This window comes from Nicotiana tomentosiformis, chromosome 1, assembly GCF_000390325.3.
Source record: "Nicotiana tomentosiformis chromosome 1, ASM39032v3, whole genome shotgun sequence".
NCBI classification, from domain to species: domain Eukaryota; kingdom Viridiplantae; phylum Streptophyta; class Magnoliopsida; order Solanales; family Solanaceae; genus Nicotiana; species Nicotiana tomentosiformis.
The window spans coordinates 113,286,974-113,359,062 of record NC_090812.1 but is presented as its reverse complement, the minus strand read 5'-3'; the positions used below and the strand labels follow the sequence as shown (position 1 = coordinate 113,359,062).

At 37.9% G+C, this 72,089-nt stretch overlaps 2 protein-coding genes and 1 long non-coding RNA gene across 5 annotated transcripts; 1 reads left to right on the top strand and 2 right to left on the bottom strand.

Annotated features, from left to right (window-relative positions):
* Window positions 1-10,511: 10,511 nt before the first annotated feature.
* On the top strand, window positions 10,512-15,760 carry LOC104115571 (probable pectate lyase 8). Its single transcript, XM_009626239.4, has 7 exons — window positions 10,512-10,780; window positions 10,989-11,042; window positions 11,522-11,599; window positions 13,739-14,381; window positions 14,477-14,580; window positions 14,672-14,810; window positions 14,943-15,760. The coding sequence occupies exons 1-7, from the start codon at window positions 10,704-10,706 to the stop codon at window positions 15,162-15,164; spliced, it is 1,317 nt and encodes a 438-aa protein (XP_009624534.1). The 5' UTR covers window positions 10,512-10,703; the 3' UTR covers window positions 15,165-15,760.
* A 2,060-nt stretch (window positions 15,761-17,820) lies between these two features.
* On the bottom strand, window positions 17,821-21,403 carry LOC104115572 (putative kinase-like protein TMKL1). Its single transcript, XM_009626240.4, has 2 exons — window positions 19,902-21,403; window positions 17,821-18,670 (listed from the first exon to the last, which is right to left on the bottom strand). Exons 1-2 carry the CDS (start codon window positions 21,265-21,267, stop codon window positions 18,033-18,035), a joined length of 2,004 nt encoding a protein of 667 aa, XP_009624535.1. The 5' UTR covers window positions 21,268-21,403; the 3' UTR covers window positions 17,821-18,032.
* A 28,961-nt stretch (window positions 21,404-50,364) lies between these two features.
* LOC104119434 (uncharacterized) lies at window positions 50,365-63,811 on the bottom strand. 3 transcript variants are annotated; one of them, XR_004503225.2, is made up of 3 exons: window positions 63,370-63,810; window positions 63,134-63,213; window positions 50,365-51,459 (listed from the first exon to the last, which is right to left on the bottom strand). It is a non-coding gene; the product is annotated as an uncharacterized lncRNA (long non-coding RNA). The 3 variants fall into 3 exon arrangements; XR_004503224.2 differs by having other exon boundaries at window positions 63,524-63,809; XR_691438.3 differs by having other exon boundaries at window positions 63,134-63,811.
* Between the last annotated feature and the right edge of the window lie 8,278 nt (window positions 63,812-72,089).

Genomic DNA, 72,089 nt, shown 5'->3' with positions numbered 1-72,089 from the left:
TGGAGCAATAAGTAACTTCAGCTATTCAACAAAAATGACTGACTAAATTTTTAGGGTTAGATTATGAGGTCCAATACAAGAGGGGCGCTGAGAACATAGTGGATGATGCACTCTCTAGGCAGCATGAGAAGCCAGATGATTACACAGATCATGGCACTAGACAATTGCTAACTATCAGTGTCTTAGTTCCTATGTGGATGCAAAAAATATGAGCTAGCTATGTAGATGATGCACAAGCTCAAGGGCTCATTGTTCAACTCATAGTGGACTTAAATGTTCTTAACATATGGCACTACTCATCTAGGGTTCTAAGAAGAAAGGGCAAGATCTATGTGGGAGCTACTGGAAGACTAAGACAACATCTAGTATCCATTTTTCATGACTCCTCTATTGGAGGACACTCTGGACAATTGGGAACCTTTAAGAGGTTGGCTTTAATGTTCTACTGGCCAGCAATGAAACAAATGGTGGTGCAACATGTGACTAGTTGTGGTGTGTCTCACAGAAACAAAGAGAAGAATGTGGCATATCCTGGACTTTTACAACCTCTGCCTATTCCTAACCAAGTTTGGAGCCATGTCAGGATAGATTTTATTGAGGGCTTACCCAAATCCAAGAACAAGGATGCTATACTTGTGGTGGTGAACAGGATGTCAAAGTATGCTCACGTCATAGACCTCACCCATCCCTTTACTACCACAACAGTAGTTGACAAGTTTTGAAAGAGGATCCACAGTCTGCATGGCACCTCAGAATCCATTGTCACTGACAGAGATAGGATCTTTTTGAATAGATTTTGGCAGTCATTGTTTAAATTATAGGGAACTCAGTTGAATTATAGCACTGCTTATCATCCTCAGAGTGATGGGCAGACTGAGAGGATGAACATATGCATTGAGAATTACCTTAGATGCATGTCTATTAACATGCCTACTCAGTGAAAATAATGGTTTTCCTCAGTAGAGTAGTGGTACAACACAAACTTCCACACATGATTATAGTGTACTCCATTTGAAGCACTCTATGATTATTCTCCTCCACAGCTATCTATTGGCCCTTTACTTGAGACTATAGTGCCAGGTGCTGAAGATGCAATCATGAAGAGGCAACAAATGCTACAGTTGCTTAAGGATAATCTATGCAAAGCCCAGGAAAGGATGAAACTATATGCCGACAAGAGAAGGACTGACAAAGAGTTTCAGGTTGGCGACATCGTCTACTTGAAACTACAGTCGTACAGGCAAACATCTATTGCTCTTAGAAATTGAAGTTATGTTCTAAAGTATGACCCTTACAAACTCATTGCTAGGATTAGCAATGTAGCTTTTAAGCTCTAATTGCCCTCTGAATCAAAGGTGCATACTATGTTCCATGTGTCGTTGCTTAAGAAGAAGAAAGGCAACAAAGTTATAGCTCAAACTACTCTGCCTCTCACGGGTGAAGAAGGTCAGTTCCAAGTTAAGCCCATAGCTATTCTACAGAGGCAGATGGTCAAGAAGAACAATGTGGATGTTGTTAAGGTATTAGTTCAATGGTCTAACCTTCCACCTGAAGATGCCACTTGGGAAGACTACCATTTCCTTAAAGCAACATTTTCAGAATTCGATTCTTAATCCTTGAGGTCAAGGATTATTTTTAGGGGAAGGAGTTGTGAATTGTCATGAACCATTACCATTTGCATTTCAGAATTAGTTAGTAGGAGTAGAAAATAGCTCAATAGAAGCGACAACCAAGACTAGATGGGAATTAATGAACATCAAGGGCTCTAATCGAGCCACGCCAACCGACTTCTAATTCAGATGCCAACACAGATAAAGGCTAACAACCAGGAGAGAGAAGGCATAATTGAATTCGGTATTTCCTCTTCCAAAATTCCTTTTCTCTTCTCTGCTTTTCTTCTTCTTCTCTCGTCCTCTAATTCATTCTTATCTTCCTTTTTGCAGCTAGTCTATCGACGAAGTCCCACTAGAATTAGTTTTCATTTCGATTAATTCAATTTCTTTATTATAATTTTGTCATTTCATTTACAGTAATCATAAACCCTGCAGACACTTATATTTGAGGCATAGTTGATTGATAGATGTTGTTTCAAGAGCTGGAAAAATAACTTGATGGAATGAATTTTTAGCATAGATATTGCGATATGGTTAAATTTTCTGAAAAATACATTGGGAAATATATTTTAAAATGAGGAGAAAGAAAAAAGAAATTAAGTAGCATCAGGCTTACGAAAGTTTTGATGCAAGTATTTACTAGTGATAAATGAAGACTAAAACGTGAGGTGCATATGAACAGCTATTTTTCAAGAATAAAATGATATTTACTTTCATTTGACCTAACAAATCCTAACTTCTATTAACAACTTGTTTGGATGGTTGTTACACATCGTTTCATAATGTATTATATCGTATTGTATTGTATTGTACTGTATCGTTTGATGAATACAATGTTTGGATAGATTGTATTGTTCGCCGTTATTTCATGATATCATGCACCAGTAATATGAAGAATAAATTTGCAATATTACAAAGAAAAATTATGATACATGGTAAATTTATTATATAAAAAGGTTGGGTAAATGATAAAATAAAATAATTTAATAATAGTGAAGGGTGAGATGAGAGAAAAAGACAAGATAACGACGCAACCACACCAAATCAGTCATTACATAAAGTGACACATTTCGTCGTTACGTAACGACGGATATAACGATACGATACAATAAAATTTAAGTAACAACCAAAACAAATATCGTAGTTAAAGTAACAATACGATACAATACAATAGGTAACGACCATCCAAACAAGCTGTAAGTTGGTTCTTTAACAAGGCCACAATTGCGAGGGTCAGTTTCAACAACTAAATTATCTCATGATTTGTCCAAATAATTCCTAAATCTCATTATTTTATTATTCTGTGTGAGACATTTTGTCGTTCATTTACTAACTGTTCCATCAACTAAATAAGTTAACCATTACCTTTTTTGTTCAGCTTTGATAATGATTGATATATGCGAATGCATTATTTTTGGGATTTTTCAAGCCAGATAAGAATAAGATAAGCATTTCATTGATGAGATGATATATTACAATTCTGAGTACAAGTCTAGTCACTTTCTTAATTGACTAACTGCTTTGGCAAGTAAAACCAGTGGAGTGGATTACCCACTAAACCCACATATGATGTATTCTCTCGTCTAGAAATTTTTCAACATTTTCACTATAAAATTTGCAAGAACCATATAGAATGAAGTATCTAATGCCGTATCCTGAACATCTAATCAGAATTATAATACAAGAGAGACATTTTTAGGTCAAAATATTTTACTGAAAGTCACTACAAAAAATTAAAAAGAGATTTTTCGTGGTGATTTTAGGTAACGACTCCTTTAATTACCAAACATAATAAGGCTATGTGACAACACTTAGGAATTTTTGCGAGTAACTTTCAGCGACTAGATTATTCTCAGCGATCCTCAAGTCGCCGTGAAAAAATATTCATATCAACTTTTTCGCTTTTTCTAGCGATTTCAATGGCCGCAAATACCATATTTCTTGCAGTGAGTGTTGCTCTAATTAGGATTTAATATTCCAAATTGATATTGGGTGGAAAATATTAAATGCTGAATAAAAGTTTTCAGCTATTACTAATTGGTTTTGTGTTAATTAGAGAGTGAATTTAGGTAGGAACCTTGTTTGGGGTACTTTGTAGGGCGTCAAATTATGTATGGAGTTCAAACATAATCCTTCAAAGCATTTGGTGACTAAATCACATGCTTTTAGATTCTTTTTCATCATAAGTGTAATTTTAAAAAATTATATTTTAATACATTTTGTCTTCTAATAACCATTTCACATTAAAATTTTGATGCTTCTAGGCATATATTTGACACTATTATTGACTCATAATACTTTTTTCACCTTAATTTTATTGGTTTCTCACTTGGTGATCGATATTCGCATAAGAACTCGACTAATTCGAATTCACATCGCGTAAGGCCCATTAAAAACGGAACCGCGTCCTACCATGATTTTTTCTACTCTCATGAATCGAGGCAAAACATCAAAAAGACGTTATCCATTCCACCACAATCCTGGTTGATTTTTTTCTTCGCCTTATTGCCAAACTAGGAGTTATTGGAGTCATGCTATCGTTCAACCCGTTTAACTGTGGCATCGAGCTTCATGCGCTTCAATCAAATTACGACTCCTTCATAGAGGCTGCTACAGTGTTAGAAAGCCTTTCTTAAATTATGGATTTCATATGTATTTGTCATTCGCTTTCAGTTTTTTTTCCCGTTAGCCTTTTTCATTCAACATAATTGCTAATCGAACCAAAATTGAATGCTTAAAATCTATATATATACACCTCTACTTTCGAAAATGGTTTAAGAATACCCCTCGTTATACTATTGGGTTATCTATACCCCTGTAGTTGTACTTTGGGTTCAAATATACACCTCATTTAAACGGAGGGACATGTGTCATCGTCATGTTGGTCAGTTCTAAATATCTCCTGATTAATTAAAAAGACTCATCACTCATACCCGAAAAATAATTTTTTAAAGCAATTTTTTTAAAAAAAAAACTGGAAAAACTGAAATTATTTTAACTAAAAACTGAAAAAAACGATTTTCTTTTTCTTCAGTTTTTACAAAAAAAACTGCTTTAGAAAAAACTAAAAAAGAAAAGTTAAAAATCAATTTTCTAAAGCAATATTTTTTGTAAAACCTGGAAAAAACTGAATTATTTTTACTAAAAACTGAAAAAAAATAATTTTTTTTTCCAGTTTCTACAAAAAAAACTGCTTTAAAAAAAGCTGAAAAATATTTTCTAAAATAATATTTTTGTAAAAACTGAAAAAAAACTAAAAAGCAATTTTCTAAAGTAATATTTTTTGTAAAAACTGAAAAAACAATATTTACTTTTTTTCAGTTTTTAGTTAAAAATATTTCATTTTTTTCTAGTTTTTAATTGCTTTAGAAAATTGCTTTTTAGTTTTTTTTTTCAGTTTTTACAAAAATATTGTTTTAAAAATGTTTTTCAGTTTTTTAAAACAGTTTTTTTGTAAAAACTGGAAAAAAAAAATATTTCAGTTTTTAGTAAAAAATTATTTTTAGTTTTTTCCAGTTTTTTACAAAAAATATTATTTTTCGGATATGGGTAATGGGTCTTTTTAATTAATTAAGAGATATTTAGAATTGACCAACATGACGATGACACGTGTCCCTCCGTTTAAATGAGGGGTATATTTGAACCCAAAGTATGACTGCATCGGTATAGATAACCCAATAGTATAACGAGGGGTATTCTTAGACCATTTTCGAAAGTAGAGAGGTATATTTGATACTTTGTCGTTCTTAAATTATGGATTTCATATGTGTTTGTCATTCGCTTTCAGTTTTTTTTTCCGTTAGCCTTTTTTATTCAACATAATTACTAATCGAACCCAAATTGAATCCTTAAAATCTTTATATATATATATATATATATATATAACAGATGATAACTTTCATCTTTCTTTGTTTTTATTTTTTATTGGCAACTTACACATTTAACCGTTCTTCCAAAAATAATTACAGACGCTATCCAAATATTAAAAAAAAAAAAAGATACATTGATTATGTATAAAATATATATAGCATACATTAATATATAAAATTATATATTTTATCAGTTATTATTTTTTTGAAACGGATATGCAATGTAGTTTAATTTTCCCTTTTCTTATTCACTTCTAGTGCAAACTAGGTTGAATTACAAGAATTTAAAATCGAGTAGATTAGGTAATTGCGATATGGGGTATAATGATTTTTAAATGTGAGAATCAGAGCTGCAAACCTCCTCCTCCTCCTCTTCCCTCTACGTATAATTAAAATAAAATTAAAGAAAAAAAGTTCAAATTTGATGATCAAGCTGTAGTTTATTAGTAACCATTCTGTTGCATTTTAGAGGCGGACAATTCTACTTTTGCCGAACTCTTTCAGTATACTAGTCCTGACCTCCTTATATCAGGTTAATTAGTGATGAATTAGGAGAATAGTTAGAGAACGAGGTCCCCCATCCCCTTCTTTATGAACTATGTAATATAATAATGGAAACATGTTAATATTTGCTCCTGCATTACATGAAATTGCTTAATTTTACACTCTGTTACACTTTTGGTTCATTCATACTTTTATTGTTAGCAAATTGTTTCATATTTATCTTTATCATTAACAGAACTCCAGCGTAAAATGGGTGAACTCAACCCGTCCAGATTCTTTAAGAAAATAATATTTTAATTTATCCCTCAACTTTTGAAAATTACCCGTTAGATTAGAATTCCATTAGGGATTAAGGGTAAAACAAGATTGCTTCTAATAAACACCGAACCAAAAGATCAATAAATGATAAAATTGCTCAATTTGAAACAGAAACGAGTTGACCATATTCCCCTATAATAAATTAGTTGAAAGTTACAACTCCACTCTAAATGTAAAGTTTCAATTTTATCGCAATATTTTTGTCTTTTACCTTTCCATCTTTCATTATTCACGTACTTATTATTACAAGAACATAATAAACTAATTAGATAAATGTCCGAAGTAGTTGTCCATTGTAGCAAAGGAGTAGGAATTATTTGGACTCCCTTTACCTTCCGCTAGGCACCAAAAATCAAAGTTTCTTTGGAAAAGGCAAACAAGCTTGAAAAAGCATCAGAAAAGTAGCCATCACCGAATTAAAAACTCCAAGAACGAAAAGTATTGAAAGCTAAAATATCCAAGAATTCAATGGCTAGTTTAAGGACATGATAGACGGGGGAATTTAAGACTATAGCTGCTTCAGTCAAAACAGATAAACCTAATTCAACCAATGAATATGATAAACAAAAACAAGGACTTATCATCCAAACATTAGTGCTGACTTTGGTCTGGTCTGGATTGGAAGTAAGAATGCGTTTGCCCTTTATTTCATATCCTTTACTTAAAACTATTTACTTATTTAAGTAACCGTAAATCACTCCATAAGCAATTCAGCGTTGAGTATATTGGTTGTTGACCTCTAAACCCTCCTTGATTTGCGCTAATTAACCATTACAAAACCATGTGACTTTGGTTGTTAATTTGGTGTCCGCCCTATAATGCCTCTCATTGCCTAATGAATCAAAATTGTGAATGCCACCTATTTTATATTTCTTAATTCTCTAGGATGTTTAAACATAGTTACCTATGCTTTAAATGGTGTAAATTTTTCTTACATTATCATGTCACCTTAATAGTAATTAAAAGTAATTACTCCACTTTCAAAAATATCAGAAGATAAAGTGAAAAACAAATTCATGCGCCTTAATATCATTTCTTATTGGAAAAAAAGGTACCCTTTTCTAGTTTGTTGTATCATTCTCATTGTAGAATAGACTGCAATGATGTGTTTATTTTACACCTCCTAGATGGGCGTCCAAATTAGACCGATGGATTAAAATATCGATTTCTTGATTGATATTTGATAATATCAACCGCCATAACAAAGGAATAATTAAATTTATTATGTGGTAAATAAACCTCGTAAGGCCTCATTGCTATGTATATGTATTCTGAGCCCTTTACACTGTAGTTTGATCGACTCTTTTATTTATATATATATACACTACATTTTAGGTTATCTTCTCATACTAGCTTTTAAGTATTTTGTATTGTGCAAATATCCTAAGGGAATAAAATATAATTCAAACAGTAAAAGTTTATAATTTCCAAAAGTGTTGCTTCCTAGGTTCATGGGTGATGGTTATGGGCTCCTAGTTTCGTAGTCGAGTTGACGAATACTGAATATGTCGATATTCATAATGTAAACAATTATTGGCGAAATCGTGAAACTTTTTGATGGATGGGAAGATTGTTCTCTGTCTCGTTCACCATCCTTTCCCTTTAATAAGGAACTGTGAAGAGAATACAAATATATTCGATCTCCAACTTTTTCAAAGGTTGAACTTGAAATGTTTCAAGTACTGACATATTTTGTATAAATAATGTATTTTTACCCTCGTTGAATATTAAAACTTAAAAAACTACAGTTTACTGATCACACAATGTCTCGTTGGAAAGTTAACTATGGAGACAAAATAAAAAGAAAGTGGGTAATAGATATCAGATTTTATTGCAGGGTGATTGTACGTAAATCTTATATATCCGATGTTTACGTCAAATTATTAAAATATTAATATACAATATGTGTTTTTATACACATATTGATCACTTAGCTACGATATTTAATTAAGTAAAGTATTCTTCAGCTTTAATTTTTAACTATTAAAGATAAATTGCTTGATTTGGTCTACATAACGAGTGTTGGTGAGTTTTTACATTAACGTTATATATATGACAAATATTCGAATTAGTCGGGTCACTAAATTTCAAACAATAAATGGTTAGATTTCCTAACTGATTTTCTTTTAATGTTCAACTAAACTGTTTACGTACGTGAAAAAGGAGAAAAGTAGCATACCTTTTTATTTTTTATTCTATAAACTCAGTCTCAAAGTTGCCAAGAGCATCTGATTATTTACATATTTCTTCTCTATATATTAGGTGCTGTGAATTATGGTACAAATGAATTATACAAAGCGTTTTAACAAGGACATTAAACTTATTTTCGTAAGATTATGAATTAATAGATCAGTAGAATTTAGTTTTGGATATGTCCTCAATTCATGGCTAGAGTTCCATTCAATGTTTGAAAATTGGAGAAGTAGCTTTTAAGAGTCCTAAAGTAGGCAAAGTCAATTCTTAGTCGATCGGAGCTCCTCTTTCCTTGTCGGTCATCACTCCGTTGGAAAAGAAAATAGAGAGATACAAGTACGGAATTCTTTTTCTTTCTTTTTTCCAAGTCATGTTTTAGTTTTTCCTTTTTTTTTGCCTCTTCATTTTGCTGAAGAGAAGACATAAATCTTTTTATTTTTTGTATATTTTTTCTGCTTAGTTTCAAAGCAGAGCATATACAACCAACTCACCGTGGGGATCATTAATTATGAAGGTACGTATTAGTAATTTAGTACTATCACTTCTCTACATTATTATAGAGGAGCTAAGAAGATAGACAATGATCAATAGCAAAATTAGAATTTTTGTTAAGAAGAGACAAAATTTTAAAAAATAAATACATAAAGAAGTTAAAAAGCTTCAATACATAATATATATATATATATATATATATATTAAAATAATAATTTTTATCTATCTAAACAGTTAATTATTTTGATAATGACAATGAGACAAGCAGTGCAAGATTGGAGCTGGTCGGCATTGCCCGCATTGAGGAAGCCTTTTGCTGTGAGTATTTTGAAATGAAAGAGATTAGATGATCTAAAGCAATCGATTACAACTCAGCAGCTCAGGTTACCTCTGATGAAAGCCTTGAAATATTATGCTTCAATGATCATATTATAAACAATAAGAATAAAAATCCAGCTAATCCTATTCCCTAATCATGATTAACGAAAAAAACAAACTTTTTTTCAGAATAGCTATTTCGCGTATGGACATTCACCGGGAAAACAGGTTACGTAGTGGGCTGGCAACCTCTTGAAAAAACGTACGCAAACCGACACGTGTCAATTGGCCCAGAAATTTCAAAGTCAAGGAATCAATAACAGAGACAATGCCGTACGGGTTCCGCGAAATTTAGGAAGTTCGTCAACACCTCCCACGTATTTGAGCGAGTACAGAACAGCACCGTCCTCCGCGAGTGAAACAGCTATTGCTGAGGTGGAAAACGTGGTCCCTACATATGCGGTGAATAAATTCAGCTAAAAACGTTTGTAGGTGGTTGAATTTAATTTCAGACAGAGAAGAAGAGAAGAGAAATGGAACTATTAAAGAGTGTGGCACGTGAGTAACCGACGCAGGTTGGCACGAGTGAGCGAAAACTGAAAACGAAGTGAAATTTTATGTAGAGAAACGACGTCTGTGTGAGTCAGCGGCAGTTTAGTTAGGTATAAGGTGTTAAGTGGGTTGATTTAACTTAAAACACTATAACCACTGATTTATTTTTATTAGTACGAAATGGATATTAGATGAAAAATAAAATACTATACATTTCTAATTCTTTAACTTTTATACACCGAGTAGAAAATTTTACATTATCAGACTACCTATAAAATTTAATACAAATAGCTGCTCATAACAAAAAATATTCTTTAAATTGTCAGCTTAATTAAGTTGTTTTAACACAACTTGTTATCATTTGTAGGCTCTCCAAATAAGAAGTGGTTATCCTAACTATTTTCTCTTAGAGTATGGGAATAAGTGAATTCATTTTTTTTAATTTTCAAAAAGACAGTTGGGTAGTCAGTAGTAATTCACAAATTAAATTCTAATAGTAACATTAGTTCAAAGGTTAACAAGACAGCAAGAAATTAGGCAATTCCTATTTCTCTGTTTATTTTGAAAGCAAAACGCTTTAATAAGCAGTTTTAGTTGAATTTAACCTAACCCCAATCATAGATAGTAAACCCGGGTTAAGTATAATGAACAGTGTCAAAGTTAGGCAACCACAGCACCTCCCGCTATTTATCTCTCTCTTCTTATTTCTCCTATAAAAAGGTTTCCTCCATTGAAGCTTTATCTCGGGCTCAATTTCCTCCACCATTTTCCTTCAATTTTCTGAAAGAGAATCACATACATTGCATAAAGCAGTGCTTTTGGAGACTATTGAGATATTTCTCCAATGGCGGTCTCTTGGAGATCATGTCTATCATTGCTGGTTGTGACAATGCTAGTCATCAATGTCAGTGCCAGTAACAGGTAATTGAAGTGGTTTCATTGTTTCAGAAGCTCATTTTCGGCAATGTCAAAGCAAATGAATTGATTTCTTTGTTTATTGGATGGAATTTCTGCATTTGCTAGATAATTTCTGAATTTGAGTGTGCTGAATACTACTCATCTGCTCTTTGAGCTAAACTCCGCTAATTACTATTTGCTCATTGGATTTCGTTTTTTGTTTCATTTGCAGTCCTGAAGAAGCAAAGCAATTTCAGAGCTTAAACAACTCGACAATGGCGAACAGGTAGATTTTCGATTCTCCTCGTACAGTATACTGGTGCATGTAGAATCAGTTAAAAATCAATCCGCATTCTAGAATCTAGAATACGATATTGATCGCATAGATTGGATCTGGAAATTTTGGTTCAATAACTCCGTACGTTAAGACTTGAGCCCGTTCGTCCAGTGACTCCAAATTCCAGGACAATAACTGCGCACCATAAATGTTCTCCTCCACCGCCACATTAGGCGCTAAAACTCATTATCTCTACTTCTTCCACGTATGAATTTTATATCAGAAGAGCTTTAGAAGAATTAAATTCCCTCAGTCCACTCTCCAACCAGTATCTTCCAAGTTGTGATTCTCAATGTAGATTCACCCAAGTCTTAATCTAGAATATCATATTACGAACAAGTCAAAACTCAAATTTAATGTCATTTTTATGAAGTGAAAGACTCAAGTTGCTCTGTTCCTAACATTCAATTTGCTTAATATCATTACAGGTTAAGTGAAGAAAACGTACCAAACCATGAAAAACATGCTGTAGATGATCCAGAAATGGTTGCTTCCATGGTAGACATGTAAGTTCTCTCTGCTTTCTCTATCATCAAGATGCTAATATTTTATCACTAGTATAGTATTTAAAATTCATAATTTGTTTTAAATTTATTTCCCATTACCCTTCCTATCAGCATTCATGTGTTTACAGTTAATGAACTGTACTAGGATATGAAATAATTGAACCCTCACATGATCCGTACATACATCAATACCACAAAATGAAATGCATTGTCACAGTTACTCTTTAATGTACAGCATTTTCCACCTAACTTAATTTTCCCCAGTCCAATTCCCGCTGCTTGCAAGGGCATTCCCTGCCCAAATTCATCCCCTGCTCTCATTTTGACAGTAAAAGAGATTACTGAACATCTCTGTCTTAAAGAATATAATGCACATGCAATGCGCCAAAACCGCCCTATGGCAGCCTTTATGAGCATGATTAGTTTAATTAATCATGTTACTAAATTAATCAGAAAAATCAGTTTGGACAAATTAAAATTTTTGCTTTGGGTAACGTGAAAATATATTTAGGCATCCAATCCGGTATTAGTACGGAACTCGAAATACCTTTTTGGAGAATTTAATCATTGATTAGCATAAGGCCATGTTAGTCATAAGTTGTAGTATCTCCTTTTTTCCCTTTTTGTTTTCACATGCTCTTGTTGCCAGATCCGCGCATCACGCAACATTTTGATTAGTTTCATGTGTCTTTTTCTTTCCTGTTATCCATCTTTCATGTAGAGAGAGAGAGCAGAGAAGGTGCCTTTACATATCAGTGCACATTGGTTTTGGGTTTAACTTATCTTTCTATCACGTGCCTCTCTTAAATATGCTTTTATTAAAATGTAAAGCCTCATGCATGTGTGTGTTAATGTCTCCCCTTGTGCCCATCTTATACGGAAATCACAGGCCAAAAACCATTCCCATATTGCTTTATCACGTGGCCAGGTGACAAACCAAACTAATTCCCCGCTAAGCATTAAAGAGATCGAACACCCCAAACAAGAAGGACTTATGGCCTATGCATCTCTTCCCCTGTTTTTGAGTACTTATAAGTTAGCATCTGAAACCATTTTTAGCTGCAAATTTTAGATCCTTTGTTGAAAATCATTATCTTATCCGCACTTTAGTTCTTGCAAATGTTAATTAATTTCATGTAACCATCCACAAAAGATATGATTAATTAGTAACCTGGAAAAATAAGACAATTTAGTTACATGTTATATCAAGTTAAACAACATTATTTTTTTAAGAGAAAAATTACATTATCGGTGTATATGAGTTCAAGGTGAGACCGTTTGAAGTAAAAGGATCTGACGGCCTAATTAAATGGCACACTAATCTTAAATCACCAATTTGTAGATCAAACTCTTCGTAGTTATGTATGTAGCAAAAGAGGAACCACAGTGATTTTTACAAGAGGGATCTGCATTCCCACAAATAGTAAGCCACGCAAATATGGTGTTGGCTCTGTACTTTGTGGCGTCTCCCAGCCTGTCAAAGGGCATGAGCTCAAAAACGATCAGATCTGGGCTCACACCGGCAAATCCAAGATCCAAGCAGCTGCCTGTACTGACATAACCCCATCCCCATATTAAATGACACTTGTCTGTTAATAAAGACTTACCCTACCGACACTTGGATGCATTTATCAGCCCACCTTATAGATTTAATTTGAATATATTTGTTAATTATTGTACAAGGAAAAAGTGAAGAGTACCGTTCCGTATGGACCGTATTACACTACCCACTTTTATCACTTCACTAACTAACTTGACCTCAAAAGATATTTCTATTTTTGTCCATGTCCAATCGGCCAATTTTAATTTTGCTACTTGCTGCCTTTGATAATTCACTACTTAGCTTATCGAATAAAAAAAAAAGTGCATTGAGCTCCCATCAGCTAGAACCCTCGTGTGTCAACTTTTACTGTTGCGCCGTAACTCTTCTATGCTTATCAAAAAGTATATACTAGAATTACTCACGACTAAATTGGTAAACACTTGTAGTAAATGAATAAGTGAGGAATTCTTACCATGGTTCTTGATTTTGCCACGAAGAAGTTGGAACTATTTGATGGGTGGCGTTATACTAGCCATTATATCAGGTTTAGCTATTTCTTACCTTTAATTACAAATTCTTGATTCTTGATTATACAGGAGCATTCGGAATAGTACAGAAAGGAGGAAATTGGGTTTTTTCTCATGTGGAACTGGAAATCCTATTGACGATTGCTGGCGCTGTGACCGCAATTGGCAACGTAACCGCAAGCGCCTAGCTGATTGTGCTATTGGATTTGGACGCAATGCCATTGGGGGCCGCGATGGCAAGTACTATGTTGTCACCGACTCTGGTGACGACGACCCCGTAAATCCCAGACCCGGAACACTTCGTCATGCTGTAATTCAGGACAGGCCATTGTGGATTGTGTTTAAACGGGACATGGTCATTACCCTTAAGCAAGAATTGATTATGAACAGTTTCAAGACAATTGATGGACGCGGTGTCAATGTCCACATTGCCAATGGGGCTTGCATAACTGTCCAATTTGTTACTAATATCATTATTCATGGCATCAATATTCATGATTGTAAACCAACTGGTAATGCCATGGTTCGTAGCTCGCCAAGTCATTATGGTTGGAGGACAATGGCTGATGGTGATGCCATTTCCATCTTTGGGTCCAGCCACGTTTGGGTTGATCACAACTCTCTCGCTAACTGTGCTGATGGCCTCATTGATGCTATCATGGGATCGACTGCGATTACCATCTCCAACAATTATTTTACCCACCACAATGAGGTTAATTAATTTCTTTTGTACCTGTGTGCAGTAACTTTAGTCGATTCAAATGATCGACGTTTTCGGTCAAAGACTAACTATTGGTTAATAAACAGGTGATGCTATTGGGTCACAGCGACTCCTATGTTAGAGACAAGATTATGCAAGTGACTATTGCCTACAACCATTTTGGTGAGGGTCTCATTCAGAGAATGCCAAGGTACATGTGTGGTAAAATTTGTTCTGTTCCACTTAAACATTTTTTGTCATCTCTTCTTAGCTAAAAGTATTACAAAATGATGGATATGCAGGTGTAGACATGGTTATTTCCATGTGGTGAACAATGACTATACACACTGGGAGATGTATGCTATTGGTGGCAGTGCTTCTCCTACAATTAACAGCCAAGGCAACAGATACCTTGCCCCAGCCAACCCTTTTGCCAAACAGGTTTGTTTCTAACTTTTGCTGCTTTTTTTGGTAATTAGGTTAGCATAAGTCGAAGGGGCTAAAAGTCTTAAAACTGAAATATTCTTAGTTTAGAAAGAAGTTATTGAAGTTGGGTGGAATTTTGGTTGGCAGGTGACACATAGAGTGGAGCCATCAGAAGGAACGTGGAAGAGTTGGAACTGGAGATCAGATGGAGACCTTATGCTTAATGGAGCCTACTTTACCCCATCCGGACGCGGCGCTGGAGCCAGTTATGCTAGGGCATCAAGCTTAGCAGCCAAGTCCTCTTCACTAGTTGGCACTCTTACCTCAAATGCTGGTGCACTTACCTGCCGCAGGGGCCGCCAATGTTAATGTCTAAGACATTGAACATTTGGTGATGAACACAATCACATATTTACTTTTACCTGTCCAGTGAAATTGTCACGTAATCTAGCCAATTTTCTCCAATTCTAATTCCTTCTCTACCTAAACATCACCAGCAAGAAATATATTTTTATTTTACACATTTGAATCCCCTTGTCCATTGTTCCACCTGTCTAATGTACCAGTGCAGCAGGCGTTCAACCTCGCTCTGCTTCAACGGGAAAATAAACTCGAGGATCTATGGAACAGGTGCTGAAGTGTTGTCCTTCTCTCCTTGGAATCATTTATCCTTCTCTTCTACCAAGCTTGCTTTACAATCTTGATCAGCAAACTACATATCTTGCATATGGTTGATAGGAAATGGACTTTTTTTCCTTCTCCTCTCAATATGAACCATTTAGAAGCATAGTATTAATGATTGCAGACACATATGAAAAAGAAACCAAAAAAAAAAGATTAAAGTTGATTTTCTGGTTTATTGTTAAAAATGTTTAGCTTTAATTGCTGAAACTGTCATCCTATATAATGTAATTATTTATAGTTTTGCTTCATAATTCAAGTTATTGCTGCCTATTTCTTTTTTACTTTTCCCCCTATTGTAAATGTCAAGGAATGAATGTTGAGTTATTATGATGGCAATTACAGTTTTCCTTGGCCTTAATAGTGAGTATTGCAGTAAAGTGAATTGTTGTGCCAAACATGTTTTGGAAGATATGGATGCCACAAGGATTGCATGTGATTAGGCAGGATAGTACAAAACATGCCAATTTCTTGCCCACAAGTATCTTGCTGGCTTCCCAGCCTCTACTGCACACTGCCATGTGAAGTACTTCACCATTAATGCACTGGAGCAACCATAACTTGAAACTCCTAAGGTATCCTTACTTACCAATTGAAGATAGCGTACTTACAAATTAAAGGGGGGGAACAACTCTCTGTGTACGAACGAGTTGAAGAGTTTGCCTGAAAAAAGAAAAAAGTGACAAGGGAGCAAAAGAGCGAGTGAGGCCTACTTCACGTAGCCAAATCTACAACGAATTGAATGACATTGCTCCATTGATAAATTGGAGCAGTAATCAAGCTCTCCGCCAGCTTGAATTCATTAAAATTGGCTTCCCTTGTAACAAAATGAGAGGAAAATTCAGAATCAAATGGAGGCAGGACAATTCAGACTTATTGAATGGGCCATGCTGTCTTCTGAGTACTGATGGAAGCAAGCCAAGGTAAAGTTGAGGATCTGTCTGTTTAACCTTTTCCCGGATCTTTAAAGGCAAAAATGAAAGGCAATCATCCCAATGAACTAACCTACCCCAAATTGACAACTAGAGTATATTAAGGCACTTGGTACATCACAGAAATGAGGGAATCTACATTCATAAGTTCATCCTCACATTAAACTCTTGAATTTACATCCTCTTACCAATTCACCTACTTCTCTACTTACACCTAGGGTTCAGATTTGATCGATTTTTCCCGAAAAAGAAACCATGCCAACTAAGTCGTTTTTTAAAATATTGGAACCAAACCAAACCAATTAAGTTGGTTTTTTATCGATTCGGTTTATGTCGGTTTTTCGGTTATTTATCAGTTGTTTTTTAGATATGAGACATATACTACCAAACACATATTTCGGCGACTACATTTTCAACGTAACACTATCAAACCAATTGCTATTTGAGAAATCTATCATTTACCTCAAGATATATTGATGATAATTGAACCAAATAGTGATGAATAATTTTAGGACTCAGTTGAAAGTAGATTATTTTTAACATGAAATAGATTCTTGTACTTGGCAAAAGAAAACTACCAATCAAACTAGAATGAAAAGGCAAAGAACTAGATTATTATAATAGCAAAGAACTAGACTAAAAGTGCAAACTATTAAAATGTACCATAAAAGATTAGAAACTTTGTATAAAAATAAACACACACACACACATACACACACACATATATATAGACTAAAAGTGCAAACTATTAAAATATACCATAAAAGATTAGAAACTTCGTATAAAAATAAACACACACACACACAAAATAAATTAAAATGTACATGTGTGTGTGTAATAATAAATTTTAAATAACTATTTCTATAGTCGGTTTGGTTTGGGTTTTTTTCGATTATTTTTTTTATTAAAATAAAAACAAAACCAAATTTGATCGGTTTTTAAAATTCAAAACCAAACAAAATAAAAAAAAGTATCAATTTGTTTGGTTGGTTTGGTTCTATTTTTTGGATTTTATGAACACCCCTACTTACACCTCGTACGTAGAGAAGAAGAAGAAGAGAACGCTTTAAAATCCAAACATGACTAATTTATTCTCTTACTGGGCTTTTGCTCAGTACCCGATTATCTCGTTGAAGTAGTCCATTAGCACCAGCGTAAGGACCAGTCCATCAGTAGCCCTTTACTGTCTATGAATCTAGTTGTGTTGGGCTTCAATAACTTTTGTGGTGGTTTCCTAAGAAGCTTAAAATCGTCAGCTTTATGTTTACCTTGCTTACCGGACTATCATTATTCCATAGAAATGATGGAGAAAATTAAATCTTTTTTGACCCCACACAATCTAAAATTTGGAGCACATTGAAGTTCCTTTTGTATCATTATCTTACTGAAGATGGCTTAGTTTCAGGGACAAATTGAAAGAAATAAAAGCACCCTTATAATATCCAATTTGATGCCTAATGTGACACATTGTCTATTGTCAAAATAAAATATCTTCCTAACAATGAAAAGCCAAGGGTAAATAGTTGAAAGAGTAAGAAAGCTATAACCATTTAGCCCTCTCCTTTAGGAGAAAAAAAGAGGCATAATATGAGACAATATTCATTACTAAAATCACAACATGAGCTTAAAAGGGAGTACCACTTCCACTCCTAGTTTCAGCAGGGCTGTACAAAGCTGACCGGTTTCTCGGTCTGTTCTCCTCTAACTGCCTTACTACTTCTTCCATCGACGGCCTAACAGTAGCCACAGGAGCACAACAACCCATTGCAAGTCTCAAGGCTTGTACCAAACCTTCTTCCATCGGATTCCTAATTCCCTTCAGAAGCTCCACGTCGAATACCTCCATCGTCGTTTCCTCCAAAACGGCTACTTTCACTAGTGCAGGCAAATCAACGTTGTCGCCATTTCTTCCATTCTTTCCAGGCTTCTTTCCTAGCAGAATCTCCAGTAGTAGGATCCCAAAAGCATAAACATCAGTTCTCGAACTGCACTTCTTCATCCTTTGCAGCTCTGGTGGCTTGTAACCATCGGCTTTTGCGAGTGCTATGATTTCATCAGCTACAGCTGGGATCATTATCTTGTCAAGTCCAAATTCAGTAAGCCTGGCAACAAAGAATTCATCGACAAGAACATTCTTTGACCTAACATTCCCATGGGTAATGGGGGTTTCTAGACCATGAAGGTGTGCTAGTCCTCTGGCTATGCCCAATGCTATTTTGTGTCGCCTAGCCCAGTTCAATACTGGCTTCCCAACTCTTGATTCTGAACACAATCAGGAAATATCATAATCAAATTACTGATCAAAAAATATATCCTAATCAAATTTACTCGTCCTTCAATGTTATCATTCACAACTCACAATACAGAAACAGCCACAATAATTGTGACTATATTAGGTTCTGAAAGTCAAATGGTGCGATTTAATACTATCCAAATCCACTTTACAAGGATTGCTTAGAGCCAAAATCAACATATTGCTTTCGCTGATTAAAAAGTAATACTAATTCTTCTTAAAGACGGAAGATTACCAGAACAAAGTGCAGAAGATGCGGTCACCTATACCTTCGTTTACCACAACTTCCCAATATTTCTTCCTATGCCTGACCGATATTCTTTAAGACAGTGACGGTGCAAAACTTGCAGAGAAAATTAAGGTGGAAAGCACGCTGAAACAGCCACAACATCTTTAGGCATGCATGAAGCTTGTAAAAGAATGAGTGAAGCTTACTTGTCCAAGCTTAAATGCTGGGAAATGAGCTATCATCAGTTTATCTAGGGCTACACAGTTCTTGAAAATAAAAAAATAGATAAATGGTTGGCCTAGGCATAGTGACATCCCAGTTTAGAGATAATGGACTATTTTGTTTTTTGGTTGGATGAGTAAGCAAATATAATGGGGCTACTTTTTCTTTGTTGGCAAAACAGGTACTCATGGTAGTTCGTGTATGAAGAGCACATAAAAAATGCAAGATTAAGCACAGGAGAGGATAGATGTAGGACCGTAGGATTAACTTATCTATAGAGGTCAGAATAAGTGAAACATTCTCGCTATTCCTGTGACTTCTTATCTCTATTAGGTACATTCGATTACTAATCCAGTTACTCTTAAGATGTTGATTCAATAAGATTTATATTTTCATGGTCGTTTCATTGATCTAATTATGCACTAATATTCCAATTACGACCAAACCTTGAGGAGGAGGCTGCAACTTGTAGCCCACATATTTCAGTGTCCCTCAAGCAAAAGGTCCAAGGTACTAAATATGAGACTAACAATCTGCTGCTACTTACCTTTATTAATTTCTGTGGTTTAAAAGCATTAATCCTTTATATTGCTCCACACACATGAAGCAATGAGTAATACAAGAATTTCAATTCATCACAATCAGAAATATCCATCTACATGAGACATGAGTACACTTGCGTTGATTTTCGTTAGTAGAACTTGAAAGAGTAAACATGATTTGAGAGCATAAATAAGCTAAGAATTTACCATGTAAAAGCTCATGAAGATTTCTGTTGGGGAGATAATCATAAATGAGAAGCTTTTCCCCTCTCTTCCCTTGATAGAAGGCTCTCAAAGGAATCAAATTCTCATGTCTAACTTTTCCCAGCTGTTTAATCACATGTAAACATGACCCTCCATCCTTACAACTGCCTTCCCTCAACAACCTCAAAGCAATGGTTCCACCATCAGCTAATTTTGCCTTATAAATAGTCCCATAACTAGTCTTCTCCATCACTTGCCCCGTCGCATTCAGCACATCCTCCAGTGTCAGATGCTCACCCCCTTGAAACAAGATCAACTTCCCCTCACCACCACCACCACCACCACCAGTTTCCTCATCTTCAACTTCCTCAAACTCATCCTCTTCTTCATCTGCATGTTTCCTCTTTTTCCCTTGAAAATATCCAATCAACAATGACACCACAACCACCATTGCACTCATCAAACCAATAACAATACCAGCAATTGCACCAGGACTCAAACCAGAGCTTCCACTACAAGGCCCTAAAGGATGCCCACAAAGAGTAGGATTGTTCCCCTCAAAAACCTCCACACCAAACTTTGATTCCCCAAAATTTGGCAACACCCCACTAAAATTATTGTGTGAAAGATTCAATTTTTCCAGCTTTAATGCAGCTAATGCCTCAGGAACTGGCCCAGAAAAATTGTTATCCCCCAAATCAAGATCCTTAAGGCCATTAAACCTAGTTATAAATTCAGGAAAATTCCCAGAAAACATGTTTTCCCCAAAATCAAGAAACTGCAAATTCTTACAAGTAGCATCAGGCAATGCAGGGTTAGGAAGAGAACCAGACAAAGAATTACCATGAATCTTGAGAGAAACAAGCCTGTCACAAAGATTCCATATTGAAGCTGGAACTGTCCCACTCAGAGTGTTGCTACTCAACTCAATATCAGAGAGAGAAGAGCTGTAGCCAAGCTCAAGAGGGATGTTCCCATGTAGTGAATTAACACCAAGATAGAGACTTTGTAATGTTGAAAGCTCACCAAGCTCTCTTGGGAGTGTTCCAGAGAGATTAGCTGATGGCAACTGAAGAGAAACAAGATGCAAAGATGGGTTTCTGTAAAGCAAAAGACTTGTCCACTGAGGTGAAGAGAGGTCAGTGCAGAGTAAAGAAGTTCCATTAGTGAAAACCCATTTGAGACCTCGCCATTGACAGAGGGGAACTGAAGTGTTCCAAGAAGATAACAACAAGTTCTCTGAACTGCCCTGAAGTGAGGGTTTGATCATTTGCAAGAGAAGCTCAACATCAGATGCAGCAGAAGAAGAAGTGTACAAGGCTATGAAAAAGAGAATGTACAAGGAGAGAAGCAGCCTCTGAAGTGCCATGAATGAAGTGAAGAGGAAAAAGACACAAGTAAAAGAGGAGTGTGATGAGTGTGGGAAGTGGAGAGCTCTTTGTTGGGGTTTTTCTTTTTGGGAAAGCTGACAACTTTTTTTTACTACAAACCAGCTCTCCACAAACTCGCAGCTTTCATTTAATCTCAATAATTATAAGCATAACAAGGGCTTCATAAAAACACAGTCAGCTAAACTCGACATAAAACTAGTTAAACAATGTGAAATATTTTAGCTCCGTTTGGCCATAAATTTTAATGATTTTTTTTCAAAATTCTTTTGAAAATATTATTTGTTCATAGTATATCAGGTTGTTTTAGTGATGAACACCCTCCACTTTCAACCAAGAGGTTGTGAGTTCGAGTCACCCCAAGAGTAAGGTGGTGAGTTCTTGGAGTGCGGGAGCCGAGGATCTATCGAAAACAGCATCTCTACCCCGAGGTAAAGTAAGGTCTGCGTACACACTATCTTCCTCAGACCCCACTAGTGAAATTATACTGGGTTGTTGTTGTATATGATCAGTTATTAAAAACAAATTAAACTGAAAAATTCAAGTTCCCAAAAATTGATTTAAGACAATATTTAGTAAAAAAGTTTTCACTCATAAAATTTCAAAAAATATCCATCTATTATAATAAATATTTAATTCGATCCTTTTATATTTGGTTCCTTAATATTTTTATTATTAATAAAGCATCTCGTACTTATTGTTTCACTTACGAGCTCAATCTGAAGTATAACAAAGGATTTTTTATCATAGTTTTCTTAGCCGAGAGCCTATCAAAAATAGTCTCTCTACCTTTTCAAGATAGAATAAGGTCTATGACATTACCCTCTTCAGACCCCACCTATAAAATTTTACTAAATTCATTGTTGTTGTAATTTTAGATCATAATTGGTACTAAAGAAATAAACATGAATCTTTACGCAAAGAATTTCGACACGTCCAATCTACCAAATTAATATTGGAACTCTATTGAAGTTAAGGGCAAATGCGAAACTATTTACTGGCGGTAAAGGTATGAATAACTTCAAATAATATAGAGTAAAATTATTTGCACCGAAGCAAATTCAAAATTTAAAATTTATGGGTTGAGATTCGTTCCGATTTGCACTACTTTAATTAATTTGATATCTAGTTGATTGATTTTAATTACAAATTCTCTCTTTCAACACTAGTCAATATGTAAACATTATAGAGTTTAAAATTTGCGATAAATAATCTCTATTGCTTAGACTTTTTAAAAATATTATGGCTCCTTCAAAACTATACTATTTTACGCATTCTATAGCTTTTAAAAGAGTTTAAGTAACGTAATATAGTGAATAATGAAGGGTGAGGGAATGCAAAAGTGTGAGGAGTATCAGATATGCTGTCAATATGTATATGACTTTTACTTAACAAAAATCGGCACGGCACGCTTGTCTTTGGAACTGCTGATTTTGTTTTGTCTTAATTTTCAAAAAGCATTGGTATCTTCCTTTCCTTTGAGAAATGAGAAAAAAGGAGAAAGGAGATGATTTCCTAAACGACAGCTATTAGGTAAACGAGGAAGGTCAAGTGTATTTGACTATATTGGGGCCCACACGTGTCCCCAGATTTTCCGTTATTAAGTGCCAACGGTGGCCGTGTTTTACATAAATACATAAAATATACTTTCATAAATATATTTATAATTATAATTAACTAATACGTACATATTTTTACAGCAATTTATTGCTTAATCATGATAAATTTATATCGTGGAACGGTATCTTTTTGAAAATGAATAACATATGGGCCAAATATTATTTGTGGGTCACTAGTCATCAATTAAAGGGAGAGCACATTGTCCATCCGTTGCAATACATACTAAAGGAAAAGTGACGCTCGCGTGACTAGAGCAACTAAACAAATAATTTATTAGATTTTATTGTTTAGATATAATCATAATAAATAAAGGAAAAAACTTCTGTTATATGATTGGTAATTAAACAAATAAAAATTAATAAATAAATAAACGAAAAAATAATTTGGACTTGCAGGGATTGAGTTACGACACTTTGTTTAATATACAAAATTAACCCAACCATCCTGACCCAATTAAATTTTGTGCGAACCATGTGCAAACTTGTTTATTGATTCAACAAACCGTTTAACTCACCTAAATTTAGCTTAATTCGCTCATTTGACACTCGGTAATTTTAATTGGACCCACTTATTAAGTTGTGTGATATGTTATTGTCGAAATGTCACTTTCTTCATTCCAAAAAAAAAAATGATGAGTTCCTGCGTATAAAGTAAACACAACCACCTTTGTGTAAATTTGAATATTGATTTCTTGATATTTTGAATAAATTTATAGAATTAAAAATTACACAAAATTACTAAGAGACATAATTATAGTTAAAAATATTTGAAAATATCATTATGAAAAAAAGCTAATATTAAACTTTTCAGTTGATAAGAGAGCAATTTCTTTTGGAACTGAGGGAAAACTTTAGCTACTTTCACGACGGAAAAAGACGGATAACCAATTTTGATTTTGGGATCTCTTCCCTTATAGGCTTATACTGCAAACGATGCCTACATTTAGGGTGTGTTTGGTGGGAAGGAAAATATTTTCTAATTTTTCCATGTTTGGTTGACTTAAATATTTTGAAAAATATTTTTTCATGAACTCATATTCTTCCAATTGGAGAAAATATTTTTCCTATCTAAAGAATGGAAAATATTTTTCAAAATTCTTTTTCAACATTCTTCACCCTATTCCCAGTCCTCGACAACCTGCCATCCATCCTACCCCCAAAACACCCTCCGCCCACCCACCCCAACCGCCCCTCAAATTTCCCTTACCACATCCCACCCACCCCAACCTCGCCTACCACCCCACCCTAAATAGAAATATTATTAAGAATATTTTTTTTTTCATATTGTAAATAGAGTACTTTTTTTTATTTCAATAAAGTGAGTATATTCTTTTCATAATATAAAAAAAATATTTTCTTTCATTTCAGCCAAATGACTACTTTTTTTCATGATGTCAAAAAAATATTTTCTTCCATTTCAACAAAACGAGTACTTTTTTTCATGATGTTGAAAAAATATGTTTTTCATTTTAACAAAACGAGTACTTTCTTTTCATGATGTAAAAAAATATTTTCTTTCATTTCAATAAACTAAGTATTTTCTTTTCATGATGTGCAAAAAGTATTTTCTTTCATTCAACAAAATGAGTAATTTCTTTTCATGTTGTAGAAATGATACTTTTATTTTCAACACTAAAAAATATTTTCTCTTTAGTTATCAAGCTCAAATTTCAACGTTGTTCTTGTGTAAAAAAAATAAAGTAACACATTTGTTCTTTTGGGTTTGTGTGAATTTTGAAAAGAATAATTAAATTCTTGAAAAAAATAGAATCCCGGAGGGGCAAGGGGGAAGGAGTACAAGAAACATGAAGATTTTGGGGAAAGTGGGTTGGGGAGAGTAGCATAAAAAACTATTTTTCTAAAAATATTTTAAACTCTCTAATCAAACACTAGAAAATATTTTTCGATTTTTTTTTTCACTCACCAATCAAACAAGGGAAAATAAGCAATAAAATCATTCATCTTCCATGAAAATATTTTTTAAAAAATATTTTCCTTCGTACCAAACACACCCTTAGAACGTATTATATATGACTATCATTTTGTTTATTTTTGTGTTTTATAGATCCAAGAAATAGATTGATATTTAATGGGCGTTTGGACATAAGAATTGTAAAATTCCAAAATAGGGGAAAAAATATTTTCAAGTGAAAATGGTATTTAAAATTTAGAGTTGTGTTTGGACATAATTATATAATTTTGGGTTGTTTTTGAAGTTTTGTGAGTATTTGAGTAAAACTTTTGAAAAACAGTCTTTTGGAGTTTTTAAAATTTTTGAAATTTTTTAAAATGCATCTTCAAGCAAAAATTAAATTTTTTATGAACAAACGCTTATTTTGTTTTTTTGGAAAAAAGGGAAAACTTTCTTATGGCTCTAATAGTATACCACCATTTAAAAAGATTTTGGCTGATTTTGATCGGCGTCTCCAAGCCCCCTTTTCGTATGTACTTTTCTAGATCGAAATTTAAATGGCCAATATAATTAAGCTATATTCAATTAACAGCCAACCGTCTTCAAATGATTTTCATCAATATAATGTTCCAACTTCCCTTGAAGATCTACTTTACTAGGTACTAGCTAGGTCAATTGAAGTTGGCACTGTGTGATGATGATATGTAATATTATGATAAAGGCGATGATGATATGTAATATTATGATAAAGGCCAATTGTTATTGGAAAAATTATAATCATTGACCAATAATTTCTTTTTCCAATTTACTACTCGTTATCTGAAATCTTTGATTCGACTAATACAAATTTATATTGTATAAATATATTAAGGGAAGCAAATATTTTCTACCAAAATACTTTTATAATTCAAACCCAAAACTTCTAGTTAAATGTGAAGGAAAGATATAATGGAGGAGCATAGCCAGAAGTAAGAAATGAACCCTCTTAACTTTACTGAGAGTTACTCCATTTGCTGCTGTGTTTCCTTTTCGGTGAACACAAAAAAGCATTATTCATAGATTTATCTACTTTTGCATTTATCAGTGTCCTCCCTGACAGTACTGTTAGCATTTCCAAATGTGTCTTTCTTTACAAGAGCTTTGTAGTTCCATACGCATCAACTTCCAGAATTTTATAGCTCAATATTATTGATTGCCTTTAATTTGGTACTAAAGATAGACCTTATTGCTAAAATTAAATGCCGAGTCACCTACAACCCTGCCAAACAAGCGTTGCTTTACGTTTGATATCAAAATATGCGGATAATTAATATTGTTAGCGTCTCACATTTGTGGAGAGAGTCTTATATAGTCGTAAATATTGTCACTGTTTTGAGCTAACTTTTTATTTTCTTATCTTGATAAAAGGTCATACCCATCCCTGTTATTTTGTTACTCGATATTGATCCTCCATATTACATTAATTACAATCTAGATGTCCAATTCTTGGTATGTCAGAGGAGTGTTAGAGTGTCCCACATTGACCGAAAGAACGCGATACAATCTTCTTATATCATCTTGGACAAACCTTACCTTAACCTTACCTTATGAGCTATGTTTTGGAGTTGAATAAGATCCAATATTCATTTATTAATCAATATTGCTATAAGTTGTTCAGTTTGGGATCTAGAGATATTTCTTCCTTCCTTATTTCTCATGCAGCAACTCAGCATTTCCAAACGTTTGCTACTCATAGACGGATGTAGATATTAATGAATAATGGGTGTGTTTACCTTGACACCGTGCGTACGGCAGCACCGTATACATTCGATTCTTACCATACAGCAACATTAAAATTAAATAAAAAAAATTAATCTGCCCAGGTACTATTTTGCCTCCTCTTTTAATTTCTGTAGGCGACTCAAAAAGGAGTGATTTATTACACATTGCATGAATTAAGATAAAATCTACCACTTTGACTGTTGGTGATGATTTACATTGACTGTAGAGTCGTGGTTGGCGTGGGTTGAACTTTCAAATCGAAGAGTTGATGTATCATATATGTAATTGCTGCTTTAATTTGATCTCTTCTTTCCCAACACGCCCATGCATGCTTTTTTTATCTTGTCGAATGCTACTCAGAGTTATGCTCTCCTTTTACATATCACCACTGCTACGTACCTCACTCACACTACTTGATGAGCGCTAGCTTTTTTACTTTTTCTTTAAAATTTGGTATCCAAAACTCAGTGATGTAACTATTTCAATTTGCGTTGTATATGTCCATAAAGTGCAATTTGTGATTGTGAATACATCTTGCCCTAGGATCAATTAAATGGGAATAAATCAGATTTTTTTTTACTTCGTACGACCCCAAAATTTTGTTTAGTTTAATTTTAGAAAGACATTATTGATAATGTACTATATTCACTTGAGTTTCTCCTATGTATCATAAAATTCGAAAATCGACTTCTAATTGAAATGATCTCAATCTATCCTTATAAAAATTAGCTAATCACTTGTAAGGGTAAGTAATGTCTGCGCGATAATTAATCAGGTGCAAATTACATCCCCTGGAAAAGAACCGATGCACAAAGAAAAACCAAGAGGGATTATTATCTAACTAAAACTAATTAGAAACAAAAAAAAAAAAAATTTAGATTTTTTTTATTGGACCTTAATCCCTCAAGAAAGCTGTCCACAAAATCCATCGTCGGAAAAAGTCTAAATGTTCTGATTTTTTTTCTTCAAAAATCACTACACTAAGAAAGATTATTACAACTAAGCTAGGGTAGCATGAAAAATTACCCAGACAATCTCCTCACCCCACACTTAAAATTGTACAGTGTCCTATATGCATACAATAAATAAAAAGAAGGTAAAAGAGACTCCATGGTAGGCTAAAGATCGAAGCATTAGCAGCTCATGGTGATAACGATTAGGTCGGGAATCCAAACTAGAGTAAAAATTTGAAAAGTAAACTAAAGGGCAAAAAATAAAGGATATGGGAAAATTCAAGGAAAGAATTCCAAGAACTTCCAAGATCTCAAGTTCTATAGCCTTGACAATATCAAAGCAACAACGTCTTGATTTATTGAAGAAATCAAACGCTTTTAATTAAAAGTAACTCAAAATAATAGATTCGGATCTTAACCGCTTTACGAGTAACTTAAGACAACAATTAATAACCAGTATTAATCACCTTCTAAGAATACCACAAAGAAATCAAAGATATCACAATAGAAAAGTAATCTTACTACCTTGAACTATGAACTAGTAAAGGTTGAAAGATAAATCTCAACGCACAAGTAACAAAGGTTCAAAAGAACTCTCAAAGTATGATATACTTAATCAATAATGAAGTGTCTCAATGAATGAGAAGAACTCCTTATTTATAGGAGTACTAAGGCACAAAAAGTCCTTCAAATTAGGTAAGGTGCTTGCTAAGGCATAAAAAGTCATTACAATTAGGTAGGGTGGTTGCTAAGGAGTAAGAAATTCATTACAATTAGGTAGGGGCGGCCAAATCTCTTTGGGGCAGATTTGGACCTTAAAACTACTAGTTTGGCCATCGATTTGGACTCCAATTGGGCTCCTTTTGAAACACCCCCTTTTGGACCTCTTTTAAGCTCATGTTGAACCCCTTTGGTAGACTTCAAGGGCTGATTTGGTGACCCAGTCTTCCTCCTCTTGGACTTCAATTTGGATCAACAAATAATTATAAAACTTGGATAATTCATCTACTTTGGGCTTGAGCTCTTCCTCTACAATTAAAAGCTTTTTTATTTGCCATTGAAGTCCAGCAACCTTAGAGTGCAACTCTTTAGCTTGAGATCTTGTAAATGGCCTTGGAGCTTCCAAAACTCTATCCTTGTCCTTGATTCTATCATTCCCCTCTTCTTGAAAAGAATTTGTCCCCGAATTCGATCCTACATCAAACAAAGACAAGTCAGCAGCATTGAATGTAGCACTTACTTGGAGCTCACCAGGTAGGTCCAGCTTGTAAGCATTGTCTCCAATCCTTTCAAGGACTTGAAATGGGCCATTTCCTCTAGGGTGAAACTTTGACTTCCTTTTGGAGGGAAATCTCTCCTTTCTAAAGTGAACCCAAACTAAATCTCCAGGTTTAAAAATAACTTGTTTTCAACCCTTATTTTTTCTCAAGGCAGTTTGCTCATTTTTCTTTTCAATTGCAAGCCTTGTTTGTTCATGAATTTTTTTCATCATCTCAACCTTTGTCCTACCATCAAGATTAACAATATCATTAGTAGGTAATGGTAATAAATCAAGGGGAGTGAAAGGATTAAAACCATAAACAACCTCAAAATGAGACATACCTGTAGGAGAATGGATTGTTCTATTGTAAGCGAATTCAATCATAGGTAAGTAAGCCTCCCAATAAGTTAATTTACCTTTCAAAACAGCCCTCAACATGTTTCCTAAGGTTCTATTAACCACTTGAGTTTGTCCATCAGTTTGTGGGTGACAAGAAGTAGACAACAACAATTTAGTGCCTAACTTCTCCCAAAATACACGCCAAAAGTGGCTAAAAAACTTAGCATCCCTATCACTAACAATAGTTCTAGGTATACCATGCAATTTGACAACTTCTTTTACAAAAAGATCAGCAACATATGAAGCATCATTAGTCTTTAAACAAGGAATAAAACGAGCTATTTTGGAGAACCTATCTACCACAACATATATACTATCCTTACCATACCTTGTTCTAGGCAAACCTAACACAAAATCCATAGAAATATCAATCCAAGGTGAAGTAGGAACATGTAATGGCATGTAAAGACGATGTGGTAACACTTTAGATTTATCTTGTTTACATTCCAAATACTATGCACACATTCTTTCAACATCTTTTTTCATTCCAAGCCAAAAGAAATTTTCAGCAGTATGTCTAGTGTCTTTGGGACTCCAAAGTGACCCATAAGCCCTCCACAATGTTCTTCCCTTACAAATACTTCACGTAAAGAGCAATTAGGGATACACAACTTATTTTTCTTAAAGAGAAACCCAACTTGGAGGTTAAATCTCTCAAAAGGACCCAACTTACAATCTACAAAAATCTTGCCAAAATCAACATCATTAGTATAAAGTCCCTTGATTTTATCAAATCCCATCAATTTAGAAGTCAGGGTAGAAACTAAGACATACCTTCTTGAAAGTGCATCCGCAACAACATTCTCTTTACCTTGTTTGTAAGAAATTACATAAGAAAAAGTTTCAATGAATTCAACCCACTTAGCATGCCTTCTACTAAGCTTACCTTGACTCTTCAAGTATTTCAAGGATTCATGGTCAGTTTTAATGACAAACTCTCTTGGCCACAAGTAATGTTGCCATGTGGCTAAAGCCCTTACCATAGCATATAACTCTTTGTCATAAGTGGAATAGTTAAATGTGGCTTCACTCAACTTCTCACTTAAGTTGGCAATAGGTTTAGAATCTTGCATCAAAACAACACATATTCCTTTGCCAGAAGCATCGCATTCAATTTCAAAAGATTTAGAAAAGTCAGGCAATTGTAACATTGAAGCAGAAGATAACTTTTCTTTCAACAAGTTAAAAACATCATTTTGTTCTTTTTCCCATGTAAAAATCTTATCCTTTTTAATAACTTCAGTTAAAGGAGAAGCAATGGTGCTAAAGTCTCTCACAAACCTCCTATAAAAACTAGTAAGTCCATGAAAACTTCTAACTTGAGTTACATTCTTAGGTTTTGGCCATTCTTTTATTTCTTTAATTTTCTCTTCATCAACCTCAACTCCTTTAGAACTAACCCAAAAACCCAAGAAAATAACACGATCCACACAAAAAGTACGCTTTTTAAGATTAGCAAATAAGAGTTACTTTCTAAGAACTTCAAAAACTTGTTTTAGGTGTTCTACATGATCTTCTAAAGTGTCAGAAAAGATCAAGATATCATCAAAGTACACCACAACAAATTTTCCATGAAAATTCTTAAAGATATGATTCATTAATCTCATGAAAGTGTTAGGTGTATTAGTCAAGCCAAAAGGCATAACTAACCACTCATAAAACCCATATTTGGTCTTAAAAATAGTTTTCCATTCATCTCTAGGATTCATTCGAATCTGATGGTAACCACTTTTTAGATCAGTTGTAGAAAAGATTTTGGATCCATGTAATTGATCTGGCATGTCATCAAGACGAGGAATAGGATGGCGATACTTTACCGTTATCTTGTTGATTGCTCTTCAATCCACGCACATCCTCCAAGTTTCATCCTTTTTGGGTACCAATAGGACGGGAACATAGCAAGGGCTCATGCTCTCTCTCACAAAGCCTTTCTCAAGCAGCTCCTCAACTTGCCTTTGAAGCTCTTTTGTCTCTTCTGTATTACTCCTATAAGCATGCCTATTTGGGATTTATGATCCAGGCACAAAATCAATTTGATGCTGAATGCCACGTAAAGGTGGCAATCCATTAGGAATATCTTCAGGAAAGACATCTTCAAAATCCTGCAAAAGAGAAGAAATACTACTTGGCAAAGAAGAAGTTAGTAACTCGAAATTAATCAAAGTTTCTTTGTAAGTAAGTAGTATTATGGGCAACGCCTCTTTTCTTGCATTTAAACACTCTTTGGCTTTTATATAAAAACTTTTTTTTAAATTTCCTTAGCCTCTTTCCTCTCACCAAGAATTTTTATTTTTTTTATTCAAGCCCCATTTTATCTCTTCTCTCAAATTGTTGCCCTCTCTCTCTTTCTCTCGGCCATCTTTCTTTTTTTCTAACTCTTGGCCTCCTCTCTTTTCTTTTTCCTCAAACTCACTTTTTATCCCTCCCCTTGGTTTTCCCATTGTTTCGCTTAATCTCTTTTGATCTTCAAACACTTGAGAAGGAGATAAATGTGCAAGAGTAAATTCCCTTCCATTTAGCTCAAGATAATATCCATTCTTCCTTCCATTATGAAAAATATTCCTATCATACTGCCAAGGACGACCCAGTAAGATATGACAAGCGTGCATAGGGACTATGTCACAAAGAATATCATCCTCATATCTACCAACATTGAATGAAATCATGCATTGTTTGTTTACCTTTAGTTCACCACTATCATTTAACCATTGGAGTCTATAGGGAGTAGGGTGTTTCATGCACGCAAGTTCCAATTTTTCCACAAAGTATGAACTCACCATATTAGCACAACTACCACTATCAATGATCATAGAACAAGTTTTTCCCTTTATCCCACAACTAGTATGGAATATATTCTCCCTTTGTTCTTCACTATTGCTTCCCAAATTGATAGTCATAACCCTCCTACCTACCCCAATCATGCCATCATTAGGTAGTTCTATATCATCATCATTACTCACATCTCCCTCTTCTTCTCCCTCACTTTTTTCACTCTCATATCCTCCATCTTCTCTAAGAATGATGTTTCTTCTACTTGGACATTCATGCATCATATGTCCCCTTCCTTTACATTTATGACACTGAATAGAACTAGAAGGTGTAAAAGGTTTAGGGTTAAAGTTTTTACCTCCCTCTTTGTTCTCAAATTTACCTTTATCCTTGTCTTCTTGAGGTCTAGAAAAACTCTTTATCTCTTGATTGGACCATGGCTTCTTGGAGATGGTGTTTGACCGACCTTTCCATGAGCTAGTTTGCTTTCTTTTATTTTGATTTTCTACCCTTACAAACAAATCAACTAACTCATCTATTGTTACATATTGTTGTAATTCTACTACATCAGTTATTTCCTTATTTAAACCATTTAAAAAACTAGCCATTGTAGCCTCTTCTTCCTCCATACAATTATCTTGGATCATAGCCATATCCATAGCCTTAAAGTATTCATCCACAGAGATGGATCCTTGCTTCAATGTTTGAAGACGTTGTTGTAGCTCTCTTTGAAAGTGTGATGGTATGAATCTCTTTCTCATCACCCTCTTCATCTCATCCCAAGTAGCAATTGGTGCTTGTCCTTCTTGCAATCTGTCCCTGGTAAGTGTTTTCCACCAAATAGCGGCATAGTTAGAAAACTCAACAATAGCAAGTTTAACCTTCTTACCCTCAGAGTAGTTGTGACAGTCAAAGATGGCTTCAACCTTTCTCTCCCAATCAAGGTACAAGTCTGGATCCCTTGTTCCCTTGAAAGATGACATCTTCATCTTTATACTACTTATATTATCATCTTCTACTCTACCTCTTTGTCCCCTCATATCTCTTCCCACCCTATCAAAATCAATATCATTAAAATCATCTATAGGATTTTCTTTATTTACAATGGGTGCAAGGGGTACATTTCTCCTAGCTTGGGGCCTAACATTATTTTCCCTTCTAAGTTCAACTGTATCATTTTGCTCAGCAATGGTGTCCCTCATCTCTTGGAGTTGCAAATTCCATCTTTCGAATTGTTGATGCATAGCTTGCAAGGTAAAATTATTCCTTGCTTTTATTTCGGCTTCTTAAAGAACCCTTCATTCATCATCACTACCAGTACGTGACATCTTAAATAATTAAACTGTATCAGACAAATTAAACTTTTCCTCAATTGTTCTCACACACACTTTGCCTTTTTTTCTTTCTCTCAAAATAACCTTTGAACAAAATACTTTGTAGATTTATAGTTATACCTAACTCGTATAAAGTTCTTAGTAGTAAAATATAGATTTTTGGGGAACGAATGAAAGAAGAACCAAATCCTAGAACTATTAGGCTCGGTTGAAACAAGACACGAACAAAAAGGAAAGGATAATATATTTATATTAGAAAGAGTAAGAAAAATTAAATTTTTGTCTTATCTTTTATAATCTAGGATCCTCTCTTCTTATTTCCTTTGATAGTGTTTGAAAACAATTTAGATACAAAAGAAAGTTCCTGGAGAGCAAGAAATTATTTTTTTAAAACTGATTTTTGTTTTTTTTGTTTTTTTTAAAACTTTTTTTTTTTGCTCTTAGTATTCAAGAAATTTCCAGAATTATCAAGAACGAAACCTTGATAGAACCGCTCTGATACCACTTGATAATGACTAGGTCAGGAATTCAAACTAGAGTAAGAATTTGAAAAGTAAATGCGGAAGCAATAACAATAAGGAATTGAACAACTAGAACTAAAAGGCATAAAATAAAGGATATGGGAAAATTCAAGGAAAGAATTCCAAGAACTTCCAAGAACGCAAGTTCTATAGCCTTGACAAGATCAAAGCAACAACGTCTTGATTTATTGAAGAAATCAAACGCCTTTAATTAAAAGAAAATCAAAACAATAGATTCGGATCTTGACCGCTTTACGAGTAACTTGAGACAACAATTAATAACTAGTATTAATCGCCCTCTAAGAATACCACAAAGGAATCAAAGATATCACAATAGAGAAGTAATCTTACTACCTTGAACTCTGAACTAGTAAAGGTTGAAAGATAAATCTCAAAGCACAAGTAACAAAGGTTCAAAAGAACTCTGAAAGTATGATATACTTAATCAATAATGAAGTGTCTCAATGAATGAGAAGAACTCCTTATTTATAGGAGTACGAAAGCACAAAAAGTCCTTAAAATTAGGTAGGGTGGTTTCTAAGGCATACAAAGTCATTACAATTAGGTAGGGTGGTTGTTAAGGAGTAAGAAAAGTCATTACAATTAAGTGGGGGGCGACTGTCACACCCCGAACTCGAGGAGCGCGACCGGCGCTCAACCGAGTGAATCCAGTCGAGCAAGCCTATATTACATCAACCTCTCGTCATAACTCATGCTTGATTTATCAAAAGATAATTAAATCATGACTTTCATATTTGAATGCATTTGGCGATGGCTCGATTTTTCTTTTCTTTTTTTCTCTCGTGATGGGTACATAACTTCATAAATATTTGTGAACATAAATACATGACGAAACTCAAAAACTTAAGTACATGACCCACAGTGTATATGGAGCTTCTATGACAATAGATACCTAAGTACATAAAACCAACTAGACTCAAATGCCCACTGGAATTGTAGCGGGCTCACGATAATCTGTTGCACAGAAGATCCTTATCAAAGATCCATATCATCCTGTAGAAGTATACCTGCATCCATTAAAAGATGTAGCGCCTCCGATAAAAGAGACGTTATCACTGTCGAATAGCACTAGTATATATAGCTAAAAATCATCTTTCAAAATAGAATGCCAATATGATCTATATGTGGAACCCATAATATAAAGTAATTGAAACAACATATGCAAACAAGGCCAATGAAAATGGCACGTAATGTCTGCGTTAACAATGTGTCTCACTAGACTGTCTATATCCCTCCCTTATCTTGTACCTATACATTTCATAGACCATTCATAGGATTCACATATACTATACAATACACCTGTGCGTTTCATAGATCATTCACAGTGTTTACTTACACAATACACCTGTACATTTCATAGACTATTCACAGGATTACATATACAATATAAATATACATATGCGTTTCATAGACCGTTCACAGTGTTTACTTACATAATACGCATGTACATTTCATAGACCATTCACAGGATTACATATACAATACAAATACACCTGTGTGTTTCATAGACCGTTCACAGTGTTTACTTTCATAATACACCTGTGCGTTTCATAGACCATTCACAGGATTACATATACAAATACAAATACAAATACACCTGTGTGTAACACAATATACCTATGCATTTCATAGACCGTCCATAGAGTTTCATAATATAATATACCTATGCGTTTCATAGACCGTCCATAAGGTTTCATAACACAATATGTCACGACCCAATTTCCCCTCCGTGTGACGTCGTGACATCACCTAGTCTCTACAACTAGGTAAGCCTAATATTTTTGCGGAAATATGAAATAAAAATATAAATTTAACCAACTATTCAAAAATACACAACAAATCCCAAAACCCGGAACATCGTGAATCACAAACTACAGAAGGAAAGATCTAGTGTCTCTATACATCCGAGTCTAACAAGGAAAAATACAGAAGATAATGGACATGGGAAAGGGTAGAAAGGGACTCCGAGGTCTGCGGACGCGGCAGATATACCTTGAAGTCTCCAAAACTGTTCTGGCTCACTGATAGTGCGGCTGGTAAGGTGCACCTGGATCTGCACACGAAAAACATGTGCAGAGAGTAGCTTGAGTACACCACAATCGGTACCCAGTAAGTGCCAAACCTAACCCCGGTCGAGTAGTGATGAGGTCGGGTCAGGGCCCTACTGGTAAATATATAATAAAACAATATAGAGTGTAATACCGCAATAAAATAAAGGTTGAAATTTAACAACAATAAAATCATAGAAGGTAACAACTCAGTACACAGAAACACAACAAGGGATCTCTTGAGATACCGTCTCGTAGTCCCAAACGTAAATGAGCAGAGGGATCTCCCGGAATACCATTATGTAGTCCTAAAGTAAATGTGCAGGGGGATCTCCCGGAATATCGTTCTGTAGTCCCAAAGTAAATGTGCAGGGGGATCTCCCGAAATACCGTTCCGTAGTCTCAAAGTAAATATGCAAGACAGGGGGATCTCCCGGAATACCGTTCCGTAGTCCCAAAGTAAATATAAAGTACATGGGGATCTCCCAGAATACCGTTCCGTAGTCCCAAAGTAAATATGCAATACAGGGGGATCTCCCAGAATACCGTTCCGTAGTCCCAAAGTAAATATGCAGTGTGAATGATAGAAATAAACTACATCACAAAATTCTTATAATTTAGACTAAGTACTATTCAGGGAAGAAGCATGAAATTCACTAAGCATGTTGCACATAATTCACACAAAATATTAAGACACGTAGACATGTTGTATTAGACTAAACATGATAGCTACATATATTGGAATAACTCAATTAAGAATGAAAATAGATTAGTACTCATTAAAATGGAATAACTCAAAATAACAGGAAAACATGTTGTTGCTCAGAAAGAAAATCGGGTTTTACCACAACTAGCTCGTGTACGTACTCGTCACCTCACGTACACGACGCTCACATATCACAATAGTTCCAAATCTTAAGGGGATTTCCCCCACACAAAGTTAGGCAAGCCACTTATCTCGAGTCAAGCTCAATTAATCCGTAAGAATGCCATTTCCACGAATATCCGTCTCTGAATGGCCCAAATCTAGCCAAAAGCAATTACATATCATAATTACAATAATAATAGACTCATCTAATTAACGAAATCAACATTTTAATAAAAATTCCGAAATTAACTCAAAATCGCTCGTGGGGACCACTTCACGAAATCGGGTAAAAGTTGTAAAATACGAAATCTCATTCACTCACGAGTCTAACCATATCAAATTTACTAAAATCTAACACCAAAATCTCGATCAAAACCCCAAAATTCGGCCTAAGAACTTTTCTCAATTTTCACCCCAAATCTAAATATAAATGATGCATTCAAGCATAGATTAGTGGATTATAACCATAAGGGAGTTAAGAATCATTACCCAAAAACGTCCTCCTAAAATATCTCCAAATTCCGCCTTCTACCGAACTCTCAATCAAATTTGTGAAGTGAACTTCAAACCGTCGAATCTACCCCTTTTCTGCCCAGTTATTCCGTATATGCGGACCTTGGGCCGCACCTGCGATGCCGCACCTGCGAAATTTCCTTCGCAGGTGCGGAAATGACTTAAGAGGTTTGGGTCCACTTATGCAGAAAAAGGGCCGCACCTGCGAGTGCGTGCCTGCGGACTATTGTCCGCTTCTGCGATCTCCTCCGCGCTGCGGGTCCTTTAGTGCATATACGGGCATCGCAGATGCGTCATTTCCCTTCGCACCTGCGACCTCTGACCACACATCCTAAATCCGCTTATGCGTTTTCCTCTCCGCACGTGCGATCATGCACCTGCGGTCTCTCCACCGCATGTGTGAAAATGACAGATGCCTGAAGACTTCAGCAACAACACAAATCCAACTTTTGATCCGTTAAGTACTCGAAACTCACCCGAGGCCCCCGGGACCTCAACCAAACCTACCAACCAATCCTATAACACCATACGAATTTAGTCAAGCCTTCAAACCACATCGAATAACACCAAAAGCATGAATTAAGCACGGATTCATGCTTAAGAACCTAGAAATTTTCGAATTCTACAAATGATGCCGAACCGCATTAAATCTAGTCTGAATTACCTCAAATGTTACACACAGATCACAAATGACACTACAAACCTACAAGCACTTTCGGAAATCTATTCCGATTTCGATATCAAAATTTTCACTATCGGCCGAAATCGACGAAAATCTAATTTTCGCCTATTCAAGCCTAAATCTACTACAGACCTCCAAAACATATTCCGGACGCGCTCCTAATCTCAAAATCACTCAACGGAGCTAACGAAGTTGACAAAATTTCATTCTGGATCCGTCTTCACACATTTCCGACTACTGTAGGAGAAATAGATATGGGGAAAGAAGTTAATAGGGGTTCGGGGTTCTAACTCTCAAAACGACCGACCGGGTCGTTACATCCTCCCCCTCTTAAAATAATCGTTCATCCTCGAACGAGCATAGAGACATACCTGAAGTGGTGAAAAGATGAGGATAACGGTTGTGCATATCCTTCTCGGTCTCCCAAGTCTCCTCTTCGACCGGCTGTCCCCTCCAATGAACCTTCACGGAAGCAATGTTCTTTGATCTTAGCTTTCTGACCTGCCTGCCTAAAATAGCCGCTAGATCCTCAACATAAGATAGATCCTTGTCCAATTGAACTGAGCTGAAATCCAACACATGTGACAGATCTCCGTGATACTTCCGGAGCATAGAAACATGGAATACCGGATGAACTCCTGCTATACTGGGAGGCAAGGCAAGATTATAAGCAACCTCCCCAACTCGACGCAACACCTCAAATGGACCAATGAACCTTGGGCTTATCTTACCCTTCTTTCCAAACCTCATAACGCCCTTCATAGGCAAAACCCGGAGCAGGACTCGCTCTCCAACCATGAATGTCACATCGTGATCCTTCCGGTCCGCATAACTCTTCTGTCTGGACTGAGGTGTGCGAAGTCTATCCTGAATCACCTTCACCTTTTCCCTGGCATCCTGAACCAAGTACCCAATAATCTGGCCTTACCCTATTCGAACCAACCCACTAGGGACCGACACCGCCTACCATAAAGAGCCTCATACGGTGCCATCTGAATGCTGGACTAATAACTGTTATTGTAAGCAAACTCCACAAGTGTCAAGAACTGATCCTAAGCACCCCCAAAATCTATCACACACGTACGGAGCATATCCTCTAATATCTGAATAGTGCACTCAGACTGCCCGTCCGTCTGAGGGTGAAATGTTATGCTCAAATCAACCCTAGTACCCAACTCATGTTGTACAACTCTCCAGATCCGTGATGTAAACTACATACCCCGGTCAGAGATAATAGATACTGGTATGCCATGAAGCCTGACGATCTCACGGATGTAGATTCGAGCTAGCTACTCGGAAGAATATATAGTCATCATAGGAATGAAATGAGCCGACTTGGTCAACCAATCCACAATCACCCAAACTGCATCAAACCTCCGGTGAGTCCGTGGGAGTCCAACAATGAAATCCATAGTTTTCCGCTCTCATTTCCACTCCGGAATCTCTAACTTCTGAAGCAATCCACCTGGTCGCTGATGCTCATATTTTTCCTGCTGGCAATTCAAACATCGAGCCACATACTCTACTATGTTCTTCTTCATTCACCTCTACCAGTAATGCTGTTTCAAGTCCCGATACATCTTTGCGGCACCTGGATGAATAGAGTACCGCGAACTGTGAGCCTCCTAAAGAATCAACTCACGCAAACTATCTACATTGGGCACACATAGCCTGCCCTGCATCCTCAATGCACCATCATCTCCAATAGTAACCTCTTTAGCATCACCATGCTGGACTGTGTCCTTAAGGACAAGCAGATGGGGGTCATCTTACTGACGCTCCCTGATATGATCATAAAGAGAAGACCGAGAGACCACACAAGCCAATACTCGATTCGGCTCTGAAATATCCAATCTCACAAACTTGCTGGCTAAGGCCTGAACATCCAACGCTAATGGCCTTTCTGCTGCCTGTAGATATGCTAAACTCCCCAAACTCTCTGCCCGGTGACTCAAAGCATCGTCCACCACATTTGCCTTCCCAGGGTGGTACAAAATAGTGATATCATAATCCTTAAGTACCTTCAACCACCTACGCTAACGTAAGTTAAGATCTTTTTGCTTAAAAAGATGCTGCAAACTCCGATGATCGGTGTAAATCTCATAACACCGTACAAATAATGCCGCCATATCTTCAAGGCATTAACAATAGCTGCTAACTCAAGGTCATGGATATGATAGCTCTTTTCGTGCACCTTTAGCTGTCTGGACGCGTAGGATATCACCCTACCGTCCTGCATCAACACCGCGCCGAGACCAATCCGCGATGCATCATAATATACAGTATAAGACCCCGAACTTGTAGGTAATATCAATACTGGGGCTGTAGTCAAAACTATCTTGAGCTTCTGAAAGCTCTCCTCACATTCCTCTGTCCACCTGAATGGATCATCCTTCTGGGTCATCCTGGTCATAGGTGCTGCAATAGATGAGAATCCCTCTACAAAATAACGGTAATACCCCGCCAAACCAAGAAAACTCCGGATCTCTCTAGTTGAGGACGTCCTGGGCCAACTTTGCATTGCTTTAATCTTCTTCGAATCTACTTTGATCCCATCACAAGACACTATGTGGCCTAAGAATGCCACTGAATCAAGCCAGAATTAACACTTAGAAAATCTGCATACAACATCTTCTTCCTCAAAGTCTAAAGCACGGTCCTCAGGTGCTGCTCAAGATCTTCCCGAGACCGGGAATATACCAGGATGTCATCAATAAATACAATGATGAAGGAATCAAGATAAGGTCAGAACACACTGTGCATCAAATGCATAAAGGCTGTTGGGGCATTGGTCAGCCCAAAAGACATGACAAGAAACTTATAGTGACCATATCTGGTCCTGAAAGCAGTCTTCGGGATACCCGACTCCCGAATCTTCAACTGATGATAACCTCAACGTAAGTCAATCTTGGAAAACACTCTAGCACCCTGTAACTAATCAAATAAGTCATCAATACGAGGCAATGGGTACATGTTCTTCACTGTGACTTTGTTCAACTGGCGGTAATCAATACACATCCGCATAGAACCATCCTTCTTCTTCTTCACAAATAAGACAAGAGCACCCCAAGGTGACATACTGGGCCGAATGAAGCCTTTATCAAGCAATTCTTGTAACTGCTCTCTCAAATCCTTCAATTCAGGAGGAGCCATACGATATGGAGGAATAGAGATGGGCTGAGTTCCCGGCAATAAATCAGTGCCAAAATTAATATCTCTGTCGGGCGGCATGCCCAGAAGATCAGTTGGAAACACATCTGGAAAGTCCCTCACTACTGGAACTGACTTAACTATAGGGGTATCAATACTGACACCTCTCACATAAGCTAGATACACGACACACCCCTTCTCAACCATTCGTTGAGCTTTAAGAAAAGAAATAACTCTGCTTGGAGTATACTCTAAGGTACCTTTCCACTCTAATCGCAGTAACCTGGCATAGCCAGTGTCACGGTTTTAGCGTGACAATAAAGAATAGCATAATGGGGAGACAACCACTCCATGCCCAAAATAATATCAATGTCCACCATGCTGAGCAATAATAAATCGGCTCTGGTCTCAAAACCACTAAGGGTAATCAAACATGACCGATACACGCGGTCCACAACAAGAGAATCTCCCACAGGAGTAGATACATAAATAGGGGAACTCAAATAATCCCGAGATACGCCCAAATACGGGGCAAAATAAGAGGACACATAAGAATATGTAGAGCCTGGGTCAAATAATACCGACGCATCTCTATGACAGATTAAAACAATACCTGTAATGACAAAATTAGAAGCAACTGCCTCTGTACCAACAGGAAGTGCATAATATTTGGCCTGGCCTCCCCCTCTAGGGCGACCTCTACCTCCCCAACCTCCACCTCGAGCTGGTTGAGCAGGTGGGGTGGCAGCTGGTGCTGTAATGATGGCCTGAGGACCCGGTGGAGCACGCTATGGCTGAAAAGACTGTGGAGGTGCATCCCTCCTAATCCTGGGGTAATCCCTCACCATGTGGCGAGTGTCGCCACACTCAAAACAAAATCTGGGAGGGGGTGGCTGCTGCGACTGGCTCGGGCCAGGTCTGCTAGACTAGCCACTAGGAACACCCCGTGCAGTAGGCACACTAGATACTGGTAGTGCATAATAAGGCTCTTGGGGTCTAAAAGGAGCTGGAACACCACTGGAGGCTGGAAAAGCTAAATGAACGGGGCGACTCACATAATACCTACCATGACGAGCTGTTGGGGCACGAACTCCAGAATAATAACCACTCTCTCGAGACCTCTTGGCCTCTCTCTCCTCTCTATCCCGGGCAAACATGCCCTCGAACTTCCTGGCAATACCCACAACCTGCTGATAAGAAATATCCATCTCCAATTCCCTGGCCATACCACTCCGAATGTTGGGATGGAGACCCTCAATAAATCGTCAAACCCTTTCTCGAACTGTGGCAACTAAGGCCGGTGCATGTCGGGCCAAATTGCTGAAGCGAACTGTATACTCTGACACAGTCATAGCACCCTGGCGCAACTGCTCAAACTCCGTGCGCCATGAGTCCCTGAGGCTCTGAGGGACATACTCTCTCAAAAATATGTCCGAGAACTGAGTCCATGTAAGTGAAGCTGCCTCAGCCGTACTATTCAACTCATAAGCACTCCATCACTGATAGGCTGCTCCTCTAAGCTGGAATGTGGTAAAAGAAACCCCGCTCGTCTCCGCAATACCCACAGTACGGAGAATACGATGAGACTCCTCCAGAAAATCCTGAGCATCATGTGTAGCCAATCCGCTGAAAGTAGGTGGGTGGTACTTCTTACGCCTCTCAAGTCTGAGCTGCTCCACCTCAGAAGTTGCTGCCCTAACCTCGGGCTGGGCTGGAGCTATCGGCTGCATTGGTAAAATATTTAGAACCTGGTCGACCTGAACCCGCTACTCTGGAGTACCGGCGACGGGAGTCGGTTCTCCTTCCGCGGCCTGAGATGTGGCAGGAGCAAGTGGAATCGATCCAGCCTGAGCTAAGGTGTTGAACATGCTCAGAAACTGGGCTAGAGTCTCCTAGAGGGTTGGTGCAGCAACAGATATCTCAGGTGTCTGCCCTCCAGCTTGAGCTACTGGACTCCTCTGTAGCAGCTCGTGCGGGTGCTCTGGTTACACCACGTGGACGTCCTCAGCCTCTACCTCGGCCCCGGCCTCTCGCGGCTCTAGCAGGGGGCGTGGGTGCCTGGTCATCATATCCGCTTGTACGTGTCCTCACCATGTGTGAGAGAATAGAATATAGAAGTTTAGAATCTTTGAAGTCAATAATTTTCGCACGACAAGGAATCAAAGTAGTGAAATTTTCCTAACAGTTTCATAGCCTCCCGAAGATAAGTACAGACGTCTCCGTACCAATCCGCGAGACTCTACTAAACCGGTTTGTGACTCACGACACCTATGAACCTAGAGCTCTGATACCAACTTGTCACAACCCAATTTACCCTCCGTGTGACGTCGTGACGACACCTAGTCTCTACAACTAGTTAAGCCAAACATTTTGCAGAAATATGAAATAAAAATATAAATTTAACCAACTATTCAAAAATACACAACAAATCCCAAAACCCGGAACATCGTGATTCACAAACTACAGAAGAAACGATCTAGTGTCTCTATACATCAGAGTCTAACAAGGAAAAATACAGAAGATAATGGACATGAGAAAGAGTAGAAGGGGACTCCGAGGTCTGCGGACGCGGAAGATATACCTTGAAGTCTCCAAAACTGTCCCGGCTCACTAATAGTGCGGCTGGTAAGGTGCTCTAGGATCTGCACACGAAAAATATGTGCAGAGAGTAGCATGAGTACACCACAATCGGTACCCAGTAAGTGCCAAGCCTAACCTCGGTCGAGTAGTGACGAGGTCGGGTTAGGGCCCTACTAATAAATATATAATAAAACAATATAGAGTGTAATACCGCAATAAAATAAAGGTTGGAATTTAACACAATGAAATCATAGAAGGTAACAACTCAGTACATAGAAACACAACAGGGGATCTCCCGAGATACCGTCTTGTAGTCCCAAACGTAAATGAGCAGGGGGATCTCCCGGAATACCGTTCCGTGGTCCCAAAGTAAATATGCAGGGGGATCTCTCGGAATATCGTTCCGTATTCCCAAAGTAAATGTGCAGGGGGATCTCCCGGAATACCGTTCTGTAGTGCCAAAGTAAATATGCAAGACAGGGGGATCTCCCGGAATACCGTTCTGTAGTCCCAAAGTAAATATGCAGTACATGAGGATCTCCCGGAATACCGTTCCGACGCTCACATATCACAATAGTTCCAAATCTTAAGGGGATTTCCCTCACACAAGGTTAGGCAAGCCACTTACCTCGAGTCAAGCTCAATCAATCTAAGAATGCCCTTTTCACGAATATCCGGCTCTGAATGGCCCAAATCTAGCCAAAAGCAATTACATATTATAATTACAACAATAATAGACTCATCTAATTAACGAAATCAATATTTTAACAAATATGCCGAAATTAACTCAAAATTGCCCGTAGGGCCCACTTTTTGGAACCGGGTAAAAATTATAAAATACGAGAGCTCATTCACTCACGAGTGTAACCATATCAAATTTACAAAAATCCGACACTAAAATCTCGATCAAAACCCCAAAATTCGGCCTAAGAACTTCCTCAATTTTTCACCCCAAATCCGAATTTAAACGATGAATTCAAGCATAGATTAGTGGAATATAATCATAAGGGAGTTAAGAATCATTACCCAAAAACTTCCTCCGAAAATCTCTCCAAATTCCGCCTTCTACCGAGCTCTCAATCAAATTTATGAAGTGAACTTCAAACCCTCGAATATGCCCCTTTTCTGCCGAGTTATTCTGCATCTGCGGACCTTGGGTCGCACATGCGACGCCGCACCTGCGAAATTTCCTTCGCAGGTGCGGAAACAACTAAATAGGGATGGGTCCGCTTCTACGGAAAAGGGGCCGCACCTGCGAGTGCGCGCCTATGGATTATTGTCCGCTTCTGTGATCTCCTCCGCGCCTGCGGCATTTCCCTTCGCACCTGCAACCTCTGACCACACATCCCAAATCCGCTTTTGTGCTTGCCTCTCCGCACGTGCGATCATGCACCTGCGGTCTCTCCACCGCATGTGCGAAAATGACAGATGCCTGAAGACTTCAGCAGCAACACAAATCCAACTTTTGATCCGTTAAGCACTCAAAACTCACCCGAGGCTCTCGGGACCTCAAACAAACCTACCAACCAATCCTATAACACCATATGAACTTAGTCGAGCCTTCAAACCACATCGAATAACACCAAAAATCATGAATTAAGCACAGATTCAAGCCTAAGAACTTAGAATTTTCCAAATTCTAAAAACGATGTCGAACCACGTCAAATCTAGTCCGAATTACCTCAAATCTTACACAAAGATTTCAAATGACACTACAAACCTACAACTACTTTCGGAAATCCATTCCGAGCTCGATATCAAAATTTTCACTATCGGCGAAATCACCAAAAATCTAACTTTTGCCAATTCAAGCCTAAATCTACTACAGACCTCCAATACACATTCTGGACGCGCTCCTAATCTCAAAATCACTCAACGGAGCTAACAGAGTCAATGAAATTCTATTCCGGATCCGTCTTCACACAGTTCTGACTACGGTCTAAATTCTAAGACTTAAGCTCTCATTTAGGGATTAAGTGTCCCAAAATACTCCGAAACTCAAAACCAATCATCCCGGCAAGTCACAATAGGAGAAATAGATATGGGGAAAGTAGTTAATAGGGGTTCGGGGCTCTAACTCTCAAAACGACCAGCCGGGTCGTTACACAATATACCTATGTGTTTCATAGACCGTCCATAGGGTTTCATAACACAATATACCTATGCGTTTCATAGACCGTCCATAGGGTTTCATAACACAATGTACCTATGCGTTTCATAGACCGTCCATAGGGTTTCATAACACAATATACCTATGCGTTTCATAGACCGTCCATAGGGTTTCATAACACAATATACCTATGCATTTCATAGACCGTCCATAGGGTTTCATAACACAATATAGCTATGGGTTTCATAGACCATCCATAGGGTTTCACAACACAATATAGCTATGAGTTTAATAGACCGTCCATAGGGTTTCATAACACATTATTATGCACATAACAATATATAAAGTCAAAGCGACATGATTAACACTACTTTTAAAATCGTAAGTTCTCAGATCATTGAGACACTTCATATTCATGCTCATTATGGAGAAACATTGCTCGTTACATTAGCACATGTATGGTGAATCAATAAGCCAATTTCAATGGCACATGGCCCAAATTCGTTTTCATAAGATTTATCATCATTTAGCATAGGACATCTCTCTTCCACCTCATATATACCCTCTTATCAACTCATAGTCATTAGCTATGTTCATGATTCTTGGGGACTTAACATCGAAGTCATTTACATTAATTATTTTAGTAGCATACATACTATGATAGAAACCATAGAGACATACAACACCTCATAATTCTCATTTTGGCAAACGACAACATTTCATGTTCATACCATCACTTACTTGTACTTGCCATAGGTGATCATAGGACATCAAGAACATTTAAAATATTTAGGAACGCTATAGCCTCTCCTCATGAGGGCATAAGAGCTTATAACAGATTGGAAACATAAGTACAAATACATTCATCTCATAACTTTCCCCACCATATATCACTTCACAATTTCTTTCAAATACTTACAACATCATTATTTCATTGGCTCCCTTGGTCATACATATTCTTATTCATTCATGGCACTGTGGACGTATATCATATTCTACACTTTCATTTCTTCCCTTTCATAGATCATCATCATAATTATCAACAAGTAGAATATTCCGGAATTCACAACTTTAAGTTCATTAGTAATGAAGGCTTTAAACACAATAGATTTCTTTTCAATAAATGGAGTAAAATGATTGGCAATAGAAGCACAAGTTAAGATCATATATAATTTTCACTCATAAATGTGTAAGAACACAAAACACATTGAAATATACTTACAAAATATAGCATTAGCTAAAACATCCACATTTGGGCATCACTTGAGTTCATAAGCTTTTAGCCAATTATATTATAGAAGTCAATTTTCGAATAGTTGAGTCAAAGCTCATTTCATAATATTTCTCACATTATTTCATTTTATTGGCACCATTGGCCACAAGTATAACTTTCACTACCGGCACGTTGGCCACACTTTATATCCCCAATTCACTTATTTCACTTTCAACCATCTTTATAGGTCATCAACAATAAGACATTTCCAATCAAGACTTTACGTACACATATTAGCAATTAAGAGTCTTAAGAATATTGAGCTTTTCTCACACAATTTGTCATACTATCTTTCATTGAAACACTACTCAAAGCCATAATATTTTAATACACAACCCATACTTTGAACATCTATCTTTCGACATAAGGCTCATTTGGGATAATCAAATTTATAGTGACTAACCCGGAATATAGAAGTTAGGAATCTTGAGACAATCATACTTGATCTTACGGAAACATTATGGAATTCAATTCCAAGAGAGAAAGTTTAGCCAACATACCTTGATTTGAGCTTTCCTTAAATTACTACAACGTTCCGGAAATTCTAGCAATCCCAGTCTATTTTGAGACATAACAAAAATTGAATCATTATTAGGAAGATATTCATGATCTCAGCTCATTTGAGCATTTTATCAAATACTAGGTATGCAAATATAACTACAAGGTTCTTCTACAAGATTTCCTTCACTCCACAACCCAATCTTTACTATTTGAGCTCAACAATCTTCCAACAAACCTTATTAGTACAAGCATGCATAAATAATGCTCTTATACCCAAGAATCATACTCCAAATCAATCATCTTTTACCCAAATTCGAAATTGAAGATTAGGGGTTTGAATCTTACCTCTTAGATGAAGAACTTGTGAGATTTCCTTGTTAATCTTCCAAGATTTGAGCAAGATTTGATGAATAATTAGCCTAGGATTTCCTCTCTCTCTCTCTAAAACACTCTCCCTTCTCTCTAAAAATATTAATTTTTTGGCCAAAATGACTTAACCCCTCTATATTCCTGGCCTTGGGGTTATTTAATGAGTTTGTACGTGTGCGGCCGCGGATTTGGCCGTGCATTGGCCACGAATTTGAGGCAGAAACTCTCAAATATGCGCGGCCGCGGATTGGCCGCGCATCCGGCCGTGCATATGACATATGTCCAGTAAAATGGCCATAACGTTCTGTATACATATTCAAATGATAAACAGTTTGATGCGTTGGAAATTAGATTCAAAGGGCTTTAATTTTATAGGTAGATTACCACCTAAGGCATTATATTGAGAGAGTTCTATTCATTTGAAGTTGGGTCTTGTGCCAATTGAAACATCATTTCCACTTAATGTGTCTAACTTGTTCCACACAAGTTTTTGTCATTCCCAAAACTCCTTAATATGTTCCAACACACCTTAAACATACATTATCAATTCAACATGATGTGACTCTATCCCATAGGTCTCCTTTAATACTCAAATACGTTATTCCCAGATACCGTTGGCGCACTTTAAAAACTTAAATCATTTGGAAATTTTTACGGGGCATTACATGGACAAATCCCTTTGGGATAGATTTGGACCTTAAAACTACTAGTTTGGGCCATTGATTTGGACTCCAATTGGGCTTCTTTTGAAACACCTCCTTTTGGACCTTTTTTAAGCTCATTTTGAGCCTCTTTGGTGGACTTCAAGGGCTGATTTGGTGACCCAATCTTCCTCCTCTTGGACTTCAATTTGGATCACCAAATAGTTGTAAAACTTGGATAATTCATCTACTTTGGCTTGAGCTCTTCCTTTACAATTAAAAGCTTCTTTATTTGCCATTGAAGTCCAACAACCTTAGAGTGCAACTCTTTAGCTTGAGATCTTGTAAATGGTCTTGGAGCTTCCAAAACTCTATCCTTGTCCTTGATGCTATCACATGGGATACTCAAACTTCTCCCAGGTATGGTCCTTTGTGCGGGCACCCCACACTTAGTTCCAACTATCTGCTCGATTTTTCACACGTCTATTGTCTTTGATTCCATGCTTCCCACTCCTACAAAACATAAAAACAACATTACAAAGATAATGCAAAAAAAATAATAGAATTAGACTGCCTTTTAACAAGCGCTTGATTTAACGTGTAACCCGAGGTGCTCTTAGTTGCAAGTAGATGTGATAACCCAAGCCAACAACTCTCGTAAGGCGGATGCCTCTTAAAGCGCAATAATGGTGTGGGAAAATAGGCTTAAGCTAAGATTTTCATTGCTACATATTTGAAATAAATTCTCCTAGTATTATGATTGGATGTGCCGAAGCATTTGACCAGATTTTTTTGGTTTTTGAATATAACTCAGACTTTCACCAGTAGATTAAAGTATAGACTTAAAGTTTGATTGTGTTCGCTAACATTCACTCGATAATCAATGGCGTACACAGGAATATATGCGAGCGGTGTTACTATTTAAAATAGTAAACAACTAAACAAATCATTGTAACAATAACACCTTAATATAACACATTCAAATATATTAGTACAATTAGTGAATTTGCCCGCGCTTCGCGCGGTCATACAACTTCGTCTAAAATAAAAGCAAAAAATAATCCAAGACGTTGACAAGCCAATGATTCTAATCTTCTTAATTTGTACTATTGGAAGCATTTGCTTTTGAAGCAAAGAATAATGGCAATCAAATAAGTTGGTTTAATAAAACACAAACATATAAGGGATGCATTTGCAGCTGTAATTTGAATATAGACGGAATAATCGACAGCTCGTCAAAGGCAAGCCAGAATATCTAATATACTACATATTACATATAGTCAAGGCCTCAAGGGTAAATCCATATAGTTCTCTCGAGCAAAGTAATGTGTATTTTTGCTTTCAAGCAAATGTGGTACAAATATTTCCATTCATAAGGGTTTACTAAGGCCCTTAGATGAAAACTCATGCATTATTGTTAGTTTTCTTCTAAATGTATAATATTAGAAAATAGCTGAGAGCCGATGAACATTTATCTTTGAGAAAATTTGGGGAAAAAAAAACAAAAAAAAGAGAGAAGGAAATATACATATATAGATTTTTACACCAAAAGTATTCATGGTCAAGGAAAATTTAGGATGAATAGACTTGAGCCATTAGCCATGGTGTTGGTCCCTTTAGCTTCACTTTCATTTCCGAATTCACACTTGCTTCATAAAGAATCTGTTACCATTTGAAATGGTAACTTCAATTCAAGTCTGTCATATTAGCAATTTAATTTTCCTATCCAACTTCCATGGAAAAGGCATTTGAAGGAAAAAGATTTAGGCTAAAAGTCAATACCTAATGCATAATGCACCAGAAATTAAACATCAAAATTATTATTAAAAAAGGAAGACCATATATATTTTACATTGGGATTAAACATTCTAAACACATTAGTTCGTATACAATCAAAATAATAGGCTAAAATCAGTTTTAATCTTTTAATTTTACGTTCCTTAAAACGAGGAAAAAATACCCTGGTTTCCTATTGATGGTACGAGCATCAGACATATGAGGAGGTAAGCCCAATACATTTAGTTGGTTCTCCACTTGTTCAACATCTGCATTAATTCCACCATTTCCCCTAGCGTAATGAACAAAAATAGTGCCATCTTGATTCCTACTTTTTCCTTATCATGGCAGTTGCACCATATAATGTCGTCCTAGCAAAAGAATATGTGAATACCACAAGAATGTATCTCTAGCTCTTTGTACTGTTACACTTAATTCATACACATAGTCGTGATTATTTTCTCTTGATGCGACACTAAAGCGAAAACTTTCATATTAGAATTACTATTTTTGAACAAAAATATAACTAAGATCTTTAACACAGTTCCATTAAAACTCCATTAACCAAGCCAAAATCATCCTTCATCAGCTTCCAACTTTGACCACTAAATCTTTCTATCCTAGCTGAAACTAACCTCAAGCATGACTACAAAAGAGTAAACTTAAATTAACATTCATCACACCAAACTGTACACCGATTCGCCGGGTTGAATTCATGCAATATTTATATTATCATTAAAAGATACATGTTATCTTCATCCTCCAAGTAGCAATACCACATTGAACATCATGGAGTTGTGAATTAAAGAAAAAAAATGATTTGCTAATAGAAAAATAACTCTAAAACAATAATCATAACCAAAAGAAATTTCATATTACTTGTCCAATGCTTCCAAAATGTTCTTGGAGTTCTTCAACGGTAATATCAGGCATATTTGAGTTGCTGGGCTACCCTGACCACCACCACGGACATCAGATCAAAAGTTTCCACCATAACCAACATGGCTAACAGGTGAGGGGATATGATGCAGGTCCACTATTGTAACTTGCAGGCAGAGTAATTGCGTCTTTGGCATAGTCTGATTCCCACTAAAACTGACAGACGGTGAAAGCTGTGAATTGGTAAAATCACAAAATGAGAATTTACTTCGTAACCTGAAGCTTATGTAAGGTTATTAAATAGGAAAAAGGAATTAAATATAAGAATTATAACTGTATTTATGTGAAGATTAAAATGGAGTGTCCTTTCGGGGATAAAAGATAAAAATGAAGATTGAAAATAAATCAAATTGTAATTGCGAATAATTCTATATTATGGTGGGATATGGCAGTTTGAGGACATTAGCACAATTATAATCATTCAAACAACAACAATCACTATGTAACGACCCGGCCAGGCGTTTCGAGAGTTATAGCCCAGTTTTCCCAATTTCTACTTCCTTTTGTATTATTCAGCTATATTATGTTATATCGGGTTAGTTGGTTCGGGACCGGAGTGGTTTCAGAGTGAATTGAGACACTTAGTCTCTTAAGTAGAAACTTAAGTTGGAAAAGTCAACTGGATGTTGACATATGTGTAAATGATCTCGGATTTGAATTCTGACGGTTATGTTAGCTCCGTTAGGTGATTTTGGACTTAGGAGTGCGTCCGGAATATAATTTGGAGGTTCGTGGTAGAATAAGGCTTGAATTGGCGAAATTAGAAATTTGGCGATTTCGGTCGGCAATGAAAAATTTGATATCAGGATCGGAATGGAATTCCGGAAGTTGGAGTAGGTTCGTAGTGTCATTCGTGACGTGTGTGTAAAATTTGAGGACATTCAGACGTGGTTTGGTTGGTTTCGGCATCGGTTGCCGAATTTGGAAATTTAGAAGTTCTTAGGCTTGAATCCGAGAGTAATTCGGTGTTTGGATATTGTTTTGAGTGATTCGCAGGTTCGACTAAGTTTGTATGTTGATATATGACTTGTTGTTATTTTTGGTTGAGGTCCCGAGAGCCTCGGGGTGATTCCGGGTGGTTAACGGATTTGTCGAAGTTGGAATTTGCAGCTGGAGCTGCTGCTTCTGCTATTTCCGCACCTGCAGAAGGAAGAGTCGCAGGTGCGAGGCCGCTGGTGCGCATGGGTAGTGCGCAGTTGAGGGCAATGTTGGGCTAGGCAGAATGCGCAGATGCGAGTTGGAGGGTTGCATCTATGAGCCCGCAGGTGCAAAACCCGGGGCGTAGATGCGGAAAAGGAAAATGCTGGGTAGGCTTCGCAGAAGCGGAGGAAACGTGCAGGTGCGCCTTCGCAGGTGCGACAGGTTTGCTGCATATGCGGAGTCTGGGCGCGTAAATGAGTTGCGCAGGTGCCGCTCCTTGGACCGCAGGTGCGGTCGCGCGAGTGCGAGTAAATGGCCGCAGGTGCGAGAAGCCTGGGCAGAGGGTACATATTGCACACTTCACGAATTTTGGTGCATTCTTCATCATTTCTATTCGGTTTTGGAGCTTTTGGGAGAGATTTGAAGAGGGAATCAAGGGGGTTTCGTTGAGGTAAATTACTTGAGCTCTAATACTTGTATATATGGTGATTTTTCATTTTTTAATCATTGTAATTAGTAAAAATGAGGGGTTAGGGCTTGGTATGTTTGGAGAGTAATTTAAGGATTTGAAGGACCAAACGATGTCGAATTTTGATGAATTTGGTATGGTTAGACTCGTGAGTGAATGAGCTTTCTAGGTTTGTGAATTTTATCGGATTTCGAGACGTGGGCCCGGGGGAATTTCGGGGTTTGATCTAATTTTGAAGCTTTTCTTGTGAAATTCATTCCATTAGTGTGTATTGATGGTATTGTACTGATTATGAATAGATTTGGAGCATTTGGAGGCCGAGTCAAGAGGTAAGAGCATTGCGGGGTAGAGATTTGACCGGTTTGAGGTAAGTAACGAATCCCGGATTTTGTATCATTCTACTATTTTTAGTGACGAACATGCTAGGTGATTGGCGTGTGGGTGTGCACTGCTGGAAATTGTGACTTTGCCCGTCCCGTAGCAACTGTAAAGTGCGCCAGTGCTGTTTGGACCCTTAGGGGCTTTTTCTTACTATCCTCTCATTGTTTTCGATTGAAAATCTATACTCAGTCATGTTTATACTTGTTTACCACATAACTCAATTTTATGACTCTATTTTGATGCATATAAATATTTTGGGCCGAATGCCCTGTTTTACTGAAATGCCCGAGAGGCTTGAGAGGTTTATGACTGAGTGAGGCTGAGGGCCTGATTTGTGAGGATATTTATGGGATCGGGCTGCACGCCGCAACATGTTGATATCGGCCGAGGGCCTGATTGTGAGGATGAGTTTGGATCGGGACTGCCCGTCTGCAGCATACATTATTATTATAGCACGTGAGTTGTCCGTACAACACGTGAGTTGTCCGTGCAGATTATAGCGCTTGGGCTGAAGGAGCTCCTCTGAAGTCTGTACACCCCCTAGTGAGCGCATGTACCTACTGAGTGCGAGTGCCGAATGCCGAGTGCTGAGTGACTGGGAGGCATGAGTGATTGTGAGGTATGCCCGAGTGGCATGCGTGATTGTGAGGTATGCCCGAGTGGCATGCGTGATTGTGAGATATGCCCGAGTGGCAAGAGTGATTGTGAGGTATGCCCGAGTGGCACGAGTGACTGTGAGGTTTGCTCGAGGGGCTGTATATGAGTGATGTTTTGACCGAGGGGCTGTTTATGATTTCATCATTTTGCTCACCTTGCATTTTTCTTGTCTGAAAAATGTTGAAAAATATCTTTAAATGATTTTTACTGGAACTGGGTTAAACGAGATGTTTGGATTCAACTCCTGATTTTAAAAGCATGTGATATTTTACTGAGATTTCCCGATATGAATGCTATATGCTTTATTGCTCGTCACTACTGCTCAGTCTTTATTTATTTTTGTTACTTACTGAGTTGGCGTACTGACGTTACTCCCTGCACCTTGTGTGCAGATTCAGGTGTAGCTGGATACGGTAGCGGTTATTGAGTGTTCTGGTTTCTGATTTACTTGGAGATAGCAAGGTAGTTGTTTGGCGATCGCAGCCCCTGCTCTTTTCCCTTATCTTCCTCTAGTTGTATTTAGCTATTTTTCCAGGTGGAGTTAGTCTTGATATTGTTAGACAGATTGTAGTAGATGCTCATGACTAGTGACACCCCGATGTCGGGATTTTCCTTCCGCACTTTTATTTTGATTGAAACTCCTTTACGAAGGTTTTTATGTTAAATAACATTGAAATTATCTTTGAAATGAAAATATCGGTTTGTTTTAGAAATGAGTCGGCTTGCCTATTTCTATGATAGGCGCCATCACGACAGGGGTTAGTTTGGGTCGTGACAGATTGGTATCAGAGCCTAGGTTACATAGGTCTCACGAGTCATGAGCGGGTTTAGTAGAGTCTTGCGGATCGGTACGGAAACGTCTGTACTTATCTTCGAGAGGCTGCAGAACCTTTAGGAAATTCCACATTCTTGAATTCTTGTCGTGCGAATCTGTTGATTCTAGTAGCTAAACATGTGTTGTTTCATTCTCTCACAGATGGTGAGGACTCATGCTACCGGTCAGGAAGGCCAGCCACCAGTACCACCAGCCAGGGCCGCGAGAGGCCGAGGCCGTGGTAGGGGTAGAGGTGCAGCCCGTACAGCAGCTGAGGTAGTACCTGCAGATCCACCGGTTGTCCCACATCAGGACCAGGTTCCAGTTGTTGATGCACCAGCTCAGGCACCATCTGTGCCTATTGTGATTCCAGGCCTTCAGGAGGCCCTAGCTCAGATTCTGATAGCATGTACCGGCCTTGCTCAGGCGGTCTTTATTTCGATGGTCGCATCCACTTCTCAGGCCAGGGGAGGCACTCAAACTCCCTTCGCTCGCACACCCGAGCAGGTTATTCAGGGACTTCAGACACCGGAGGCACCACCAGCCCAGCCGGTTACAGTTGTTCAAGATTATATGGTTCCTTCTATGCCTGAGGATGATCAGCGTAGGTTGGAGAGGTTAGGGAGACTCCATCCACCACCTTTCAGTGGTACAGAGAGAGAGGATGCTCAGGACTTTTTGGACAGGTGTTAGAGGATACTCCGTACTTCTGGTATTCTGAAGACTTGTGGGGTCTCATTCACTACCTTTCAGTTTTCTGGGGCTGCACTCAGATGGTGGGATATTTACGAGAGGCGTTGGCCTATTGGCGCAACACCCCTTACTTGGCAGCAGTTCTCTGTGGTCTTTTTAGAGAAGTTCGTGCCTCGATCTCGCAGAGAGGAGCTGCGTAGATAGTTTGAGCGGCTTCGCCAGGGTGATATGTCTGTGACACAGTATGAGATGTGATTCTCTGAGTTGGCCCATAATTCTATCTGGTTGGTTCCCACGCACAGAGAGAGGATCGTGAGGTTTATTGATGGCCTCACTTATCAGCTACAATTGCTCATGACTAGGGAGCAAGTTTCGGGTGCTACCTTTGATAATGTTGTCGACATTGCTCGACAGATTGAGATGGTTCGCGGTCAGGAGAGGGTTGAGAGGGAGGCCAAGAGGCCTCATGGTTAGGGTGGATTCAACGGTGCTCCTTTTGCGGGTCAGTTCCAGCACGGTAGAGGTCGTCATTTCAGACACGCTTAGTTAGCTCGGCCATTTCACCGTGGTGCATTATCTGGCCATAGTTCTCACAGTTCTCATCAGGGCCACTCATCACTTAGTGCCCTTCCAGCTCAGAGTTCGTCCCGTGCTCCACCTGTTTAGGGCTCTTCTATGCCAGGTTCTTCTACCAGTTATCCCGGTGCTAGGGGTTCCCTTCAGTTTTCGCCGCCAGCACCACGGAGTTATTTTGAGTGCGGGGAGCTTGGGCATATGTGGAGGCAGTGTCCTCATCATCATGGAGGTCTATCCAGCAGAGGAGTCAGCCTCCGACTACAGCACCAGTTACCTCACCACCCGCCCAGCCAGCTCGGGGTAGAGGTCAGTCAGCTAGGGGTCGCCCTAGAGGGGGAGGCAGATCAGGGGGTGGTCATGCCCGTTTCTATGCTCTCCATGCCAGACCAGATGCTATTGCTTCAGATACTGTGATTACATGTATTGTCTCAGTTTCTCACAAAGATTCCTTAGTATTATTTGACCCTGGTTCCACGTACCCCTATGTTTTCTCGTATTTCGCCCATTTTCTGGATATGTCCTGTGAGTCTCTAGTTTCTTCTGTTCATGTATATACTCTTGTGCGTGATACTATTATTGTGGACCGTGTATATTGGTCATGTTTGGTGACTATTGGGGGTTTGGAGACCCAAGTGAGCCTTTTGCTGCTCAGTATGGTCGACTTTGATGTCATATTGGGTATGGATTGGTTATCTCCATGTCATATTGTTCTAGATTGTCACTCTAAGACGTTGACTATGCCGGGAATTCCGAAGGTTGAGTGGAGCGGTTCTATAGATTTTGTACCAAGTAAGGTGATTTCATATTTGAAGGCTCAGCGCATGGTTGAGAAGAGTTGCCTATCTTATTTGGCTTTTGTGAGGAATGTTAGTACAGAGACTCCTGTCATTGATTCTGTTCCGGTGGTACGTGATTTTCCGGATGTGTTTCCTGCAGACCTGCCGGGCATGCCGCCCGACAGGGATATTGACTTTGGTATTGATTTGGTGTCGGGCACTCAGCCCATTTCTATTGCACCGTATCATATGGCACCAGCGGAGTTGAAGAAATTGAAAGAACAACTTCAGGAACTCCTTGATAAGGGGTTTATCCGGCCTAGTGTGTCACCTTGGGGTGCACCGGTTCTATTTGTGAAGAAGAAAGCTGGTTCCATGAGAATGTGTATTGATTACAGGCAGTTGAATAAGGTCACAATCAAGAATAAGTATCCTTTACCTCGTATTGATGATTTATTCGACCAGTTTCAGGGAGAGAGGGTGTTCTCCAAGATTGATTTGAGGTCCGGTTATCACCAACTGAAGATTCGGGATTCAGATATTCTTAAGACAACTTTCATGACCCGATATGGCCATTATGAGTTCTTGGTGATGTCTTTTGGGCTGACCAATGCCCCAGCAACGTTCATGCATTTGATGAATAATGTATTCCATCCCTATTTGGACTCATTCATTGTTGTATTCATTGATGACATCCTGGTGTACTCTCGTAGCCAAGAGGAGCACGCTCAACATTTGAGGATTGTATTACAGAGATTGAGGGAGGACAAGTTTTATACAAAGTTCTCTAAGTGTGAGTTTTGACTCAGCTCAGTAGCATTCTTGGGGCACGTTGTGTCCAGTGAGGGTATTCAGGTGGATCCGAAGAAGATAGAGGTGGTGTAGAGTTGGCCTAGACCGTCATCAGCCATGGAGATTAGGAGCTTTCTTGGTTTGGCGGGTTACTACCGTCGCTTTGTAGAGGGTTTTTCATCTATTGCATCGCCCTTGACCAAATTAACCCAAACTGGTGCTCAATTTAGGTGGTCGGATGAGTGTGATGAGAGCTTTCAGAAGCTCAAGACTGCTTTTCTTTGACCACAGCTCTAGTGTTAGTTCCGCCATCAGCTTCAGGTTCTTACACGGTGTATTGTGAAGCCTCAAGGATAGGCATTGGTTGTGTTTTTATGCAGGAGGGTAGGGTGATCGCCTATGCCTCGCGCCAGTTTAAGACCCATGAGAAGAATTATCTTGTCCATGATCTTGAGTTTGCAGCCATTGTTCACGCCTTGAAGATTTGGCGTCATTATTTGTATGTGGGTTTATTGTGAGATCTATACTGATCACCGGAATCTACAGTATCTGTTAAAGCAGAAGGATCTTAATTTGCGTCAGCGGAGATGGTTGGAGCTTCTTAAGGACTATGATATCACTATTTTGTACCATCCGGGGAAGGCCAATGTGGTGGCCGATGCTTTGAGTCACCGGGCAGAGAGTTTGGGGAGTTTAGCATATCTTCCAGCAGCAGAGAGACCTTTGGCATTGGATGTTCAGGTCTTAGCGGGCCAGTTTGTCAAATTGGATATTTTGGAGCCTAATCGAGTATTGGCTTGTGTGGTCTCCAGTTCTTCACTTTACCCCCACTTGCTCGTTCTTCAGGATAGGGTTCGGAGAGGTGATGCTAGGGATGTGACTATTGGTGATGACGGCATGCTGAGAATGCAGGGCCGGATATCTGTGACTAATGTAGATGGGATTCGAGAGTTGATTCTTGAGGAGGCCTACAACTAGCGGTATTCCATCCATCTGGGTGCCGCGAAGATGTACCGGGATTTGAGGCAGCACTATTGGTGGAGGCGGATGAAGAAGGATATAGTTGGGTTTGTGGCTCGGTGTCTCAACTATCAGCAGGTTAAGTATGAGCATCAGAGACCGAGTGGATTACTTCAGAGATTAGAAATCCCAGAGTGGAAGTGGGAGCGGATCACCATGGACTTTATAGTTGGGCTTCCACGGACTTCGAGGAAGTTCGACGCTATTTGGGTTATTGTGGATCGGCTGACCAAGTCCACACACTTCATTCCAGTCGGTACTACTTACTCTTCAGAGCAGTTGGCTGAGATTTACATCCGAGAGATCGTTTGCCTGAATGGTGTCCTAGTTTCTATCATTTCAGATAAGGGTACTCAGTTCACATCGCAGTTTTGGAGGGCCGTGCAGTGAGAGTTGGGTACTCAGGTTGAGTTGAGCACAACCTTTCACCCTCAGACGGACGGGCAGTCCGAGCGCACTATTCATATATTGGAGGACATGTTGCGTGCTTGTGTCATTGGCTTTGGGGGTTCATGGGACCAGTTTTTTCCACTCACGGAGTTTGCATATAACAACAGTTATTAGTCGAGTATTCAGATGGCTCTGAACAAGGCTTTATATGGGAGGAGGTGTAGATCTCCGGTTGGATGGTTTAAGCCGGGTGAGGCTAGGCTCTTAGGTACAGACTTGGTCCAGAACGCATTAGATAAGGTGAAATTGATTTAGGAGTGGCTTCGCACGGCACAGTCTAGGCAGAAGAGCTACACGGATAGGAAGGTCCGTGATGTGTCTTTTATGGTTGGGGAGAAGGTTTTGGTGAGGGTATCACCCATGAAGGGTGCTATGAGGTTTGGGAAGAGGGGCAAGTTGAGCCCCCGGTTTATTGGGCCTTTTGAGGTGCTTCAGAGAATAGGAGAGGTGGCTTATAAGCTTGCCTTGTTACCCAACTTGTCGAGTGTGCATCCAGTGTTTCATGTTTCCATGCTCCGGAAGTATATTGGAGATCCGTCCCATGTTTTGGATTTCAGCACGGTTCAGTTGGAGGGTGATATGACTTATGATGTGGAGTTGGTGGCTATTTAGTATTGGCAGGTTCGAAGGTTGAGGTCAAAGGATATAGCTTCAGTGAAGGTGCAATAGAGAGGTTAGCCTGTGGAGGAGGCCACCTGGGAGACCGAGCGGGAGATGTAGAGCAGATATCCACGCCTATTCGAAACTCCAGGTATGTTTCTAAACCTGTTCGAGGACGAACGAATATTTAAGTGGGGAGGATATAATGACTCGACCGGTCGTTTCGAGAGTTATAGTCCCGTTTTCACCATTTTTACTTCTTTTTGTGTTATTCAGCTATATTATATTATATCGGGTTAGTTGGTTCAGGACCGGAGTGGTTTCAGAGTGAATTGAGATACTTAGTCTCTTAAGTAGAAACATAAGTTGGAAAAGTCAACCGGATGTTGACTTATGTGTAAATGATCTCAGATTTGAATTCTGTTGGTTCTCTTAGCTCCGTTAGGTGATTTTGGACTTAAGAGTGCGTCCAGAATGTGATTTGTCGGTTCGTGGTAGAATTAGGCTTGAATTGGCGAAATTAGAAATGTGGCAATTTCGGTCGCAGTAGAAAATTTGATATCGGGGTCGGAATGAAATTTCGGAAGTTGGAGTAGCTTCGTAGTGTCATTCGTGACGTGTGTGACAAATTTGAGGTCATCCAGACGTGGTTTGGTTGGTTTCGGCATTGGTTGCCGAATTTGGAAATTTAGAAGTTCTTAGGCTTGAATCCGAGAGTAATTCGGTGTTTGGATGTTGTTTTGAGTGATTCGAAGGTACGACTAAGTTTGTATGTTGATATATGAATTGTTGGTATTTTTGGTTGAGGTACCGAGGGCCTCAGGGTGATTCCTGGTGGTTAACGGATTTATCGAAGTTGGGATTTGCATCTGGAGCTGCTGCTTCTGCTATTTACGCACCTACAGAAGGAAGAGTCGCAGGTGCGAGGCCGCTATGCGCGTGGGGAGTACGCAGGTGTGGGAAATGCCGGGCTAGGCAGGATGCGCAGGTGCAAGTTGGAGGGTCGCATCTGCGAGCCCGCAGGTGCGAAACCTGGGGCGCAGATGTGAAAAAGGGAAATGCTGGGCAGGCTTCGCAGAAGCGGAGGAAACGTGCAAGTGCGACAGGTTTGCTGCAGATGCGGAGTCTAGGCACGTAAATGAGTTGCGCAGATGCCGCTCCTTGGACCGCAGGTGCGGTCGCGCGAGTGCGAGTAAATGGCCGCAGGTGCGAGAAGCCTGGGCAGTGGGTACATATTGCACACTTCGCGAATTTTGTTGCATTCTTCACCATTTCTATTCGGTTTTGGAGCTTTTGGGAGGGATTTGAAGAGGGAATCAAGGGGGTTTCGTTGAGGTAAGTTACTTGAGCCCTAATACTTGTATATATGGTGATGTTTCATTGTTTAGTCATTATAATTAGTAAAAATGAGGGGTTAGAGCTTGGAATATTTGGAGAGTAATTTAAGGATTTGAAGGACCAAACGATGTCGGATTTTGATGAATTTGGTATGGTTAGACTCATGAGTGAATGAGCTTTCTAGTTTTGTAAATTTTGTCAGATTTTGAGACGTGGGTCCGGGGGCCGGGTTTGAGCCAATTTCGAATTTTGGTCTAATTTTGAAGCTTTTCTTGTGGAATTCATTCCATTAGCGTATATTGATGGTATTGTACTAATTGTGAATAGATTCAGAGCATTTGGAGGCCGAGTCCAGAGGCAAAAGTATTGCGGGGTAGAGATTTGACCGGTTTGAGGTAAGTAACGATTGTAAATCTAGTCCTGAGGGTACGAAACCCCGAATTTTGTATCATTCTATAATTTCTAGTGACGCACATGCTGGGTGACGAGCGTGTGGGCGTGCACTGCTGGGAATTGTGACTTGGTACGTCCCGTAGCAACTATAAAGTTACATAATTTGTTGAAACTATATGATACTTATATGTTTTAGAAAGAATTTCTGTAAATTTGGTTGAATGCCATGTTTGGGCCTTGTGACAGTGCTGTTTGGACCCTTAAGGGCTTTTTCTTACTATCCTCTCATTGTTTTCGATTGAAAATCTATACTAGTCATGTTTATACTTGTTTACCGCATAACTCAGTTTTATGACTCTATTTTGATGCATATAAATGTTTTGGGCCGAATGCCCTGTTTTACTGAAATGCCCGAGTGGCTTGAGAGGTTTATGACTGAGTGAGGTCGAAGGCCTGATTTGTGAGGATATTTATGGGATCGGACTGCACGCCGCAGTATGTTGATATCGACTAAGCACCTGATTATGAGGATGAGTGTGGATCGGGGCTGCCCACCTGCAGCATACATTATTAATATAGCACGTGAGTTGTTCGTGCAGCACGTGAGTTGTTCGTGCAGATTATAGCACTTAGGTTGAAGGAGCCCCTCCGGAGTCTGTACACACCCCCAGTGAGCGCAGGTACCTACTAAGTGCGAGTGGCGAGTGCTGAGTGACTGGGAGGCATGAGTGATTGTGAGGTATGCCCGAGTGGCATGAGCAATTATGAGGTATGCCGAGAGGCAAGAGTGATTGTGAGGTATGCCCAAGTGGCACGAGTGACTGTGAGATTTGCTCGAGGGGTTGTATATGAGTGATGGTTTTCCTGAGGGGCTGTTTATGATTTCATCATTTTGCTCACCTTGTATTTTTTCTCTGTCTGAAAACTGTTGAAAAATATCTTTAAATGATTTTTACTGGAACTGGGTTAAACGAGATGTTTTGATTCAACTCCTGATTTTAAAAACATGTGATGTTTTACTGAGATTTCTCGATATGAATGTTATATGCTTTATTGCTCGTCACTACTGCTCAGTCTTTATTTATTTTTGTTACTTACTGAGTTGGCGTACTCACGTTACTCACTACACCTTGTGTGCAGATTCAGGTGTAGCTGGACACGGTAGCGGTTATTGAGTGTTTTGGTTGCCAATTTTCTTGGAGATAGCAAGGTAGTTGTTTGGCGATCGCAGCCCCTGCTCTTCTCGCTCTTATCTTCCTCTAGTTGTATTTAGCTATTTTTTCAGGCTGAGTTAGTCTTGATATTGTTAGACAGATTATAGTAGATACTCATGACTAGTGACACCCCGATGTCAGGCTTTTCCTTTCGCACTTTTATTTTGATTGAAACTCTTTTACGAAGATTTTTATGTTAAATAATATTGAAATCATCTTTGAAATAAAAATATCGGTTTGTTTTGGAAATGAGTCGATTTGACTAGTTTCACGATAGACGTCATCACGACAGGGGTTAGTTTGGGTCGTGACACACTCGCACTGATATAACCAAAAACTATGTCTAGATTAAACAAATTATCTTTTTGTCTTCTACATTTAGGTTTGACTCTTAGCGCAAAGTAAACGGCAACTCCGAATAGCTGCAATTATCTCAAAAAAAGAAAAATCGTTGCAATTTCTTTAATTTATTGGTAGAAGAACACAACTGCAAGTAAAGTTAAATAACTTAACCAAAATTAATGTGTTCCGAACCTCACAATGGGGAAATCAAGAGGAGAATGGCGAGTCGTCTTCTCTTCTTCCGGCGCCATAAGCACGATTTGTGAAGTCCGCTGAAAGGACGATACATAAGTCCGTCTCCGAAAAGCATATAAACAACGGTTTAGGAAAAAGGAATTAAATATAAGACCAACGAATGATAACAATGGTTGGTCTTTTGCTACAAATACTGGGAAAAAAAATGCTTCTCTTCTAATTTGTGATTGAACTTGCAAGAAAGCTTGAAATTTTGGTGACAGCATGTATTGATAACAAAGGCCAAGATCGGTTTTCTTGTTAAAATAAATAAATCAAAAGAGCAAAAAGTGAAGAATATCAGATTTGAAGCAAGAATTTTTTATCGAATTAAAAAGAAAAAGCTACCCGTCTTCATGGAGGATGGAGGAAAGGTGGAACTCTCTTTTTATCCATGGAGAGAAAAATGAGATATTAGCGTTTGAAATTGTTGTCATCAAAGAGGAAGATGAAAGGGTTTTGGTAGAAATTAATGGCTATTACTACCAACGAAGGAAGAATGAAACGGTTGGGTTTCTCAATTAAACTAATCGGTAAATTAAAGAAGAAGAAATTTATTACTCCATTGAATAAGGTAAATGAGAAAGAAGAAGAGAAAACTCAAAAAACGGAGAAAAAAGATAAAGGCAATTGCTGATCAATTAGGCATGCCACATCAGAGGGTTAATGTCCCTGTTTTATTAATATATATATATATATATATGTTGTCGACGAGTTTTATTATTATTTTTGGTAACACACGTGAATATTACCATTCCAATAAACCAGATTATTTACAAACTAAAAGCACCTCATATAGGCCTCAGAAAAAGAACAGCTAATTACATATCTCTTGTAATAATCCTATGCATTTCCTAGTTCTCTTTGAGCCCCTAAGCATATCCATTCTTTCCCTAACTTCTAGTTTAATTTGTTGCACTATAATGTCTTTCTGCACAGTAATGTTTCTAAAAAATTTCAGTTCCTGGCTATCCAAATCATGTGATATATAAATGTTGCATAGACTGCTACCATGATTTCCTTCTTGAATCTCTTCCAATGCTTCCTCTTTATCTGCAGTATATTTTGTACTATGTCATTTTGTCTGATTCTTAGACCACTCCAAATGTTAATCTCTTGTAGAACAGATTTGGACTATGAGCATTCACCAAATAAGTGTTGACTGGTTTTTACTAGGGCTGTTCATCTGGATCGGATATCCGAAATCCGAACTGATCCGTTCAATTTCGGATTTCGAATTTCGGATTTCGGATTGTGTTTATTAAAATTTCGGACTTCGGATCGGATTCAGATTAGTATAATTTTAATACGATCCGATCTGATCCGAAATTATTAGGACATGTATAAATTCTAAACTTTAATTCGGATAATTAGTACTTTCATTACATTTTTCTCCAAGTTATTACCTTTAAAATTGATGGATTTAGCTCTATTGGCACTATAGTACTCTCATAATTGTATAAACATGAATTTTTCTTACTGTACTGTCTCTTTTACAAAGAAAATATACATATGAGTTTGCAACTTTGAGGCATAATAATCCGATCCGAAATCCAAAAATCTGATCCGATCCAAACTTTAAAATTCGATCCGATATTAATTCGGATCGGATTCGGATTGCATTTTCTAAAATCCGAAATTTGATCTGAAATGTGTCAAATCCGATCCGATTCGATCCATGCACGGCCCTAGTTTTTACTGTATTTCCTTCTCATAATCTACAAGTAGTGTTCTTCATGCAATCCCTAGTTTGCATAATCTCTTTTGCCAGCAACTTCCCTTGTACTGCCAGCTATATAAAAAATTTGTGTTTTGACATTAGAATAGAGTTCCATATAAGTTCGACCCCATCTGTGGCATGCATGTTTCCTAGAGCCATTAGATAACAACAAATATAGAGTATTTGTCACGATCCCATATTTCCATCTTAGGATATCGTGATGGCACCTAATCTTTAAGACTAGGTAAGCCTAACAAACAAGAGAATATGACAGAAATAACGACTAAACCATGAAATAAAGCTGATAAGTCTCATAATAATCTCAATACTGAATCATAGTTATAATATTTTCAAAACCCGGTGAGACTAAGTCATAAACTCTATATAAATGTACTAAATTCTCTAATACAACGCTGTCTTATAATGTGATAAAAAATAATAAGAAAATGACGGAAGGTGACTTCGAGGCTTGTGAGTGTCGGGAATGTATACCTTGAAGTCTCCGGAAATAACGAAATGATCACTAGCATCCGACACGAGCAGATGTACCTGGGTCTGCACAAAAATATGCAGAAGCGTAGCATGAGTACACCACAACGGTATCCACTAAGTATCAGACTAACCTCGTCGGAGTAGTGACGAGGCCAGGTCAAGACTCCTACTAGGACTAGAAAACAAAACAGAGTATAGTATATTCAAATAATGAAAGCGAGGAAATGAATGACAATAAACCAGTCCAATAATGTAAGCTAACAACGTAGTTTAAAGCAATAAAGGCAACAAGCAATAAACACATGAAAAGAATAACAAGGAATCAATGCGGACAAATACAATTAAGACAACGAAGAAGTAACAAAACTATACAACCAACAAGCTTTTTTAGCATAGAAAATACAACAAGAATCACAACCGAGGTGCCACGCCTCATATTCACATTTTACAATCTCAATCATAATCTTTCCTTATATCGCCGCGTGAGCCTTACATTTATATATTTTTGAAACCATTTTTCCCGAGATAGCTACACACACTTTATCCTCCTTATGTCGTTGTATGGATTTAAGCAATTTTCTTACCAGCAACACGCACATAAATCCCACCTTATGTCGCCGCATTCACATTAACCTCTATCCCTATACCGACGCATGTGCATCAATATCACAACACAATAACAACTCGTACCACATGTGCCCATATGCCACAACTTGCCAAAATCAATAATACCAATGTTACCACAACATATAGCCCATGGCTCAACCACAATGTGTACAAGAATCTCAATAATTAAAAAATGAATTGAGAAATACTCAACAAGGAAAGATGTCTCAATTTATGCAATTCGTTTATTGTGTTTTACTTGAATTACGTCGTAGTTTGTTGCATACGTTCATTATATTATTATTGTGTGGGATCGGGTTTCACGCTACAACGGTTATTGCTATTATTGAGTGAGATTGGATTGCACATCGCAATGGTTGTTGGTATTGTGTTGTGGGATCGGGTTGCACGCTGCAACGGATATTGGTATTACTGTTTGGGATCAGGTTGCGCGTCGCAACGAAGGAGACTCGTTATTGATATATAATTATGGATCGAGCCGCGCGCCACAACGGAGTATGTTGTGTTGTAGCTGTTAGTTATTGTAGAGTTTATTCCGCTACTGTGATATGAGATTTGAGAACATGTTATTCTGGGGTCCTTCAATAGTTGACTTTCGGGTCCATTTATATGAGTTTACTGCTTTATCCATATTTTTTGTATTATGTTGTTATTATTCGTACATGTTTATTGTGAGTGTCTTATCATAGCCTCATCACTACTTCGTCGAGGTTAGGCTCGACACTTACAGAGTATATGGGGTCGATTGTACTCATGCTACACTTCTGCACTTCTTGTGCAGATCTCGGTGTTGGTCCCAGCGATGCATATGAGAATTCTCGTCCGAATCGACTTGCTGAAGAGCCTTGAGATAGAGCTGTTGGCGTTCGCCGACCCTGAAGTCCCTTCTATTCTGTCTTTACTATTTACTTTTATTTCAAAAAATTGTATTTCGTTCAGACTTTATTTCTAGTATTCTAGTTGCTCATGTATTCGTGACTCCAGATTTCTAGGATATATTTTGACTGCAATACGTTTGTATTTATCACATCTATTTTAGAATATTGCAGTTTCGTATTATTAATGTTTTGCTTTTAAATTACTAAAAATGTTTAATTAATTAGCTAACGTTGGCTTGCATGACAAGTGGATGTTAGACACCATTACGACCCATGATTGGGATTTCGGGTCGTGACATCTTTGCTTTTGCGAAGACTGCCAACCTTATCCCTCCTTCGCATTTGTGATAAGTACCTTACAAATGAGGTCACCGCAAATGCAAATTGGTGCTCGCATTTGCGAGATCTTCCACACCAGCCCAAAAACCAGCAATCACTTAATAGTCTAAAATACTCTGAAACGAGTCTGAAACTCACCCGAGCCCTCAGGGCTCCAAGCCAAATATTCACACAGGTACATAAATATTATACGAACTCACTCGTGAGCTCCAAACACCATAATAACATCTGGAAATAATTCATAATTAAACTCAAGAATCGCTAGAATTATAACCAAGCGTCCGATTCTAACCAAACCAACTTGGAATAACACTAAATTTTGCATACAAGTTCTAAACGACAAAACAGACCTATTCCAAGTTTCGAAGCCAAAATTCTTGAGCAATTGCCATGAGGTCAAACCATGGTCAAACTTAGAAAATTTATAAACTTTCAAATTGCCGACTTCGTCAATTAGAGTCAATACCTTCTAGAAACACCCAAATGCAAATCCGGGCATACGCCCAAGTCCAAAATAACCCTTCGAACCTAACAGAATCATCAAAACTCCGATCCGAGGTCAAATACATAAAATTCAAACTTGATCAACTCTTTCAACTTAAAGCTTCTAAATTGAGAATCATTCTTCCAAATCAAATACCAAAGCGCTCAAAAATTAAAATCGATCATACAATAAGTCATAAAATATCATATGAAGCTACTCAAAGCCATAAACTACCGAACAAAATATAAATGCTCGAAATGACCGGTCGGATCGTTATATAAAGTCTATTACAAGATTAAGTATCCAATAAGAAAAATCTTAATCATGTGAGAGGAAAGATATTCAATACCTTATGGCTTGATACTCAAGATCGTTTGAATACCTTGTGCCTTGCTACTCAAGATGCTATCTAGAACTAATATAGTTTCAATAGGAGTAGCATAATAGATTTAAGAGTTGAGATTTTGGGTTTTAATTACTTGTTGGCTTGTAAACGTTTTCATAATCATAAGGCCCAAGTAAACATTAATATTTTGTTATTTTTAAAGTTAACATATAAAATTATTCAATATGGTTCAGTATTTGTTCGGTTTATTTTTGTCAAATCAAGAACCTGCCCTAGTTATCAGTATTGCTATAGATTTATAGAAAAATTTACAATTTTATAAAAAGAAACCTAATAATCGATTCAGTATGATACGGTTCGCTCGGTTTAATTAATTTTTAAAGAAATGTTGACATTCATATCTATAACATCAAGGTAATTGGTAAAGTAATTCAAAATTGGAATATTCAGGTTGTGTGTCAGCCCAAACATCTAAGTCACCATTTTAGCCCAACTATGCACTATTTACTCCACTAATGACTCACTCCTAACGGTCCTTCCCTTACTAATACCCCTAAAAGTAGCTCCCCTCTCCTCCACTTTTTCAGAACACTGATAACTTCCGCTGCTAACAATAACTTTCTTCCTCGCTCATATTCTCGAATTAGGTTGTCATTGTTCTTTCTTCTCTGTCTTTTTTTTATTTCTTCAAGCAAAGTAAGTATACAATATAGCTTAGATTTTCTCTTTATTAATGTTTTGTTGCATGTGTTTTTAATTGTTTCTACATGCGCTCCCGCGCGCACACACACACACACACATATATATGCTCACAAACACTTTATTATTTCGTTCTTCAACTGTCTATACAATATATCTCAAATTAGTGTCTTACATATTTTGATGTTAAGTGTGTGCTTGCAAACCCATGATTCTTCGATTTGTTTTTCAATTGGGGCTTGTAAATATGAGTTAGTTATTTTATTTTATTGGTTATGTTTAGAATATTATCATGGCTTAGATTGTTTTTAGTCTTCACTTTTTAGATTACTTCTGCTTAGATTATGTTTAGTAGTTATGGTTTTCATATTTTTCGTAATTTAGTATATTAAAATGGCAAGTCGTGCATCTACGAAAATTCTAGGTAAAGAGATTAAGGTTAATTTGCCGTCAATTCCTGGATTTGTTGATGAATGTTTATCTTGGTTGGGAGCACAATCTCAATTTCTGTTAAGAAAATATATGTTGCACCGCATGAAGTTATCTTAGTTGGGAGCACAATTCCGAGTACGCCCTCGCAAATGACCGATGTTCATGCTGACAATATAGTGGATGGTAAATGTCACAGGGGCGCTTTTAGTCAGTCTAAAGTCACACATGTGTGACAGTCAAGTTGCGCACTTGACTTAGCTTTTCCCAATACTTAGCTAAATTTTCAGCAAGTTTGGGCTTAGACGAATTTAGGCAGCAAATGTAAAGAGAATACAATCAAATACCGAAAAATTCCAACCTTTGTATTAATTTCGAAAACTTACAAAGAAAGCCTCACTTGACTATGATCACAAGTCGATCACAACCCACTTTGACAAAGAACACAAGTCGTTCTTTAGCCAACACTATGACCTGCTCAATGCCTAGCCTTAGAACCTTTTGAAACACTTAGAAACCCTCACGTTTCACTCTTGTTTTCCACTTTAACTTCACACGAAATTCCCACACAAAATCTGACTAAGTCCAAAGGCACCTATTTATAGCACATAGGCAGCCTTTGGGACTTGACAGCACAAGGACACTTGTTGTCTACAACTTTTGCCACTTGGCGGGCTAAGACTAAATATGATCCTAACATGTAGTTGACATCCCCAACTACATAGGTCATTATCTCCACGAAATGATGGTGGATATAAGCACTAGACAGATATGGGTACAAGTAGTTGCAAAAAGGAAACCGCCAACTGCTTTGGCATGTGCACAACATGTGCCCTCTGACTTGGTCAGCTGCTGCACGCCCAAGGCTGGCATTGTGCCCAGCCTTGGCGCCTTTTGACATTGCTCCACACCAATGCCTTGCCCGCAACTTGCCACCCATAATTTTGCCGCATATGCTCGACGCCATTGTCGCCCGCACATGCCTTGGCCGACTTTCTGCCTTACCCATGTCAACCCTTATTTTACCCGTTCCATTGCTTGAATCTTTGCCCTTTATTTGTTATGTTTAGAATATTATCATTGCTTCTTTGTTTGTGGCCGCAAGTAGAATTCTACAGTCCGCAATTTCTTCTATAACCATAGAATTCCTTCTGCGGACCGCACATTGTATGCTTTTGTGCCCTTTTGTTGACTTGTGCTCGAACTACTCCTCTTTGAGCCGAATTTCATCTCGGAAGTCCAACTTCCAGCATTCCTGCAATTTTGCACATTTTATTAGTTTTAGGAACGCAATTCAATGCTTTTAGACTAAAACAAAAGCTAAAATGCGCTAATAAGTAGTCAAAATTCCCACTTATCAACTCCCCTAAACTTAAGTTTTTGCTTGTCTTCAAGCAAACAATTTAGTTCTCATCTCCACAAGTTAAGGGTCATTTCATCAAGTCAAAGGTGATTCATTCACATATCAGTTGGGACCAATAATTGCCCACACTACTTATGTATTATCAACAAGGCGACAAGTTAAACATTTATGCACATATAGTTCTAATGTGACACTTGAGCATCAAGAGTTGACTTTGCTCATCAAGGAAGCTCGCTTTCTCATGTAAGTCATTGTGGATTCTAAACTCCTCCTCCTCTACTCTTCGGTTGCCTGGCTCACTTAAGAAATTTAGCAATCAAACCTAAGATTTGTGAAAGGTTCACTCATCTCTCTCAAGAGAATGTCGCAAGTACGACTTCAAGTACCATAGGCTTGCCCCTCATGTAGATCTCCACTAATGTAAGCTCACTCGGCTTGAAATCAGGTAGGACTTCTTTCGGGATGTAATGAAGGCTTTTGGATTAGGGTTGGATACAATATGGTTGAGTGGTTATACCTTTCCTTAAGCACTCCATCTTTTTATTCTCGCTCATACCCTGCCAATTCTTTGAGGCATTTTATTTTCCTTGGGGGACTAGAGAGACTTAACATCACTCTTTCTTGATCATTACATTCATATTTCTCCATGTTTGGGCTCATTTCCTTTCTTTGAATCCCTTCAACTCTTCTACTTATTCATTTTGTTGCATTTTTCTTTTTGTTATTTTCTTTTCTTTGCCTTTTCTTCTCATCATTTCTTTTTCTCTTTTTGTGCCTTGATACCCTCTTTCAATTTCCTCGTATCTCCCCCAATCTTACGTTTTTAGCTATTTGTTTCACATGAGTGTTAAGGAAAGCTCGGGTGCCAAGAGAGGGTCACAATAGAACGGGTAAAGGCTTGTAACATAGTTTTCAAATGAGAAAGGCTAAAGGCTCGAAGATGTTGACTAGGAATGACATCATTGGTAGGCAATAGAAAACTCCAACGGGCCAAGGAAAGCCTATAATCACTTCTCAAGCCAAGCAAAACTTAGGATTTCTCCTTGAAACACATTCAGGGCAAGTTCTAGACCTTTTACACGGGTACTTGGACTAGCAATAAAGCATCTCACCCCTCACGCAACTGAATTGTTAAAGAGGATAGAGTTGAGGGCACACAATGACCACATTCAATATTGAAAATCACTATGGTTCGATTATGGTTGCCTAACTAGAGCTATTTCTTCCAAAAACCTTATTTCTAACCGTAAACACGTAGTTAAGTGTGTTGGTACCAAATGAATCATGTTTGACTCTTCGATCATGACTTAATTAGGTCTTTTTATTTATTACTACTATTGTCACACCCCAAACCTGAAGAGGTGTGGCCGACACCTAGTGCCATACTCGGCCCGAGCGTACCACTCTGTAACTGTGAACTGTAGTGGGGTAATTCTCAACTTAGGCCAATGAGGCCTTATTCTAAATCATCTAAAAACAACGTCTCTCTCATCTGAGGGGTAAACATATCCAAAAGCTGATATATTTAACTTTGCAG

What these genes read in the sequence shown, in the direction of transcription:
- LOC104115571 (XM_009626239.4), top strand. Translation starts at nt 10,704, where the DNA reads ATGGCGGTCTCTTGGAGATCATGTCTATCATTGCTGGTTGTGACAATG. An exon ending in AATGTCAGTGCCAGTAACAG is followed by an intron (nt 10,781 to 10,988) that starts GTAATTGAAGTG and finishes TTTCATTTGCAG; the next exon opens with TCCTGAAGAAGCAAAGCAAT. An exon ending in CCAACCCTTTTGCCAAACAG is followed by an intron (nt 14,811 to 14,942) that starts GTTTGTTTCTAA and finishes TTTGGTTGGCAG; the next exon opens with GTGACACATAGAGTGGAGCC.
- LOC104115572 (XM_009626240.4), bottom strand. Translation starts at nt 21,267, where the DNA reads ATGGCACTTCAGAGGCTGCTTCTCTCCTTGTACATTCTCTTTTTCATA. An exon ending in TCTTCATGAGCTTTTACATG is followed by an intron (nt 18,671 to 19,901) that starts GTAAATTCTTAG and finishes GATTGTGTTCAG; the next exon opens with AATCAAGAGTTGGGAAGCCA.